At 40.4% G+C, this 60,948-nt stretch overlaps 2 protein-coding genes across 8 annotated transcripts; one reads left to right on the top strand and one right to left on the bottom strand.

Moving 5' to 3' along the window:
* The first annotated feature begins 14,018 nt into the window (after positions 1 to 14,018).
* Prpf4b (pre-mRNA processing factor 4B) lies at positions 14,019 to 47,635 on the top strand. Of its 7 annotated transcripts, none has more exons than XR_009058189.1 (17): positions 14,019 to 14,182; positions 21,415 to 22,608; positions 24,348 to 24,521; positions 27,656 to 27,811; positions 29,167 to 29,248; positions 30,880 to 31,090; positions 32,122 to 32,195; positions 33,698 to 33,788; positions 34,382 to 34,529; positions 35,691 to 35,828; positions 36,448 to 36,601; positions 40,515 to 40,629; positions 41,274 to 41,425; positions 41,918 to 42,004; positions 42,981 to 44,270; positions 44,773 to 44,859; positions 45,648 to 47,635. XR_009058189.1 is itself a non-coding variant. In XM_057787350.1 (15 exons), the coding sequence occupies exons 1-15, from the start codon at positions 14,142 to 14,144 to the stop codon at positions 43,182 to 43,184; spliced, it is 3,021 nt and encodes a 1,006-aa protein (XP_057643333.1). In that variant the 5' UTR covers positions 14,019 to 14,141; the 3' UTR covers positions 43,185 to 45,609. The 7 variants fall into 7 exon arrangements, 1 of the variants encoding a protein (XP_057643333.1); XR_009058190.1 differs by lacking the exon at positions 45,648 to 47,635 and having other exon boundaries at positions 42,981 to 43,719; positions 44,225 to 44,270; positions 44,773 to 45,608; XR_009058187.1 differs by having other exon boundaries at positions 42,981 to 45,189.
* A 6,365-nt stretch (positions 47,636 to 54,000) lies between these two features.
* Positions 54,001 to 60,690, bottom strand: Fam217a (family with sequence similarity 217 member A). Its single transcript, XM_057787963.1, has 6 exons — positions 60,628 to 60,690; positions 58,836 to 58,920; positions 58,705 to 58,718; positions 57,913 to 57,987; positions 57,759 to 57,826; positions 54,001 to 55,348 (listed from the first exon to the last, which is right to left on the bottom strand). The coding sequence occupies exons 1-6, from the start codon at positions 60,688 to 60,690 to the stop codon at positions 54,127 to 54,129; spliced, it is 1,527 nt and encodes a 508-aa protein (XP_057643946.1). The 3' UTR covers positions 54,001 to 54,126.
* Between the last annotated feature and the right edge of the window lie 258 nt (positions 60,691 to 60,948).

Consider the following 60,948-nt stretch of genomic DNA (forward strand, 5'->3'; position numbering starts at 1 on the left):
CACTCTTTTGTTATTTCCACATACAGGTATCATCCTTCATTAGAATGGTATATTGCTATGGGACCATGGTTTGTAGACTGTCAACTGTATTTTAATAAAATCCTGATTGGCCAGTAGCCAGGCAGGAAGTAGAGGCAGAGCAACCAGGCAGGAAGTAGAGGCAGGGCAACGAGAATTTGGAGAAGGAAGTCCTAGTCTGCAGTCGTGACCCAACCACAGAAGAAGCAAGATGTGACTGCCTCGTCAAATAAGGTACCAAGGCACTTGGATAACATAGACAAGAATAATGGGCTAATATAAGTTGTAAGAGTTAGTAAGAAGCCTGAGATACTAGGCCAATCAGGTTATAACTAATGTAGACCTCTGTGTGATTTCTTTGGGACTTAATGATTGCAGGAACCGGGCAGGACAGAAAACTCAGACAACAGTGTATAAGCTTCAATATCTAACCTCATTTTATGGTCTTCACTTCCTTTTTGAGAACCTTATTGTAATGGCTATTCTTGGTTGTCAACTTGACTATATCTGGAATGAGCTATAATCCAGAATGGAAAGCACATCTGTGATCCAGATCTTGAGGCTGAAAGACATAGGCTTTTGATCTGGATCTTGAGGTAGGATGACACATGCCTTTAATCCAGATCTTCATGGGGGACTACACCTTCTGCTGGAAGCCTAGATAAGGACAAAAAGGAAGGATTTGTTCAGCCTTCATCTGTTTGCCCTCATCTTGTCGGTGCATCCATTTCTTCGCTAGCATTGGAGCCTATTTCTTTGGGATTCCAGAATATACAGAAGACCAGTTGTGACACCCAGCCTCATGGGACTGAGCAAAAACTAGACTTTCCATTCACAGCTAACATCATTGTCATTCCAATAAATTCCTGGAGAAAGAGAGAGAGAGAGAGAGAATTCCATAAGTTCTGTGACTCTAGAGAACCCTGGCTGATACACTCATGTACATGTAAAATTTTAAATATTAATACCAAGCAAAATGCACCTCCTTTACTCTGTCTTTAGTCAGTCCAATCTATGAAGCTATAAGGAAGGAAGGAAGGGAGGGAGGGAGGGAGGGAGGGAGGGAGGAAGGAAGGAAGGAAGGAAGGAAGGGAGGGAGGGAGGGAGGGAGGGAGGGAGGGAGGGAGGGAGGGAGGAAGGAAGAAAGGAGAGGGAGGACTGTTGGACACTGATAAGAATTAGGTCATGCTGCAATAGCAGTAGGTTTCAGTGTATCGAGAGTCTAAGGTTGAGACTGTCTGAGTCTATGAAGCTGAAAGATTCATCGTATTCATTAACCCATACAATGTTCACTGGTCTCTTGGCCAAAAATGTTTTTCCTTACTGAGTTTGTTGAAGTGAAATTCATGCCCAATTAAAATGATGCTATTATACGTTTCAAAGCAACCTAATTACAGATCTTATGTTCCTGAAAGTATGAAGGTGGCAAATGACTAGCAACGTGCTGTTGTCGACACCATAGAATTATAAATATAGCCAATGGCTCACTGGGGCAAATATTTCTGAAGCCTGAATAGCTACATGTAACTTTCTTTCTAAATAGCTGTCCTTTTTAATAGCCCAAGGCTACAATATCACATTTTCTAAGAGAATAATAGAGCATACACAGAGCAGAAAATCCACATGGGTGTTTTTCTTGCAGCCATTGTGATAACAAGCTAGCTCTAACTACCATGCAAAGACAAAAAAATCACCCCCTCACAGACATGCAATTTTAAATTAAAGCTATAGTATAGTATTCAAATTGTTGGCAGTGTTTATGCTTGAGCCCTCATGGTTTGAATGTGAAATATCACCATAGATTCATATGTTTGAATACTTGGTCCCCAGCTGGTGGGGCTGTTTGAGGAGGTTTAGAACGTGGAAGAAATGGAGCTTTATGGGAGAAAGTAGGCCAGTGAGGATGGGGATCACAGCTTGGTCCTTCTTTCTGTCTGGTCTCTGCTTTCTAATCTGCAAAGACATGAGGAGGTGGGGAATCATATCTACACCCTCTCACAGCCATGGAGATGATTACCCCCATGCCTTCCCAAATGATGGTACATATTCCCTGAAAATATGAGCCAAGGCGGGGCATGAAGATGCAGGCCTCTAAGCCCAGAACTCAGGAGGCTGAGTCACATAGCTAGATCTCTGTGAATTCAAATCAAGCCTGTTCTACACACTGCGTTCCAGGCAGCCAGGGGTATAAGGATGCCATTTTCCCCACTTATCTTTGCTTTAAGGAATATGTATGTGTGTATGTGTGTGTGTGTGTGTATATATATGTGTGTGTGTGTGTGTATATATATATATATACTCTGCATATTCTGTATACATGGAATAAATATGTATGTAAGATATATAGGAATTTATGTATCTATATATAAAAATACATTATATATAATATATTCCTCTAAAGTTTAATATGCATATAATTTAATTTGTATATAATGTGATATATACATGTATATAATTTAATTTTTATGTGCATATTTAATATGTGTATAAGACATATATATTTCTCTAAAGTTTAATTTTAAAATTATTTTCTTGGTCATTCCTTTTCATGCAAGTATTTATTATCTCTTACCCTTAATATATTTTGAAATTAATTCATGGGTATAAACTCAAGAATATCTATGCAAATGCTCTGCAGTGCTCATGGAAGAAACGTATGGATTTGACTATGCACACTCTTCAGCCAGACTTGGTGGAGCAGCAGTAAACAACATTCAGATACAAGGAACAGTGAGTTTTTGCTGCTCTGTGGGAGTAAAAATGTACATGGTTACTTTAACAGTCTAACATGAAACTTTATATTTAAAATACAAAACACTATTTTTAAACTCAGTATAGTTTTTCTGAACACACAACTAATTCTCCATACGTTTGTGTTTGTTGCCCAGAGCTATAATTTAGTTCTGCCCCCCTAAACAATCTCTCCCTTCATTTACCATACCTCTAAATCTATCCTACATGAGTTCAGGCTATTTATATAACATAGACCATTCTCTGTTTAATTTGCCAATGTAAGCCTTGCTTCATTTAAAGAGGCACTGGAGGGAATAAATCATGGAAACGGAACTTGCTCCCCAATTTCATGTGTGGGCAGATAGAAAGACATCTGTGCAGCAGTGATCTGGGAACTGGGGCATTCCACTTGCTCTTGTTTTTCCAAGGGTGAAAGAAGAGACGAGTGTAACCATGGAAATGTTCCCTCCAAAAAAACACAGGTCTTAAACAAATCTCCATTGCCTAGAAAACACAGGAACTCAGGAGTTCCCGCTTTCAGACAGAGAACTCAGCATCACCATGACAGACAGTAGCTGGCAGGGATTCCTCTCCAAGACAGAAAGACCTGTCTGTTTCTGACACAGCTTTTGCTTTCAGTGTGGGCAAGATGCTTTTCTTCTACTCAATTAAATGTGTGTTAACAACTGTGAAAATGAACCAAATGTCTAAATTTTTCTTTTAAAATTATTGTCATTATCATTATTATTGATAATGCCATGCCATGGTACATGTTCAGGGGTCAGAGGTTAACTTTCAGGAATTGATTCTACCCTTCTACTGTGGGATCTGGGGTTCAAACTCAAGCCATGAGGCTTGTGAGACAAACACCTTTACCTGCTGAATCATCTTGTTGGCTCTCAAATTTTCGTAAGTATTGTTCAATGTGTAGATTCAGTCCCTATCTGTTGGATACATTTAAATCCTAAATTAAGACTGGATAAGTCTTATGGTTGAAACAGGGGTAGTCCTACAATGGACATAGATCTTTTTTGGTCTAAATATAATGAAAACAATTAAGATTTGGAAAAATTCATGAAAACCCTAAAGCTACTTTAGTCAAAGAAGCTAAAGTATTCTGAAATTAATAAAACAAATATTACCATATGCCTGTCATGCTAAGTACGGTCAAATGCTAGGGAAACAACTGTTGATAAAAATAGACAAGATCCTTGATGTTTTACCATTTATATCTATCTAATTTAGTAGAAGAAAGAATTATACAGGGAAGGTGGATAATCAGAGAAGTATGAAAATGTAATCATAAAACTCATTCTTTTGTACAAACTTGTAAAAACTTAATTTAAAAAGAAACCGTTATCTCCAGTATTGTTTTAAGTGTGACAGGGAAAAGGAACAGGGCAATAGGATGCTTGTAAATTAGGAATGGGAAGTCACCTCAGACTGGATGGTCCCTGAAAATGGATCCTTGAGCTAAGACCAAGGGCTAGAGGGGTGAACCATGTTGAAAAAAAGAGGGCTCTGGAAAGAGGAACAAAAAACACAGTGGGTTTTGAAACAGGAATAAGCTCCATGAATTTCTGGGGAAGATAGTGGCAAAGCAGACACACGTGAAGGAAACAGCTCTATAAACTTAAGGAACACAAAAGAAAACAATCACTTTCATTAGCATTTTATGATTTCTCATCTAAGATAGAGATGGTTGAACCAACTAATTTTCTGACTTCCACTTATAAAGCAGATATTTTAAAATAGAAATGGATAGGATTAGATTTATTAATTGTGCTTCAGTAGATAGAAAGGTAAATGACTAGTAAAAATATAAGCACAGCAGATTGAAAAAGAGAATCTAGTCAATAAAATTGTACATGTGAAGTAAACAATAGTAAAGTTTAACAAAGGCAATGTAGTAACTGTAAGGAAAAATATCAATTACCACAATCAAGTTGTGAGAATTAAAAGAAGGTAAAATAAAACTGAACATAATGGTGGATGCTTTTAATGCCAGCATTTGGGAGGCAGAGGCAGAAGGATCTCTGGGATTTTAAGGCCAGCCAGAGCTGAATAGTGAGATCCTGTCTTGGAAAAGCAAAAACAAACTCCTAAACCAGAACAAAACAAGAGAAGGTGAAACAAACCTTCAATATTATTATTTTTCATTACTCATTTAGAAAGTTTTAAAATGTGCCCAAATTAAGATGTGGCAATTGAGATTAATTAATTAATTAATTAATTAATTAAGATTAATATAGTGCTCATTTATTTTATGAACTTTAGGAGGCATATGAACAAATTGGTCAGTATATAAATGTATGCGACTTAGCTAAAAAACACAAGTCACCACTGAGTAATGGCCAATTCTTTGCAAAGACTTCCTAAAGTAAAAAGTGTCCATCTAAGATTGACAGGCTCAGAAAGCACAAGTAATCTTTCCACATTACAAAGCCCTTAAATCATTCTTCTACAATTCAAATACTGACTACTGACTCAGAACCAAACATTTAATCAACAAATTATCTCTGATACCTCAGTCCTCAGGAAATAATAAAACCTACAGTAGAGCATATAAGACAACCCAGGGATGAAGGAAAATGGTAAGTGTGTGCTATGTTTCCCGTCTTTGAATATTTCCATTTTCACAAGATAGGTCAATGGCTGTTGAGATTGATTACATGATAAGAACAAAATCATACTGGTCCTTTACTGCCCTCTGATGGAAGACGCACATAGATACACAGAAGCTTCCACCAGTAACTGTAGGTTCATTTGTTAGCCTTACATGTAGATGTTTTAGAACAACGCACTTAAGACATATAAGGATTACAATGAGTGTTTGTAGAACTGAGCTGCAAACTTTACTGACAGTTGATGTTTACTTAAATGAGTAATCACTCTATAAGATAATCTTTGCAGAGGCTGGTAAATGGGTTAGCAGGTAAGAGCCCGGCAGAAGACTGAGGTTGGGTTCCTAACATCCATGTGACAGCTCACAACAATCTAGAGCTCCATTTCCAGGGGAACTAATGCCCTCTTCTGGTCTCCACCAGCAACCCATAATCATTAACACACAGACATACATGAAGGCAGACATTCATACACATGAAGTAGAAATAAATAAATCTTAAAAAATCTTTGTAGCATATAAAGTCATACATATCACATTATTTGATATTATATTAAATTATATCATGTAGCTAACTTATACACTGTCTTATTTAAACAAAAGGGGGAGGTGCTGTAAGAACTCCTTCAGCCAGTAGCTTTTAAGATACCAGCACATTTGGGCATGGCCTCTTATATTATAAACGCAGCCATAAAGTGTATGCTTGCTCTCTCTTCCAGCTGGCTGCTGGATTCGGTTCCTTTTCCCTGTTTGTGCAGTGGACTATGATCTGTGAGTGCACCCCTAAATAAATAACCCTTTTTATACTCAATTCTGAGCTAGTGTGGGATTATTTTGTATCTGCCATCATCACTGAGGGCTCTCAACTTCATCAAATGATTAGCCTATTGATGGGTTCACAATTAGATGGGCTGGCTGGAGGCAACAGAAACTTAAGAGGCGAAGCCCAGGTAACAGAAGAGGACTTGGGCACTACATCTTGTTCTTGCCCATCCCTTGCCTGTCTCTCCCCACTCCCTTTCTCTCCTACTTCTGACTACAGAAGGATAAGCAGCTTTGTTCTAGCTTGCTTCCTCCACCCTCAGGTTCTGCCTCACCACAAACAAGGAACAAGGAGCCAAAGGCCACATTCTGAAACCCATGAGATTCAATCAGAATAAATCTTTCCTACTGAATCAATTTCTTTACTTGTTTCTATGACAAAATATCTAACAAAAGTAACTTAAGGAAAAGAGGAAGAAAGGAAGGAAAGAAAGAAAGAAGGAAGGAGGGAGGGAGGGAGGGAGGGAGGGAGGGAGGGAGGGAGGGAGGGAAGGAAGGAAGGAAGGAAGGAAGGAAGGAAGGAAGGAAGGAAGGAAGGAAGGAAGGGTTAGGCATGGCAGCAGGAATCTGAGGCAGCTGGTCACATTGCATTATGTAGCCAGCTTGTTTTCTTATTTTTATTCGGTCCAGGACCTCCGCTCATAGAATGGTGTCACTCACATTTAGGGTGAGCTTTCCCACCTTTATTTACCTAGTCTATATAATTCCTTACAGGCATGTCTTGAGACCTGTTTCTATAGTGATGGTAAATATTGTCCAGCTGCCAATCAAAATACACATTTCCTTTAACTGACTACCAGGCTACAGTCCAGTGTTTTATTAGGAAAACAACAGATTGTTTTCAGGAAAGTACAGGAAAGATGAGTTCACATGTATATCAGGACCAGAGAAAAGCTACCATTCGAATAAGAGGTCTCATGGAACTGATGCTCAAGACAGTGTCTGAAGAATGAGTTATAGTCACGATGAAGAGAAATTTGTGCAGGAGGAATAAGAAAAACTCTAGGCCTCCAGGGAAGAAAAAGAATAACATATTTGAGGATTACCATGAACGCACACTCGTGCTTCACTGAATTGTGCCTGAAAGGAGAGGCTGACATCAGCAGGGCTCAAATCATCAAGGCCGTGACAAGGCATGTTAAAAAGTTTGACTTTATTTGAAGTGTTCTTTTCCAGGCATATGGTTTGCAGCTAGACAGTGTACTCTGGTTTCTGGGTGGGAAGGAATGTGGTGCAAAGCATAGACAGAAGTAGAAAAGTCAGAGGAGAGATAACTGCAGGAATGATTGAACACTGTATTAGAGTTCTCTAGAGGAGAAGACTATATATATATATGATGTACTAGAGTGGCTTACAAGCTATGGTCCAGCTAATTCAACAATGGCTGCCTATCAGAGGAAATTCAAAAATCCAATAGTTACTCAGTCCATGAGGCTGGGTGTCTCTACAGGTCTTCAGTACACACCAGAATACTGAAGAAGTCGGCTCTACTGTCAGTGAAGGAATGGACTTGCCAGCAGGAGCATGAGAAGAAGAGGCAGGCAAAGAGTAAGTACTTCCTTCCTTCTTCCGCATCCATCACATAGGTTATCACCAGAAGGTGTAGCCCAGGTTTATGGTGGACCTTCTCACCATAAATGATCTAGGATCTAGGGTGGGTCTTCCCACTTCTAATTATTTAATTGGGAAAAATTCCTCACAGGTGTACCCAGTCACTCGGGCTTTAGTTAATTCCAAATGTAGTCAAAGTGTCAGCCAAGAACCTGTATGAGGTTCTCAACAAACTTTGGCCTGTTAACGTTCCCTCACTGGGGGGTGGAGGTAGGGGTGTCATTGGACCTTCAACTGAGATTCCAGCCACTCCTTCCCTAATTGCCTCAAGTACTTCCTGCAGGAAATTCTGCCCCAGAATTCCATGTCCTTGGAGGAGACAGAGAGTAGAAGGTGAATAATGAAGAAAGGACTCCAACTTTGCAGCTTCAGGAGAATGTCACCCATGCCCAGATGGGACTTGTCAGCATTTTGGGGGTAATTCGCACAATAAGTAAACCCAATAAACTAATTGGTTTCCAAGCTAGACTTGGGTGGAATCATTTCTTTGTTTGATTGTTGGTGCTCTACATGGGGAAAACAGACACATTCTTATCTCAGGAAAAGTAACAGCAAAGATTCAGAAGACCAAGGCTTAGATTGAGAATGTGCTACTTGAATTCGGGGTGGCAGACAAATTCACTGTTTTAGTGGTAAAATGAATAGTGCTTGCTGATATTTGATGATAATCCTGAAGAACTTGATGATGACTTATTTAAACAACTGATGAATGAAGCTGGAATGTACTGAGGTAAGGAAGATAGGAGACAAGTCAGCAGAGAGAAAGAATAAAAATAAAGTTTTAGCCAAGTTCCATGCAACCTTCCTTCCCTCTTCCTTCATTTATTTGATTTTTGAGATGGGTTTCTGTTGAGGAGCAACCTCAACAAAACACTTCTTGCCAGGGTAGAGGCATGGGAAAATAAAGATACAAGACAGTATTGGGAGGGAGTTTCAGGGATTTTTCAGATCCTGAAAACCACTCGCATTTATTTTTCCACAGCTTTTATACAAAACATAAACTGGGGGAAGAGGTAACAAAGGCTTCTTAACATGACAGCACGAGACTTCCCATCATCAGCATTCTGTTGCCTAGGTAGCAGGATGACTCAAATCATGATTTACTCATGTACACTTGGTCCCAGAGGCAGAAAACATCCCAGATGATCTCATAGTTATAGTGGAAGGGGCAGAAGTACATTGGCATATCCTGATCACCTGTCAGGATGGTGCTGAGTTTTCTTAACTTCAAAAGAGCCAGGCAACCACCTCCTGAGTTAGAAGATGCAAATTACTCCTGTTAGTCTCTCAAGTTCTCTGGCCACCAGACAATGCTGAGAAATGGGTCTGCATTTCTCGGCTCCCACAGGTTTCATGTAGCCCAGGTTGGCCCCTAATTCACTCTGTAGTTTGGGATTATCTTGAGTTTCTGATTTTCCTACCTTCTTCTGCTAAGAGTGCTAGGAAAAGTGATATGCGCCACCATGTCAAATTTCAGTAAAAGATTCCTATAAGGCAGTCAATAAATATATGAAAAAACTCAGCATATAATTTACAAAAATAGTGGAAAGGCATGTGTTGTGGGATTTCAATACCTTTGGCCAATGGCTTTTGGGGATATGACTCCTAGGGTGTGGTCTTGTCTGTGGACAGGACAATTTATAAGTTTAGAGAGAGGGTCTCATGCTCTCTTGTTCCCGCATTCTCTTGGGTGGTTGGAGCAGAGCAGGTGACTTGCTCTTCACCCCTGGACAGAATGACTGGACGACTGGATTGGACGAAGGCAGATGGATCAGTGACAACGTCTAAACTGTTCATATCAGTGAGTGGTTACCCCTATTTTATACCTAAATAAACTCTTGAGAGCCCTTAACAGGCTCTTGTGCCATCACACTACAGGCGTGAGACTTTTTAAAAGAATGTGCAGAGTAAGAAGCTATGACTGAAGTGGCAAATACAGAGGAAAGAATCCTTGAGACCTAGGTCAGAGGAAAGGCAGGAGCAAGCGCATCATGCTAGGTGCACACCTTTTGTAATCATCCCTTAAATACTCGCGCTCTCTCTGGGCAGTGATTTCAGCATCAACTTCATGTTTTATTCCACATAGCAGTGGCCACTTAGTCCGTATGGCTTACCGGCAACCTAGGACCCACGTGTACCTCTCCAGAGACTGTAATGAATTTTTTTATCTTTTAATGGTTTTCAAGACATCTCCATATCACGTGGTTAATCCCATTCATTGAATCATCGAGCAGGTGTGTCACTCCACAGTCCTGGATTCTCCTATGGACACCTCATTCTCGGCTCACGCACAGCTGCATGTCTTATTACCCATTATAGGGAGTACACAGACACTCCTGTAACAAAGGAAGCATACAATCCCAAGCCACAAAGGAAAAGACAGCCACATGGGGATTGCTCCCATGGATACTCCAGCCCACACAGATCAGCCACTTGAGCATGGCTCAGCACCTATGGCAAGGTCATCTAACCACTCCTTCCCAAGTCACCTTTGGGACATAGTCCTTGTTAAGAAGCCAGTTGTGTTGTGTGACCTTTCCTGAGGAGATGAGAACAAATGTTTACTCATCTCAGGTAGGGAACCAATGACAGAGCAAAGAAACAACTCCATCAAAACCCAATCTGGCAAACTAATAAATTGATCTACCTTCCAGGCAGAATCTCTTTAGCAGTTAATACCACTTGTTATGCCTTGGGTGAGAATGAAGCTTAAGAGTCTGGTAAAGTTTTTTCTTCCTGAGTTTTAAGAAGTCTTCCAAGTGCTTCAACTTGGAACTTTCTCTCTCTCTCTCTCTCTCTCTCTCTCTCTCTCTCTCTCTCTCTCTCTCTCTCTCTCTCTCTCTCGTCTCACTATACAGCCCCTGGAAGTCATAAAGATCCTCCTGCCTCTGCCTCCTGAATATTGACATTAAGGACTGGGCCCCACAACAGGGACTTTCTGAAACATCGAACTAATCCATCAAAGACCTGGTCCATGATTCCAGGATCCAAAAAGTCTTTAAACGGTCACCTTGCTTTTTGGCTTCTGTAGTTTTTCTCCTTTACTGTTCTTGCTAATCAAAGTGTGACAACCAGATGTGTGTGTGTGTGGGGGGGGGGTTGTTTTGTTTTGTTTTGATTTTTGGAGACAGGGTTTCTCCATAGTTTTTGGTTCCTGTCCTGGAACTAGCTCTTGTAGACCAGGCTGGCCTCGAACTCACAGAGATCTGCCTGCCTCTGCCTCCCGAGTGCTGGGATTAAAGGCGTGCGCCACCACCGCCCGGCTCAGATGTGGTTTTTGTCCATAAAGGACAAAAAGAGATAAAGCTCGGGGCTGGATGATTTGGATAAGTTCCCCACACAGTCACCAGCAGGCAGTACAGATTTTCTATGTGTTCTTTATTGGAGTTCCCATGCAATGCTAGTACTTATACATAGTATAGAAATAAATCACATGTCACAAAAAATAAATCACACAAGAAATACTTAGTAACTACTATTTATTAATATAGACATTTTGGTCATTATTTCATTTTTATACAATGAGAACTACTACCATATTACTGATTGGTAAAACTAGAAAAATATAAAAGTGAGTTATCCTTAGCTACACCATAAATGAAGAAGCCTTTATTGACATAAATCCTAGGTTCTTTTAAAAAGTTTTATTACATCTTATTTGTGTGTGCATGAATAGAGGTCATTAGACAATTCATGAGGGGGTTTGAATATTGAACCTAGCCTCAGGCCTCTTGGCAGGTATCTTTTCCCACTGAGCCACCTCACCAGCTGATGGAGGAAGGTCATTGGTTAAAAAATAAACTGCTTGGCCCTCATAGGTTAGAACATAGGTGGGTGGAGTAAACAGAACAGAATGCTGGGAAGAAGGGAAGTGAGCAGAGACGCCATCGCTCTGCTCCCCAGGCCAGACGCCAGTCAGATCATCGCCAGGGCAGACATGATGAAGCAAGCCGCCAGGTCAGACATGATGAATCTTTCCTGATAAGACTGGTGCTACACAGATTATTAGAGATGGGTTGATCAGGATATGAGAATTAGCCAGTAAGGGCTAGAGCTAATGGGCCAAGCAGTGTTTAAAAGAATACAGTTTGTGTGTTGTTATTTTGGGGCATAAGCTAGCCAGGCTACCAGGAGCTGGGGCGGCAGGAACACAGCCCGCAGCTCCCACTACAACCAGCCAGCCCCCTTGTTTTTTCTAAACACTGTTCTGTTTTTCTTTATAGTTATAATAGCGCAAAAACTGATACAATCTAGATATCTAGTAACAAGAAAAACAATGCAGCTAGATGTTTGCCAAAACAGAATGACATAAACATTGAGAGCTATCACATCAGAGAGCAAACTATGTCATTGTGAACACAAGTGTGAGAAAACTAAATATTTCACATAGGAAAAGACTAAAAATAAACCGACATATTCTTATTTGTTCAATGTGGGTAACGGAGGGAGAGTTTTCTTTACTTTGCGTTTGCCCCGTTTTCATAAATGCACCAGAACTGCTTCAAAACAACAAAAAGCTAAATTAAGACAGGAGGCATGATGCCTCCTCATGCATGTTAACATCAGTTTGGCGTCTTCCCACAAAACTCCAAATTCCAACTCTAAAGTCAAGTGCTGTCCACTTGGCTGGCGTTCTACATCCTTCAAAGACATCTGGAAACTACAAGAGTCAAAGGAGTTTACGATGCCCGTAATTTGTTGGTAGTCTGTCACAATGAGCCTATTAAGAGCTTACTGGGATTGATGACTATCCGCCTTTTAGAAGGTACGAGTTTACTAGCTTTCCACTGGAATAAACTTAACTCAAAGATATTTTCCAATTATTTCAGGAATGTACATCTCGTTAAAAATAATACTCGAAGCAAGAACAGGTGGCAGGAAAAGATGAAGCGTTCACAAAGACGCGCTTGCCTCCAAAGTCTCAACTTTTTGCACTGTCTGCCCGCGGTGCCCCAAGCGTTGTCTCCAGTGTCACTGAACAGGACCGGAGCTCTACAGGAGGGAACTTGGGGTCCGCAGGGAAGCGCAGAGGGCAGAGGCAATCTCCGCTGCTGCTTCGCTGACGTCGCAGGCCAGGAGGCGGAGACGCGCTGGGCAGGAGCCCGGAACTGGCACAGCCTTGCTAGACCAACCCGCCTCCGTACTGTGGCAGCAGCAATGACCGCGGCCCTCTTTGAACACGCCCACGCGTTTCCCAGGACGCACGCACGCCTGCGTCTTTCTAGGTGCCAAAGACTTCCGGGAAGCTGGTGCGGAGCCTTGGAGCGTTCACTTCCGCCCCGCTCCGCGGAAACTGTGGCTATGGGTCCGGGCGTTCCGATACCAGGGATCCCGAGGCGGAAAAAGTACTAGAAGGAACTGTTTGGTTTGTCCGCCACTTTGTAAACGTTTCCTGAATGGTTAATGTTTGATTCACCTTTACTAACTGTTAAATGAAACAATATGGAATGTTTTAATCTTCTCTTTCGCTCCCAAACTGATAATAGCATGGAAATGAATTTGGTGGAAAAAAAAATCTTCAAAGGAAAAATTTTGCCAAAAATTCCCTGACTGCTTTATTCTGCTCTTTTTGTTTGGTTCTAATTGTTCGTTTTCAAGACAGGGTTTCTCTGTAGCTTTGGAACCTGTCCTGCCCTGGAACTAGATGTTGTAGACCAGGCTGGTCTTGAACTCACAGAGATCCGCCTGCTTCTGCCTCCTGAGTGCTGGGATTAAAGGCCGCCTGGCTTTATTCTATTTTAAGAAAGGTTTACGTAAATCTGAAATTGGTCACAGTTCGGTAACGGACAGCGTCCGTTATTTATCTTTTACTTATCCCTTCCAAAACCAGAAAGCTTAATTTTCATATAAAGCAAACCACAAAGAACATATGGTCAAAAGGGGACCTGGGGGAGATCCTGGTGCTTTAAAAGCTTTGGGCTAATCAATCAACAGCAGTAAGAGACACAGAGGTATTTTCACCCACTTCTGGGCCCCATCAAGAATCGGCTCCCAGAGATGCACGCCCAATAATACCAGCATCCCACCCCTTTGCTCCTTACTCTAAGTTTCTACGCGGAAACACTCAGCTTCCCTAAGGGGCGTCGCTCAAGTTAGAAAGGCCTTCGTCCCCGCTCGGCCCGCCCCTAGCTCAGGAAGTGACGTCAAGACGCGCCTGGTCCCGCCCCCGGAAGTAGGGTTTTTCTATCCGGATTCTTAGCGCGGACTCGGAGCGCTGCTTTTCTCTACGTGCTTTGCACATGCGCGACTGCTTTTCCCTTCTTCCTCGGCTTCCACTGGCGCCCACGGTTCGCGGAGCCGCCGGTAGCGCGGCGGAGAAGTGGGGAAGTTCAAGATGGCCGCCGCGGAGCCCCCGTCGCTGCGGGAGCAGCCGGAGTAAGTGGACCGTGCGGGGGGAGTGGGGGCGCCGAGCCCGCGGGCTGCCGGCCGGGAGGCGGAGGCGACCTGCGCGACGGGCGGGAAAGTTCAGGCCTAACGGCGACAGCCAAACTTTGCCTTTCCGCGCGCCGTGGGTGGTGCGGTGGGAGGCGTGGGAGCGGCCCCGGCTTTGCTGCCCGTGGGGCCGCGGCTGTTGGGGCGCCAGCAGCGCGGCCTGCTGCGCGTCGTTGCCCTGGGAGGCGGCGGCTCGAGCGGCCTCTACAGGTCCAGTTCGCGTGGCGGCTGCGGCTGCCCTGAGGTCGCGCCTTCGTGCTCCTCCCTCGGGGACGGTGGAGTTCCCTGGGCTCGACCCTCGGCGACCTCTGCGTGGGGGAACCGAGGGACAGTGGCGGCAGGCAGACCAAGCCCTACTTTGCTAACGCGTCCCCTAACGCTGCGGTCCGAGACGGAGGTGCTAGGGTCGCACTTTCCGACTGTCTCGGAAATTGTCTATGCTAGTGAAGTCCTTCGCCCTCTCCTATTCTGCCATAGCCCGGTATTTCTCTGCCCATTGGCAGCTTATTTCCAACTTCCAAACTTGAGGCAAAGTAAGGTACACTTCCTGGTTTTTGAGGCCTGACAGTTTTTGCCCTAGTTTATTGCCTGTTCTAAAGACACATGGGAGAAATGTTGAGAACTGTTGCTACGTCTAAACCATTCTAGTCTGTGTTTATAAGTAAGCTAACGCAGAAGTTGTTGAGACCAAGTGAAAACGTATCCTCGAATAGGCAAAGGCTAGCCGTTGCTTAAATAAGAGCAGTGGTTTTATTTTTCCTTCGTGTTTATGCTGGAAAATTTAACTTAAAGGAGAATGGCATTGAAGACAGTGTTGCAACAGAACCAACCCCACACATACCCACCCACACACACACCTGCACTATCTAGGGTTTCCAGCCTCTCTAGGAAAGCGTTTAATCCTGTCTCCAGCAAGTTGTGATAGAGGACGGCTTTGCTGCCAGATAAACTTGACTTCTTTGCTCAGAGTCTAGTCCTGGGTTCCCCTGTCATTTGCTTTACTCAGCTTGACAGAGAAGTCAGCGTGGTTTTTGTTTGTTTGTTTTGTTTCTTGTTTTTTATTAAGTGTGTTTTGTTGTGACAGTTTGGCTTAGCAGAGAACAGATAGGGTTTTAACTAGACACAGCTTATTGTTTCTCATAGAGGTCCTGGTGTGGCAGTTACAGGATGTCAGGTCAGTACAATGGGTGTCTTCGTCTGTTCTAGTAATCTCAAAAGTTCCTAGTATTATGTCCGTTTATTTAATTTGAAGGTAGAGTTCATTTTGAAGATGATTCAGCCCTATGATATTTGCACGATTAAATAATACTTTAGTTATAAACATGCATTTGTTTTAGGCTCTGGCAACTGCACATAACACTGGGGGTAGTCTTTAATTTGCCCTCCCTTCCCCCACAGAAATTGTGTAAATGGAATATTTTTTTCTGTGCTCTATTTTCACTAATTTGAAAGTAATGAAGAAAGTGACAGTTTGCTATGAAAGCAGGCACTATGTGTGCTTCTGGCCATAGTGCTCAGTGTCTAAATGGCTTCTAGATACACTGATTAGCTTGTAGTTACAGGGAGACTATTCAAATAGAAAATTAAGAAAGAATACATATGTTACATAGTTTAAAAATTCCTCAAAGAGCTTTTGTGTAATTGCCTGTACATTTGTCAGCTTCTTTAGTTTAGCTTTTTAAAAAAAAATCTATTTGTGGTCACTAGTGACAAGGTACTATTCAAATCATTCAAATAGTAGCTCATTAATTCTTTTAACAATACTACTGAGGTAGATGCTGTTATTGCTGTTTCTTTTATGGGTGATGAAACTAACAGAAAGGTAGTTTGCTCAAGGTCACATTTAAATTTGTGCAGTCTGGTTTTAAAGACTCCTTTTTGACTGTGACCCCTTTTCAGTTTTGCTTAAGGTTGAAATATTTTTTTTGCTAGTGTCCCAGAAAGATCCTTGTAGGGGCGAAGAGGAATTAAGGATCAAACTCGACCCTTTTGCACATGTTAATAAGCAAGTACTTTACTCCTGAGCCACATTCTCAGCCTGAGATTATTGAGAAGGGCCTGGTACTAGGAGTGAACTCAGCCTCACGTATGCTAGCCTAAGTAAGCACTCTGCCACAGAGATGCACTCCACCCACATGAGGGTTGGCTGTGTCCTTCAGACCAGCCTCCCAAGCATGCCCTACCATTCCCAGCTAAGATGTGTTTTTGATGTAATTCATTAAAATTTAATCTCTAAAACATGATTTGGAAGCTAAATCTAAGACTAATTGGTCTTTGGGACCCATTCTAGCTGATATATACATCAATTCTGTTTTTAAAGTATTTCGGTTTGTAAGAGAAGTCGTTTAACGACTTCCTTTACATTCACTCTGCTTAACATTAATATATATATTTTTTAAGAATTGTCTCTTTAAAAAACAATTGTCTAGCTTGCTTGTCTCTAATGGATAAGCTGAATCCTTCCAGTAATAAGACTATCCTAGCTGGGCAGTAGTGGTGTATGCCTTTAATTCCAGCACTCAGGAAGCAAAGGCAGGATCTCTGAGTTCGAGGCCAACCAGGGTTCACAGAAACTCTGTCTTGAAAAGCCACAAATTTTTAAAAAGGAAAAAAAGAATATCGATTGATAACAAGGCATGATGTTGTAAATATTTAATCCCAGCTCTAGAGAGGCTGGTCTCTCTTGAGTTCCAAGCCACCTAGGGCCATATAGTGAGACCCTGTCACAGACAGTCTGTCTTTGATCTGCTCATGGTGGTGCATGCTTATAATCCCAGTTAAGTGGGTAGCTGAGGCGGGAGGAATGGCAGTCCCAAGCCAGCCTGGTTGCATTGTGATAACCCCACCTTACCCTGCCCTTGTTTTCTGGGAGAAAGTCTGTGAAAAACAAAGGTAAAATAACACTTGTGCTTGGTGATTAATGACTTCATGTTATTTTGAAGTTTTTCCATGTTGGTATTTATTGTGCCATATCCTCTCAAGACGTAGGTTGCTTACAGGGTAAAACTTAACAAATGCACACAAATTTCAGATTCAGCTTTGTTCCTGGATATTATGAATAAATGTTAACTAGTACTTTGTAGTAGGCTGTCAGTAAATACTTGTTTGCACATTTGTTACATTGTGAAACAGCTGTAAAGAATAGATTTCCGTGTACGGGATTTATGTAGTCTCTGTTGTCCATGTACACGATCCAAGAAATTATCACCAGCAGCCTTTTACTAAGCTTTAAGAGAAAGCCATTGATAATGAACCTGCTTTTTCTTTTTCTTCTTCTTCTTCTTTTTTTTTTTTTTTTTTTTTTGATTTTCAAGACAGGGTTTCTCTGTAGCTTTTGGTTCCTATCCTGGAACTAGCTCTTGTAGACCAGGCTGGCCTTGAACTCACAGAGATCCGCCTGCCTCTGCCTCCCAAGCGCTGGGATTAAAGGATTAAAGGCGTGCGCCACCACCGCCTGGCATGAACCTGCTTTTGATACTTTATTTATATACCAATTTCTTTTACTTATTTATATACCAATTTTTTTTTGTTGTTGTTCCAAGATTTGACACATGCCAGGCACTATACCACTAACATGCCCCTGGAACCATAAACTGTGACACTTGTTTGTTTTGAAAGATCAACTGTAGAAGTTAGCAGTTTGCTGTCTGGGTGGATTATTTTAGTTAACACTGTCCCAAGGTAACATTTGTTATCAGGAAATTATAATTTGTAAAATTGTAGATTTTTTTTTAAGCTAGATAAAATGTCACTGTTTCTAGTGGAACTTATTTCATACATAAAGTTAAAGGCTATACTTAACATTCTATTTCCACCATTGAAAAACAAAACAAAAAACCCAGGTGTTTGGGGGAGGAAATGGGTAAATTTGAATCACTTAGAGTATTGCATATTAAGTACCAAGGAGTAAGTACTATGTGTGCGCATAGAAATCTTCTAGGGAGCACTCTGTGCTAAGGAAGCAAAAGCAGGACCATGTAATTACTGTGATCACATTTCGTGTGAATTTAATCTAATTGTCCCAACAAGCCTATGATTTGTCTGTTACTGCTACCTAGATTTTATAGCTGGAGAAATAGCATTAGAGGAGCACCTTTCCCCGGGTTACAACACCTGGGTTGTGTTGGGGGCACTTAGAGTCAGGTAGCTTGATTCTAGAATCATTCCCTTTTGATGGTATTCCTTTAGTGAATTAATAACCACCCAGTCATCTTCACAGAGTATGTTTGAATAGGTATATATGTCTAATATGTATACAATAATATCTAGCTGGGGGGGACAGTTCATGCTAAATACTGTTACAAATAAGCATTTAATATCTTTTTAGGTAGGTAGAGTTGTTTTCCCCTTCTGAACTTATAGATACTTTAAATTTGCCAAATTGTAGTCCCAGCACTGGGCACACAGAAGCAGGTGGATCATTTGAGGCCAACCTGATCTACTAAGCAAGTTCCAGAACAGCCAGGGCTACACAGAGAAACCCCATTTCAGGGTTGGGGTGTGGGGGTCCTTGTCAAATCCTTACTATAGTACAGTAATGGGACCAAGTTTTCACTGCAGCAATCTAGCTTGGGGATTGTTTGTTTTCATTTTAGAGCAGTTTTATGTAGTATGATTTATAATTACTTTCATGACTAAAATTCTTTACTATGAATTTTATACTTGTATAAAGTAATTTTTTACTTGTATTTTATACAAATTTAAAATGTGTATTAAATTACCTTTAGAAAGATTAGTGCAATTTTTCTTGAACCTTTCCCCCTTATCAAGAGTCAAGGAAAAAAAATTGCGATTCAGGGGACCAGCCTATGTTTCTCCTGAGCCGGGCGGTGGTGGCGCATGCCTTTAATCCCAGCACTTGGGAGGCAGAGGCAGGCGGATCTCTGTGAGTTCGAGGCCAGCCTGGTCTACAAGAGCTAGTTCCAGGACAGGAACCAAAAAAGCTACAGAGAAACCCTGTCTCGAAAATTTAAAAAAAAAAAAAAAAAGACTATGTTTCTCCTGTATCATCTCATATTCTACTAGTAAGAGATGAATACATACTAAAACCCGGCTCATCGTAGGACAGTGTCTTCTGCATATCTCTTCAGTACTTTAACAGAAATTGAAGTTGTAGATTCAGGGTTCCTTTTGTCTGAACTGTGTAATGGCTTTGTGCCTTCCCTGCCTTTGTTGTTGTCGGCTGCTACCTTCTCACTCAGAAATACTCTTGTCTCCCTCGCCCCTACCAAGTTATTGAGAACGGAGGCCTGCCAGAGGAAGAGACTGTGTCCCCATGTCCTGTACAGTCCCCAGAATGGTGGTTCCTTTCTAGGTAGCTCAGCCATCCCATTAACCTCGCAGTTCCTGTGCCTTTGGGTTCTTGTTCTGGCTCAGTCTCTTCTAGAACTGCATACACTTTGTCACCTCGGGTCTTCCACAGGGTTGGCGCATTGACCACAGGTATCTGTGTGTGATTTTCTCTATATGACTGCCTTGTGCTACCTGCTTTCTCCATTCCAAGTGCTGTTTCTCCACATTCTTTCCTCACTCTCTAGAATACTGTTACTGCGCCTTTAGTTTTTAGCCCAGACTCCTTCTCAGTTACCATCTTTTCTTTACCGTGCCCACTTAACAGATGGATTGGATTCTCGCCCTCCACACACACACACCTTCCTACCCCTGTGATCTACAAAACACCCTTTTCGTCTATTCTTAAAAAATAGGTTTAAGTGACCTTTCCATGTTCAACACCCCCTTGTTTGTGTCTTTTGTTACTGGTACTTCTCTAGTGTTTTGTGTGGTGTCCTTTCCTTGAGGGAGGCAAATGTGTCCTTGCACATTTTTATTTTCTGGTCGGTCACCTTGCTGAAAATCTGTTTATAGTAGTAGGTCATTTAAAAATGTTCAGGACTGACTAATAGATTCATGATTCTTCCTTTGCAAGAAACAAACAAAACCTTACCCAGAAGCATTAGGAATATATCATTGGAGGCACACAAACTGTACCTTCCTCCAAATTAGTGTGGTGGACGGAACCCAAAACTATCCTAAATTCACCCTTGGTCCCATCTTGTAGAAAGCGGTGGTGAATTGCTTTCAAAGGGAGATGATACATGCTTACTGGTTGTCAAAGCTGTGACCTTTGGCAGGATTGGTGCATTCAATGTTATTTCATTTAGAATGTTTTGAATTTACAGTGGCTGTGCTGGGACACAGCCCATGTAAGTCAAGAAGCATCTGCAGTGTTGTCGAGGCTGTATTTAATCTGGAATTGCTGAACACTAAGCCTTGATAAGTTGAGAGTCAGACTTTTTCAATAAAATGCAAGCATTTAAATAAAATGCAGAACATGCCTTAGTTCATTCTTTTTTGCATCCACCTGTGAATATGAACATAATTTGGGATAACAGTTTCTATTGGAAATTCATAGAGAGCGGATAATTTGTTGAACAAATACTAGATGAAATCCTGCAATGTTTCTGGTATTAGACTACTGTTGACCTCCAGATTGTCCTTCCTTGTGGTTGTTGTAGCTAGTCAGCTACAAGCCAGGAGTCCTCACTCTTGGCTAGTTCTCTGAACTCTTAGCCCATCGGGATTTGTTCATATTATTACTGTCATCTTGAGAAACTTCCAGTGCACACTGACTGCTTATTTGAGGTAGTCAGTAATAGCCTTGAGATTTTTTTCTTTCAAGAGGGGATGATTTAGTGAGATGTTCACTAGTAAACTGCTAGGCTTATTGTAGAACCAGCAAGTTTTCTGAGTGTCATGCTGACGAGATTAGCTTCCCAGTATGTCAGTACCTATGCTTTATGAAAACAGAAAGTGGGCCTTTTGTTTAAGTTTGTGTGAGAAATGCTTGTTTAAAATCAAATTACTGGAGTTTCTATGTAACTAAAATTCATGGGATTTTGTTGTTGCTGGTTTGGATTTTGTTTCAGTTAAATGATTTTTTCTTAAAGCCATACTCCATAATACTTTTAGTTTTTTAATTAAACTATTAAAAACAAATTGTTGTATCTCTACCATCTCAGCACTTATCATACGCCTCCTTTGAAATAAAATATCTGAAACTTAACAACTTTTAGTGACTAATGTGTTACATTGATCGATCATTTTATCTTTACTGTTGTTATAACTGAACACTGAATGAATATTGTGGTTGTTAAATGTGTTTCATACATTTATAGAATGGATGATGGTGATAATTCTGAAAAGAGTGTAAATGAAGAAAATGGAGAAGTATCAGAAGACCAATCTCAAAATAAACACAGTCGTCACAAAAAAAAGAAGCATAAACACAGAAGTAAACATAAGAAACATAAACATTCCTCAGAAGAAGATAGGGATAAAAAACATAAACATAAGCATAAGCATAAGAAACGCAAAAAAGGAGCTGTAGATGCCTCTGACAAAGAAGGCCTCTCCCCTGCAAAAAGAACTAAACTTGATGACTTAGCTTTGCTGGAAGACTTGGAAAAACAGAGAGCTTTGATTAAAGCTGAGCTTGACAATGAGTTAATGGAGGGAAAGGTCCAGTCTGGAATGGGGCTCATTTTGCAAGGCTATGAGTCTGGCTCTGAAGAAGAAGGAGAGATTCATGAAAAGGCAAGAAATGGAAATAGGTCCAGTACCAGGTCTTCCAGTACACGGGGGAAACTTGAAATTACGGACAACAAAAATAGTGCAAAAAAACGAAGTAAAAGCAGATCCAAAGAAAGGACTAGACACAGGTCGGATAAAAGGAAAAGCAAGGGCGCTGTTGACATGGTAAGAGAGAAAGCAAATAGGAGCAAGTCCAAGGAGAGGAGAAAATCCATAAGTCCGTCCAAAAGAAGCAAATCTCAAGACCAAGCAAGAAAATCAAAGTCCCCTACCCTTAGACGGCGGTCCCAAGAAAAGATTGGGAAGGCCAAATCTCCTACTGATGAGAAGATTAAGATTGAAGATAAAGGTAAAATAAAAGATAGGAAGAAATCACCAATTGTAAATGAAAGAAGTCGAGATCGATCTAAAAAATCCAGGTCTCCAGTTGACCTAAGAGATAAATCCAAAGACAGAAGGTCAAGGTCCAAAGAGCGAAAGTCAAAGCGGTCTGAAATTGACAAAGAAAAGAAGCCAATTAAGTCTCCTTCAAAAGATGCCTCTTCAGGGAAGGAAAATAGGTCACCCAGTAGAAGACCTGGCCGGAGTCCCAAAAGAAGAAGTTTATCTCCAAAACAGCGAGACAAGTCAAGAAGAAGTAGGTCCCCACTTCTCAATGACAGACGGTCTAAGCAGAGTAAATCGCCTTCTCGAACTCTGTCTCCAGGTAGAAGGGCCAAGAGCCGATCCTTAGAAAGAAAGCGAAGAGAGCCAGAGAGGAGACGACTTTCTTCTCCAAGGTAACCTGCTTAGGAAACATTTCATGCTCTTTACTAGTGCTTTATATTTTAAAGGGAAAATAGAGTATGATGGTAATTTTAAATGAGAAAGTGATTAGTTTCATAACTTTAGTGTAACTTCATTAGTTATATTAACGCTGAAGTGTTTTATAGTAATTTATGTGTTTTATGAATAGTTTGGTGACCATTTCTTTCAAATTCTTGACTTAATTTAGCCTCAGATTTGTTCAGTCAACGATTTAAATTGAAGCAGTTTACTAAATCTGCATGGAATTATTTTAGCTCACTGGAGGGGGGGGTGGCCCTTCATAAACTCTCTTTTTAGAGGAGGGTGTTGAGGCATGGTCCCATGATGTAGATGTGACTGGCCTCAAGCTTAGTGTTCTCACTTGAGTCTTCTAACTTCTGGGTTTACATGTGTGCCCCACTACGCTAGCCCTAAGCTAGTAGATTATACAACCAAAGGAATGATTTATTAGAACCATAGAATGAAATTTGGGGAAAATGGAAGAGGCTTTTTAGAAACTAGTTTATTGTGTATATAGGAATTGTGTATTTGAAATTATCTGATCTGCCAGCTTTTATTTAACTAAAAAGATGTTGGGTTCTAAAGATGGCATGAATTCTTAACTATTTATTCATTGCTATTAATATTAATATGTTCATGTAACTATAAGTTAATCTTAAAATTAAATCATCACATTCTGAGAACTCTCAGGAGTGTTTTCAAGAGACTCATTATTATTCTTCACTTCTGAGTAGCCTTATAGTAAACACCTCCCCTTTTCCTCAGCACTCTGCTTGGATTGTCTTATCTGAAGTATTTTAGTCGTCCCATTTTGCTTGGAGTTCAGTAGGAAATTCTGAAAGTTTTATAAAAGACCAAACTTATGTATTTGGAAGAACCCCCTTTTTAATCATGATAAGGTCAAATAATACAGAAGCCTATTAAATAGTCTTTTGCCTCCCCATCCCTCTAAGCCTCTTCCAATAAGTTTGTATCCTGCTAGCCCACGTCATAAGCACATTATAGTTGAATATAAGTGCTTTCTTATAAATGGAGTCTGCAAATTATCTCAAAGTACAAATGGTATACTATTTTTTGAAACATGCTTTGGTGACAGTATATAGGTCATTTTTTTTATATTATAACCATAGTAAGTTACAGTGTAGCTGTTCTGTGTTTTGCTGATGAATGTTAGATGGGTTTGTTTTTCACTATTGGAAACAGAGGTTCTGTTGGTTATATTTGAAGCTTCTTTGTAGAATATTCCCAAGTGAATTTGTCCAGTCTCTATATATACAGTTGTATCTTAGAAAATTTTACTTAACTCTGAACTCTCACATGTTCCAAGGCACAAACACACACACATATATAATAAATAAAATAAGATTTCTTGACCACAGAAATATCAATATATAGACACTTCAAAATGAGGAAATAGATTATTATAAGCCAGTTAGGCAAATTTCCTTTGAGTTGTACGTCTAAAATTAGAGTTTCTTTTTAACATGAATACCCTTTAATTCTTAAATTTTGAGGTCATGGGAAATACTTTCATTATATGCCTTCTGTAACACCACAATGCCAGTGTGGTCATCTGATTTTAAATGCTAATTCAGAATAAATTAATCAGAGTTACTCTCTTTAAGTTTGTAAATCTTATGCTCTTTACATGTTGAGAGGATTCTTTTAGTTTGTTCTATTTCTGTCTTAACCTCCATTTGTTTCCCTTAAGAACACGGCCTCGAGATGATATTCTCAGTAGATGCGAACGATCAAAAGATGCTAGCCCCATCAATAGGTGGTCTCCAACCCGAAGAAGAAGTAGGTCTCCCATTAGGAGGAGATCCCGTTCCCCGTTGAGACGCAGCAGGTCTCCAAGACGAAGAAGCAGGTCCCCTCGGAGAAGGTAAATATAAAGGACAAATGTTATTGTCTCGACTTGTTCACCTTTGACTCTTTGAAATTTTAGTTAGCTGCATTGGCAGGTTTTCCCATAGACCATTTTTCTCTGAAACATTTTTGTTGATCCCATAGCCACCTCCTGCCAGCATGTGATATTGCACACGGTTTTCTTTAGTGCAGTTTCCTTTGAAATTCATGCAAGCCATAGGTCTTCAAGAACTCAGTTACGGGGCTAGGGAGATGTCTCAGTTGCCTTTCCAGAAGACCCAAATTTGGGTCTCATCATTCATGTCATGTGACCAAAACCACTTGTAACTCCAGCTCCAAGGGATGTGACCAAAACCACTTGTAACTCCAGCTCCAAGGGATCCAGTGCCCACTTCTGGTTTTCCTGGACACATACATACACATGGTATTCATGAATACAGGCACACATAAAAGGAGTCTTTAAAATTGATAATACCTAGATTTTTTTTTTAAACTTGTAGCAAGACCTTTTTTAAAAAAGCAAGGTTGTATAAGTAACTTGATTTTTGGTTAGGATTTCTGACTAAAACATTTCAACTCATTGTTTGAAAACATTTTATATAAAGTGTATTTACAGGTTGATAAGAAAAGACTTAAAATCCGTGCATGCATTAACCTGAACTTAAGCATAAATGAACATTCTTTTGTCAACCTTTAACGTCGTTTGAATGGGAAGACAGCACACTAAAGGCTTACCTTAAAACCACTTTTTCATGTTTCTGATGATTTACTTCTTAAAACTGTCTTCCTAGAAATGGGAATGCATAAAAGTGCTTCCGCTCAGTGTAAGGTTTCTGTCTTTGCCAAGTTTGTGTGCGCCAGTGTGTACAGTTGTGATCTCCTTCCTACACAGACTCGGGCAGGTGGTATTCCTGCTGCTGTCCTCTTGACCACTTTCTTTCTTCTCAGTTGTAGATCCATTTTCTGTTCGTAGTGTCATCTTGTCGTGTGTGCAGGTGTCCAAGATGCCCAGAGGGCATTGGCTCTCTTGGAACTGGAGTTAGAGGCAATTGAGTCACAGCAAGTTGTGAGCTTCCTGATGTGGATGCTGAGAACTGGATCTAGGTCCTCTTTAAGGACAGTAAGCTGGGCTGGAGAGATGGTTCTGTGCTAAAGAGCCCTGGCTACTTTTTCAGAAGACCTGGATTTGGTTCTTGGCACCCACATGGTAAATTACAACCCTCTCCTTCTCCCCCCTCCCATAAATAAATGGATTGATTAATATTATAAAATTTAAAAAGAAAACCTTAGGTTTGTCTTTACTGTACCTAGTAAGCAGTAGTGTGCCTTTAAATTGATTTTATTAAAACATAGCTAGGCCAGTAGGGTGGGAAGAGGTGCTTGCACAAAGCTTAAGTTTAATCCTCAGATGCTACAGGGTGTCAAATAAGTAGCTCTTGAGAGTTGTTTTCCACTCATGTGCCTGTTAGACATGTACACATGAAGGTGTAAATAATGTTTAAGACTTCATAAAGTAGCATTCTCTGGGAAGTATGAAATTATGAGGTCTGACAGGCACACCTAGTCACCACAGTCTAGAGAGAGAAGGTTCTACCTCTTTGTTACCAGCATCTCCTTTGACTCCAGTTCCTAGCGACCATCTGTGTGTTCTGTCCTTGTAGTTTCGACTTAGGTTTTATAGAAACCATTTTATGCTCTTGGGGAGTTTATGTAATTAGTAATACACTTAAAATGCATAGCTGGCATAAACAGCTTAGAGAACAAACGTTGAGACCCAAAGAAAACCTTATTTTTACTATATTAATGTATGGCCAGAGAGATGGTTTAGTGGATAAGAACACTCTAATAGCATGAAAACCTGAGTTCAAATCTCCTGTGGTGATACTTTGTGTATGTTTTAACAAATGAAGCTTGCCTGAAGATCAGAGTGTAGAGCTAAGCCACTAGAGACCAGGCAGTGGTGGTACACATCTTTAATTCCAGCACTTGGGATCATATGCCTTTAGTTCCAGCACTAGGGAGGCAGAGACAGGAGGGCAGTATAGTCTGAGGCTTGGTGGAGACAGCTGAAGTCTGAGGATTGTCCCTGCAGTCAGAGGACGAAGTCTGCAGAAACAGTCTGAAGACAGGATAGCCCCTTTGGTCTGAACATTGGTAGAGGTAAAAGGTCTCCCTAGTGGCTGCCTGCTCTGCTTCTCTGATCGTCAACATTAATCCCTATATCTGATTCTGGGTTTTTATTATTAATACCAGTTAGAATTCGTGCTGCATTCTCATAACTCAGATAAAAAGCTGAGCATGGCTATATAAGCGTATGACTCTGGCATTTCGGGGACAGACAGGTAAATCCTGAGTGCTGGCCACTCCAGCTAAAAAGGCAAGTTTCTCACATCATAATGAGATTCTCTCTCAAGAATTTAAGATGGAAGATAATAGAGAAAGACATCCTGCTCCCTTTTCTGCATTCTTACACTCTCACATGCATCTACATAAGATAACATAACACATGTATCTAGTATGGACCAGTACTGAGTCACAACTTTGGTGCTGGTAAATATTGATAGTGTAGCTCAGTGGTAGAGTACTTGACTTGCACACACACTCTCCAGAACAACCAGAGAAACAAGAAACAAATATTTGTTTCCATTTAGCTTAACTCCATATTCATGAAGAAAAAAAAGAATATGACAGGTTTTATTAACTATGTTTTAGTTGTTGAAATTTTTAAGTGAGGGGCCAGAGAGGTTCCTCTAGAGCAATTGGTGCTCTAGCAGAGGACCTGGATTTGGTTCCTAGCAACCACATGGTGGATCACTGTTGTATGTAACTCAAGTTCAGGAGATCAAATGCCCTTTTCAGGCCTCTGCAGGTATCAGTTATACACATACATACATTTAGGCCCTCACAAACACAAATCTTTAAACCAAATTTTTAATGACTCTGGGTCAGCCTCCTCCCAAGTGCTGGGATATATGTTGTGCCACCATGCCTGTGCACTTTTCTTCAATAGACTAGTTTTTGGAGATAGGTGGGTTTCCAGAAAAAGAAAGTCTCCCTTTATTCTTCCCTACACATGTATGCCCTTCGCTTACCTTAATTGATACTTTAACAAACACTTAACTTATTTGTTCTTTTTTTTGCTTCAAATAGAGATAGGGGTCGAAGGAGCAGGTCTCGCTTGAGAAGAAGATCTCGGTCACGTGGTGGTCATAGGAGAAGGAGCAGAAGCAAAGTAAAGGAAGATAAATTTAAAGGAAGTCTTTCTGAAGGAATGAAAGTTGAGCAAGAATCTTCATCTGATGATAAGTAAGACTGGAACTACGCCCATTTCATGTGTCTAGTATAGGAAATGTACTAGATGATGTAGATGTACAAGAGATCTTTAATTTCTACCTGAGTGACATAAGTGAATCCCTAATTTCATGCAGAATTTACAAGCTAACCTTTTGTGGTCATTAGGTAGGCTTATGGCATAGATAACACTCTGATTTTAGGGGTTCTGATTTGTCTAGATTGAGTTGAATGTTGGGCCATCATTTTAATGAGTCTTCCTTTTGTTTTTATTGGAACAGACAAGTTTAGGGGAAGACTTCTACAAAGTTCAGACTTTTCGGCTTGTCAGATGTTATGTGGTTTTCAGTTGGATAGTTGTTAGTGTGTCTGTTAGAATGAGATAAACACTTCAGTGGTGTTTCTCAAGTGTTAGAAATGTTTTAAAGTTTCTATAAGCACTATCTCCAAATCAAAGCTAATTAGTTGGGTATTTCTCACTAGCACTTCTTGCCCCCATTGGAGACATTTTGTTGGTGTCTGAAGACATTTGATTGTTACCTTGTGTTAGAAGACCCAGAATACTAGATCTTGAATACCCAGGCTAATTTCACCTCACAAAACAACCCATCCCCTAAATCAGTAGTGCTTGGGTTAAGAAACCCCAACTGGTTCTGTGACTGAGGAAGATGGGAAAGAGAAGAGTTCTGCATTGAGCCTGACACAGTCACAGTGCACTTCTTAGTGTCATGAACTACTCAGCAGACGCTAAGCATTCAAAGGACAGCTATGCTTACGAGGTCCTAAAGTTTGGGGGTACCACTAAAGAACATGTGGGTGAATATTCAGAATATGGACATTCAGAATAGTGTGTTGGATATTGAACCTTATTGCCCTTCTGAAAAGAGTCAAGTGTTTGCATGAATACTTTTTTTTCTCTTTGTGGTTTTTTTTTGAGACAGGATTTCTCTGTGTGGCCCTGGCTATCCTGGAACTCATTTTGTAGACCAGGATGGCCTTGAACTCAGAGATTTGTCTGCCTCTTCTGGGATTAAAGGTGTGTACCACCACCACTATCCAGCAGACCATGAGCGTTCTGTGATCTAGAAAAAAATAACAGCTTACTTGTTCCAACTTTTCTTAAAGAGGTGAGAAAACTCAGATCAAAGCAGGAAAAGAACTCTTTCTATGTTTCTGTAGAGATCCTTCTTGTTTTCTAGTTTTCGTGCCATGAACAAGGTGAGGATAAAGTTTGCTAGGCTTCCGTCAGGCAGCTGAGAGTCGGACCAGCAGTGATGGCTCAGACTGTGGCTCCAACTTTAATTTTTAAATATTCGAGTGAACAGTTTGGGAATCTGCAAAAATGTATGAAAATATTTTTTTTTTTAAAGCCTTGAAGATTTTGATGTAGAGGAAGAAGATGAAGAGGCGCTAATAGAACAGAGGAGGATACAGAGGCAGGCAATTGTACAGGTATGTGATGTGTAAATGGACGTTTCCTGTTCCAGGAGTCACTTCCTGGTTACTGAATAGAGGCTTATATTAATTGTAAATGCTCAGCCAGTAGCTCAGACTTGTTACTAGCTTTTACACTTAAATTAACTCATAATTCTTACCTATGTTTAGCCATGTGGCTTGATAACTTTTCTCAGTATGGCATTCTCATTTCGCTTCTCTGCATTTGCCAGTGACTACTGACTCCACCCTTCATCTTCCCAGAATTCTCCTAGTCTGGTTCTGGTGCTCAATCTCTTCCTGCCCAGCTATCGGCCAGTCTGCTTTTTATTAGCCAATGAGAGTAATACATATTCACAGTATGTAGGAAAAGATTGTTCCACAGCAGTGGTGTTCCTTCTAATGCCTAGTACTCAGAGGAAAAAAGATTTTTAGGTTGAGCACAGAAGGGGAATAGTAACAGTAACCAGATCACTAGAAGAGCTTCTACATTTGTGACACTTGCATTTCTTTAGTTACTAGAGCTGACTGTTTGGTTTTACATAGAATTGTGATATATGTAAAACATGAAAATTCTTATAGGATATATTGTAAATTCATTTAGCAAAATCAATGATCTGTTACTATACAAAAAGCAGTTTAGTATCTAAAAAGATAATGGCAAGGTTTATAATTGGAAATTTTATTTTTTTGCACGTATGTTGTGTACATGTACACGCGTCATGGCATGAGTATGGTGTATGGTGGTGCTGTGGATTATTTGGAAGGACTTGGTTCTGTGTGTGTGTTCTAGAAATTGAACTTCGGTTGCCAGGCTTGGTGGCAATTAACTTTTACCCACTGTGCCTTAGTTGCCAACCCATAATTGGGCTTTATATGAAAGTTGAATAAGAAAGGCATTCTGCTCGGGTGTTAGCAGTCACAAAGTAAAACAAACCACATATCTTTTGCGGTCCTGAGACAAAATCCTGGTACTATTTTTGGGGCCATTGGGGACAACAATCCTCATAAAGTGTCTCAGGACAAAGACAAGAGCAGCCATGGCAGCTCACATGTAGCAAATGGTAAGTCAGGAAACCAAGGAAAGAATCAAATGCAGAAGAAGCAAGATAGACCCGGAAAGTTTTTAATGGCATTCTGGTAAAGTCTTTATTAAGCCCATACCCCTGAAAACTTGGTTGAGCCTGTTTTGTTCTTGGCCAGATTCAAGATCCCTTATCTGCAACCCTTGCCGGATGAGATTCAAAACTTAGACACTTTTGAATGTCAAACAGTATTATGGGATGTATCTGTGTACACCACTTAGAGCCACCTGAGGAATCTAAAATAGATCCTGTGATCAGCACATTAATATTTCTAAAATGAGATATGTGAGTAGTCAAACCAGTGGGTAAAGAGCAATGAAAAGTATAAATTCATATAGTCAGGTCAGGTTTACCACCTGGTGAAAGTACACCAAACACAAATACTTTTCAGACTTGGTGAAATTTGGAATTTTGTAAGAATTGTGCACCTGATGCAAGCCAGGTATGGATGTCTTTGTTGTTTTAGCATTTGCATGATTCCCAGTGTCTTAATGCAGCAACTTTTGAAAGTCATATATTTAGATAATTTGTTTTATGAAGCTCATGTATCTATTGTTATTACAGAAATATAAATATCTTGCTGAAGATAGCAATATATCTGTGCCATCTGAGCCGAGCAGCCCCCAGAGCAGCACGAGGTCACGATCGCCTTCTCCAGATGACATCTTGGAGCGGGTAGCTGCTGATGTAAAAGAATATGAGCGAGAGAATGTTGACACCTTTGAGGCCTCAGTAAAAGCCAAGCATAATCTAATGACGGTTGAACAAAATAATGGTTAGTGTCTTAATGATGCTTTTCTCTGGTTTTAGCTGTATAACCTTATAATGATTAGATTTGAGGGAAACTAAAAGGGAGTAGGAATATTGTACTTACATGCTTTTTAGCTTATTTTGTGTATATGTGTGTGTGTGTATGGTATGGGTTTCATGGGCAGGCCAGGGGACAACCCCAGATTTTATTTCTCCGGCTTCATTCATCTTTTCTTGAGACAGATCCTCTACTGTCTTAGAGCTTGCTGCGTAGGCCAGGCTGGCTCACCAGGGCATCCACCTGTGTTTGTTTTCCTAGTGTTGGGATCACAAGTGCAGCTATGACACCTTGCTTTTTTATACAGGCTCTGGCAAAACAAGGACTCCATTGATTCTCATTTCTTGTTAAGGGTGTCTGTGTTTTATTCAGTCATCTCACTGATGTGTGTGGATTATGTCCAGTTGTGGCTACCCATTGGATACTAATTTAGTAACGCTGTATATCAGGTTGTTTTCAGTGCTAATCCACAGAGTTTTGGAATAGTTTCCTAGTAAGCCAATGTGTAAGAAGTAAAGAAAGTTTGATTAATACTACTAGTTGTTCTGTTGACTTAGGTTTTAGTTTCTATTTTCATTTCTCAAGTATTAGTGTGATCCCTGGATCAGGAGTGGATTCTTTGCGTGTGCTCTTGCTGTATATTGTTAGATTCTCTTCTTTCTCTCAAGTTATGTCATCTCACCATTCCATACACCAAAGTCTTATTAATATAGTGTTGTCTTCTAAATAAGAAATTAAGGGTAACTACATTTTAATCCAAGATTATTTTGTAGTAGCTGTTAACTTATTTATTTAAACTGACAGTGGCTAAAGTTGATGTTAGTCTTTCTGATGTGTACTTGTAGATTTTTATATCAAGTATTATGAGCTGCTTTTCAAATACTGGTTGAAAGTCAGTGTGAAAAAGGAAAAGATTTGATTAATACTACTGATTTTTCTGTTGACTTAGATTTTAATTTGATTTTATTTCTCAAGTATTAATGTATATTTCGTTTAAGGTTCATCTCAGAAGAAGCTTTTGGCACCTGATATGTTTACAGAATCTGATGATATGTTTGCTGCTTATTTTGATGTGAGTAATTTTAAGTCAGTACTTAGGAAAAATTCTGTTTAACTAGTGTATATGAGCAGTTACAGAGAGAAATGAAGTTCTCATTGACAAAGTAAGAAAACATCTGAACAGGCTATGTGAATAGCATTTCAAAACCAAAGTGTACTAATTTTGTACCTCCCTGCGGCCTAAACTGTTAGTTGTTAAAAGGTAAGGTGTACAACAGAAGTATTATTAGAGAACTTTGCCAGAGTTCTCTATCCAGAAGCCTAAATGTGCAGTACTTGTCTGCATGTATGTACATACCCCACTTCAACACGTGAACAGGAATATATGCGTGTGTTAGATACCATGGGGAGTTAGTTAACTGACCTTAGTTACTAGTTGGTTTTGTGTGTGTGTGTGTGTGTGTTTGTTTGTTTTGTTGTAATGTTTAACAATGCCATTTTATTGGAAGTCTTGACTACAAATACAGCTGAAAGTCTGGGGCCATTTTCAGTTTATATTTAAAGGATCATAAGAAATTCAAGGCCTTAGTAAGAAGAAATAGAGAGGATATAACAGGAAATAAAAATGAGGTAGAATAAACAGTGTGTGAGACCCTGAAGACACGATAGGCCTAAGTAATCTGCAGTGCATCACAACAGGCACACTAGAAGAACATGAGATGAATATTGTCCTCATTGAACTATCAGCACCTATCATTTGCCTAGATGATACTTTGTGTTCCCATTCTATTACTATAATGAAATACCTGGACAATTAATCGTAAAGGGAAAAGATTTATTTGGGTTCCGATCTGTAATCAGCTGGCAGCACATCATGGCAGAAGTGGATGGCAATAAAACTGCTCGTGGTCAAGAAGGGGAAGAATACAAGAAGGATTTTGTGTCTCAAAATCTTTGAACTTATGCTAGGTGATGGCTCTTTAAAAGATTCCACTGCCTTCTGGCAGTGCCACATGGGAAACCAAAGTCTTTGTCACAAAGACTTGGGAGTGTAGGTTGGGGTGTCTAATAACCAAACTATGACATCATTGCAGGATCTTCTGGGTACCATGGAGAATAATATAGAATAGGGTTCTTTACAAATACTAGATAGATGTTGTTATTTTTAATTTTCCACACAGACTCAACCTAGAGCAGTCATTGAATGTTAGTATATTTCATGCCCGTGTCGTAAGGGTACAAATGTCTCTAGACAAGGAGGCAGAGAAAGGAATGTTGGGAATCAGTAGGCATTGTTGGACACTGTGATAGTTGACAAGTTATGTAGGACTTTTTCTAGTCTGTCTCACCAGCTAAAGGAAACCAGATCTGATTTTTAATTTTTGTTGTCATTTTTAGTACCCTAATCATACCCCGAAAACTTGGAAATCTTGAATGTTTTCCCTGGTGTTAAGATATAAGACATTTGGTAATTATATTCTGGGCTACCTAATGAAATGTTAGTTTTGCCATTTCTTGTTACTAAGGAGGTTTACAGTCACCCAGCAAGCACTCATGTTGCCTCCCTCATTTCAGAGTGCTCGTCTCCGTGCTGCTGGCATCGGGAAAGATTTCAAAGAGAATCCCAACCTTAGAGATAATTGGACAGATGCAGAAGGCTATTACCGTAAGTTTGCATTTCTCATCAGCTTTAAAATTCATTGTACAGTTCCATAAAAGCACACTGTTTGGTATAATCACACATTGTTCAAGTCTCAGTAGAAAAGTGTGGCACAACTAGTCATGGCATAATGAAGTTTTGTTATATTCCAGTCAGCAGCCCAGAAGAAGCATTACATATTAATTAAAGTAAAGCTAAGTTTGTGTGTAGATAATTTCAGCTGTGAGTGAATCCTTTAGAGGAGAGGTCTATCGCGTGACAACAATCTTTACATTGTAAGTCAAGAGAGCAGCATGCAGAGGAACTCAGGTGCCAGTCACGGTGTTTGTCATGCAGTGTTACAGCTGAAGATACTTCGGTGAGCATGTTTATAAAGTTGCCAGCAGTTGGTGGGAACTCTTAGAATTGTCTGAAATAGGCATGCAGCTTCTTTCACATTTTGAAAAGATGACCAGCAGAGACCGTGACTGATTTTTTTTTTTGCATTGTGTATTGGAAACAGTGGAGATTTGATCCAGTTTTTAAATAACTTCAATGTGTTAATAACTTTTTGATTTTGTTTTTATAGTCAAACTTTTAACTTTTAAATTTGGTTTTAGGTGTGAACATTGGGGAAGTCCTAGATAAGCGTTATAATGTTTATGGCTACACTGGGCAGGGTGTGTTTAGCAATGTTGTACGTGCCAGGGATAATGCAAGAGCCAATCAGGAAGTGGCGGTAAAGATCATCAGAAACAATGAACTCATGTAAGTAACTGAACCCAAAACAACAGGAAAACACCTAAACATGAATCTTTGGGGGAAAAAAAATGAAATTTTTGTCCTGGCAATGTAGAAGGGATGCATGGGCAGCCCATATATGGCAGTTCTGTTGAACTTGTCATCAATATTGGGTTTCAGGGTCTAAGTTGATGAGGATGACTAACCAGGCAGGTCTCTTGCTCAAGAGGGCATTAGATCAAGCCACCATGTCGTTGCTAAGAATTGAACTCAGGATCTTTGGAAGAGCAGACAGTGCCCTTAACTGCTGAGCTATCTCTCCAGCCCATGAATCTTCAAAGAGATTTTTTTTTTACTGTGTATTTTAATTTACAGCCATATCTTACATTTGATGATCTAGAACCATAGATTATGTTGAACTCATTTCAGTACCTACTCTGTACCAATATGTCCTTAGTTCTCCTGCTTTCCTTAATGCCGTGTCCTATTGTGACAACCTTAATCTAGAAGGAAGATATCAAAGTATATTGATTGCTGCTGACAGGAATTGTCTTTCATCTCTTGACTTTTTTCTTTCATGAGCAGAAGTAATTGCTGTACCCATATATTTAAATTTGTACCACACACTGAACTGGTAATAGAACCAGATTTTCACTGGCTTTTAAATGTTAGAAGTCTTAGAGATTTTTATTCAAGTCTTTGATTAAGCTTAGAGAGATGTGTTTGGTTTGGGAGGTCTGACCTGTACTGTAGACACTAAGATGTAGTTTATGACAGTTTACTGTCAGATTTTCATTAGCAAAGTTATACTTAGGAAGACATGCCCAATAGTTACGTTCTGAGAAGAACCAAAATAATATCAAGGTATTTTGAGATTTTTTTTTAAGTTTTTATCTTATGTGCACTGGTGTTTTGCCTGCATTTATGTCTGTATGAGGTATCAGATCTCTTGGAGCTGGATCACAGACAGTAAGTTGCCATGTGGCTGTGAACCCTGGTCCTCTGTAAGAACAGCCAGGGCTCTTAACCACTGAGCCATTTCTCCAGCCCCAAGATTTAAAAAAAAAAAAAAAATTAATAAGTTAAATATAACACTTAGTGTTACATGTGTTACAAATGGCATATCAGGCTGTATCTGAAAGATGTTACTCCTAAGTTCTTGTACCCTAATTTTCTTTTTCATTGCAGGCAAAAGACTGGTTTAAAAGAACTAGAATTCTTGAAAAAACTTAATGATGCTGATCCTGATGACAAATTTCATTGCCTGCGCCTCTTCAGACACTTTTACCATAAGCAACACCTCTGTCTTGTATTCGAGCCTCTCAGGTAAAGTGTCAAATTGAGCAATCAAGTGCACATGTAGTTATCTGCCTACCACCCTCATTCTGGGTAAATGCAGGGGAGATTTCGGGACTGCTTAGGGTTTTCCTGCTGGTTCTTTTCGTTAACCATATTCTCCTGAAAATCATCAGTGTGTAAAACATGAACTGATTGCTATATCAGGTATGTAACCTCAGGTACCATGCAGGTCAGCAGTAATGTGGCTTCCAAGTTGTGTTTTCAAGGGGGCCTTTCTTGAGTAAAGGAGGAATTACTATGTAGTATTTCTTCCTTTATTTTGAAAATCGAACTTTGTTGGGAAGCTGTACTATGGATATAATTGTTATTCTCTCAAATAATTTAGCAAACATTGGGGATAAGCTTTCTTAAGCAATTATATAAACTGTATTTTGCACTTGATTCTTTTTATTTTTTAAATAAAACAAAAACAAACTTTTTTTCATTTTACATACCAATTCCAATACCACTTCCTCCTTTCCTCCCATTTCCTTCACCTTTCCCCCACCCCATTCAGTTCTTTTTTTTTTTTTAATGTTTGAAAATACTTTTGCCTTTTGTATTTGATTTTTGATTCTGTTTTCTTTGATTTTTTCTCTCCTTAAAGTATGAACTTGCGAGAGGTATTAAAAAAGTACGGTAAGGATGTCGGTCTCCATATTAAAGCTGTGAGATCCTACAGTCAGCAATTGTTCCTGGCGTTGAAACTCCTTAAAAGATGCAACATCCTGCATGCAGATATCAAGCCAGACAATATTCTGGTAAGTCAAACAACTAGGTCAGCTTTGGTGTATGTCCACATCTCTTCCTGCTAATAACAGGACTACTGTTATATTGCAGAATAACATATTTTAACAGTATAATTCTGTGTATTAATAGCCCATTATGACCTAATTTGCCAAATTTTATCTTTTTTGAAATTGAACCATGAATTTCATAGAAAACTCTTGAGGGAAGAGGAAATGAATCGTCCCTTTTTAAAAATGTGTTGATGGATTTATAGTGTGCAGTAGTCCTAAGAATGATGGCAGTCATTTCCTTGAATAGCTGAAGACGACTGTGTAGTTTTGCTATGTTGAAGTGTGCTCTGATCTTGTGAACACTAAAGAAATTGCTCTCTACTGAGCAGCTATTTGGAGTTCAGTTTTTAAGGTGCATGTTTGGTTTTGTTTCCCCAACTTCCCAAATCTCATGCTGAGAATTACAGGCACATCCTACCACATTTGGTTCCTGTCTTTTTTTTTATTGCCTTTGAAGCTGACTTCTGGGACCCAAGCAGTGAGGCTCAGCTCCAGCTAGGTGTTATTGTTGAAAGGTCTTTCTTTGAAGTCATACCATCTCTTACTAGTGATTTCTGCTGTAGTACAATCAGATTTCTCAGTGACTGGTGATTTTGCAATCTGGAGACAACCGTCATCATGGTGATAGCATTAATGCGCAAGCACACCCCTGCCTTTCTTCCCCTTTCTGTAGCAGTCAGAGTTTGAATCGTATTCACAACTTGATGAATTGCTTCATTGTTTGCCAGTGATATGATCTACAACATGTGTTTTCTTTTGTAATTTTTTCCCCTTTAAATCTGACTTTATTAATGTAAGTGTTTACCTGCATTATGTTCATATACTAGGTGAGTGCAGTGCCCACAGAGGGCAGAAGAAGGTGTCATATCCCCCTAGGACTGACATAATAGACAGTTGTGGGCACCATGTATATACTAGGAATCAACCTCTCTCTGGAAGTGAATGTCAGTGCTCTGAACAGCTGGACTATCTCTCTAGCCTTAGCACCCCCCAGTTTTTCATTGTTTTGATTTTTTTTTTTGTTTTGTTTTGTATTGCATGCTTTTTATTTAGTTCCTTCTGGAATAATGCCATAGAGGAAAAACCATATGTAAGATTTTCTTTACTGAGATCATGTTTGAGCCTGTGACAAACCAAATTCTTAAAGAGATTGTGATTGGGCAAGGGGCTATTGTATCTCAGAGGTAGAGTGCTTGCCAGCATGCCTGAGACTCTGGGTTCAATCTCCATCCAGTACCATACCCCAAAATTACGATCTCCTAAAGTTTAATGACTCCCAAGGCTCTAATTTTTAGTACACAGTTATTTTGTGTGGTTATATGTATGTGGTACATGAATGTGTACACTTGTACATAAGGGTGCTTGTGCCCATGTGTAAGCATGTAGAGGCCAAAAGTCAGCATAGAATGTCTTTCCTCTTGTTCTCCATCTTAATTTTTCCCCATCTTAATTTTTTGAGGCAGAGATTCTCACTGATTCTGGAGCTTACTCATTAGCTAGGTTAGCCAGCTGGTGAGCCCCTGGGAGCGTCCTGTGTCTGACAATACAGTTCTTCACCACTCCCATCTTGAGTGTGTGCTTGGGACCTGATCTCTGGTCCTCTTGTAAAACCAGCATTTTACCCACTGAAACCACATATACCATCTGTCTTAAAGTAATTCCTTCCAGTCTGTGACATTAATAATGATACACATTCTATCTTGATACTTGGTTTGTGTTTATTGTATTGTACTGTGTGTCTGATATAACTTAGGGGTGGGATTACTGAGAAATTAGTGAAATGGTAGGTATGCTCTAAGTGGATTAAGAAACTGATAGCCAACTTTATACTTTTTTTTTTACTTCAGATTGGTCTTTTTAAAAATTGTGAAATTTTTACAGCATATATATCAAACACCTGCAGTTTAAAAGATACTTACACAGCAAATACCTGTGTATTATGGCACTTAAAGATGTTTGGCAGTAGCTCCTCTTTTTTCCTTTTAATGTTAGTTTAGATTTTGGGAACCACGAAAAGGGGGGAAAAACAATCTTAGAGAACACCTAGAACTGATTTCATTCCTGTCAATCTAATGCTTTTAGCCTAGTTTTAGCTGCAGTGTGATTCGTGTGCAGCATTCCCCATGGGGAATAAAAGTTGCTTAGCAAACTAAAGAGAGGCATTGCTGAGGGTATGGTGCAGTGGTGTATTTTTAGCCTACATGAGGGCCCTGCACTGTACCCAATACCAGGTAAAACACCATCTGAGTGAGTGTAGGGCTCTGCTAACATTGAATGCATTGTAACCAGCTCACAAGTTCCCCTGGTGCATCATGGCTCCATGTGTTTTCTGGGTGTTAGACCTTTTTTTTTGGTTTTTTTTTTTTTTTGTTTTTCGAGACAGGGTTTCTCTGTGGTTTTGGAGCCTGTCCTGGAACTAGCTCTTGTGGACCAGGCTGGTCTCGAACTCACAGAAATCCACCTGCCTCTGCCTCCCAAGTGCTGGGATTAAAGGCGTGCACCACCACCGCCTGGCCTTTTTAAGTAGCTAGATTCATTTTGTTGTTGTTGTTTTGTTTTGATCACAAAAAAAATGTTTACCATTTTAAGATAAATTTCTGCTGGTCTCCAAAGTAAAGAAAAAAAATCAGTGTTGGTATTGTGTTATAGTTTAAAATAATTTGTGTTTGGCTGAGCTTCCTGGCTTAGGCCTTTAATCTTAGTGCTTAGAGGCAGTCAGACTTTGTGAGTTCAAGGCTAGCCTGGTGTACATAAATAAGTTCCAGGCCATCCTGAGCTGCATAGAAAGGCCCTCTCTGGGACTGTGGGGAAGAAACTATTATAGCTCAGTTCTGTAGATACAGCCCAGCCTGTTCCACTAGTTTATCTTGTGGTGATAACGCCCCTCACAAAGAGAGTTCTAGAGCCAGCTAAACTAAATTGTCACGGGGCTGGGATTAGTGGCCGAGTTCAAGTCCCACCTTGGCATTTGTATGTGTCTCTTTAGAAGGGGGTGACTCTGGAGTATGAATTAACTTCACTTGTTAATCCTGAACATGCTTCTGATGGTGAGTGGCAGCAATCGTGGAGCAGCTCCAACCTTTCTCAGCAGATGTCACTGTTACTGTATACGTGAGAGTACTTACCAAGGAAACAAGGACAGATGGCTAATAGAGTTCGTGTCTGTCAGCTCTCTCACATACATTTACGTTTTTCAGATTTAAAGTGATTACAGTAGATAGAAACCAGGTACTTAGATGAAGAATCATTTAGTGTTAGGTGTCATCTTTCCTTTGCCATTGTATTTTTCTGGCAACTGGTAGTTGACTTTAGTCAATTTTTTTTTTTTTTTTTTTTTTTTGGTTTTTCGAGATAGGGTTTCTCTGTGGCTTTGGAGCCTGTCCTGGAACTAGCTCTTGTAGACCAGGCTGGTCTCGAACTCACAGAGATCCGCCTACCTCTGCCTCCCAAGTGCTGGGATTAAAGGCATGCGCCACCACCGCCCGGCGTCAATTTTTTTTATTGATAAACATTCTCATGCTCTTTTTAGAGAGTAACTTGACTTTAGGCATTCAAGGAAATCTTAGAAATGCTTTGCCTCATGAAATGAGATTTTTGTTTCATGATTCAAATCCATTTTAAATACCGTTAAGTAAAATTAAATAGACCTGATGTTCCCCCATGCTGCCTTACTAGACAAAAAAAGTCTTACTAGTTGTAATAAAATATTTTAAGAGCACTTTATTTATAATTAGGAACTTGTATAATAAAAAAGGAAAATTTTAAATGCGTGATTTTTTTTTGTATTGAGTTTAATATAAATTTTTAAAAGACAGTTTTGATTTGCCTAATTATTTCTGGCATGAATTGAATTTCCTTGAAAAATGTTTTGCAGGTCAATGAATCAAAAACAATTTTAAAGCTTTGTGATTTTGGATCGGCTTCGCATGTTGCAGATAATGACATAACGCCTTATCTTGTCAGTAGATTTTATCGTGCTCCGGAGATCAGTAAGTGTCTTAGAGTGTTGTTGTACCTGGGCCATCCTCTGGTGGCGGCAGCGTGTGTAATGTCTAAGCACTGTTTTCCATCGCACTTCAGCAGCTGCACCAGTTCATTCATGAGGAAGGGAACCATAGCAAGTTCATCCTCCTCAGGTGGAATGAAGGTAGTTGTGGCAGGAGTCTTGATCATGTCGAGCAAGAGTAGCAAAACAGTTGTGGAAAACCCTCGACTTTAGAAGACTGCTCTTGATTGTTCAAGGTCTGATTATCACGTTTATGGATTGTGTGGGACCTTTGGTTTGCTCTTCCTCTTGCCTGGGTTGAGGTGGACTAGCGCCTCCAGCAAAGGTGAACGGAGAGAGAGAAGGAAGGCAGCACCTGTGCTTGTCCTTCCAGTTCTCTCCTCTCGTTGTTAAACCTGTTGCCATTTTTTATATTTCTTTTTTTCTTCTTTCTTTTTTTTCTTTTTTTTTTTTTTTTTTTTTTTTTTTAAGTATATCTCTTAAGAGTTAGTGGGAAAGAACATGAAACTAAACTGAGACATGGATGTGGCTATAGTTCAAGCTCAGGTAGTCCCCATTGCTGGAAATAAAAGTTAAGGAGTTGTTCATTCTTATTCTCATGTATTAAAACCTCCATTTTGTTTTCAGTTATAGGTAAAAGCTATGACTATGGTATCGATATGTGGTCTGTAGGTTGCACCTTATATGAACTCTATACTGGAAAAATCTTATTTCCTGGCAAAACTAATAACCATATGTTGAAGCTCGCCATGGACCTCAAAGGAAAGATGCCAAATAAGGTAGGATAAGTTCCTTCCTGTAGACTTAAAGACTCCTAACACTTTGTCATCTAGACTACAGCTTGTAAAATAAAGCTCTCAAAGGCATGGGTAGGTGGCTGTTGTGAGGCCTTAGCTCCTTTCTTGTTAGGGGTTCCAGTTAATGATTCTAATCAGCCAAAAGCTATAAAAGAGAACTCCCTTTTCAGTAGCAGAAGGAGGGGGGCACCCTTGTTGTTGATGAGAAAGAATTGCAACCATGAGACAGTAAATGAAAGACAGAATGAAGAGCGGCACATGAGTTAGTTACCATGTGAGGGAGTGCACTGGTCAGAAGAGAAGGTAGCTAAGCATGGCAGACTTACTGGATAGCACTCTTGGTTCTGCGTACAAGGGCTTCTGGACCCTAGCAAGAGAGTCTTAAATAATGTTTGCATGAATTATTGCATAGAATTGGTAGTGTGCCAGGCTGCTTTATAGTAATTTTAAAGCCCTTTCCCCACTGTTTTGTAGATGATTCGGAAAGGTGTATTCAAAGACCAACATTTTGACCAAAATCTGAACTTCATGTACATAGAGGTTGATAAAGTAACAGAGAGGGTAAGTCTGGCTTGAGTGTGCCACAGTGGTGGTTGCTATTTGTCTTTTCAGTGTGGTGACTGAGATGGGGTTTCACATTTATTAGGTCGGTGCTCCTGCCACTGCAATAAGTCCCCAATGCTGTATGCTTCATTATCCATGAATTGAGTTCTGTGTGCCATGTGCATTTGTGATTATTTTTAAAATGACAACAAAATATGCAATTTCTTTTTGCTATTAATTCCTGAATAAAGCACATCAGGCCATGAAAGCAGTGAAGGGAGTGAAAATGTTTCTCTATGGTCATAATAGTCCCTAGTTAGGCCCTTGCCACCTCACTTAGATCCCTTGATCTGACTTTCCATATTCTTCTATATTGCTATTGGAGTATGTTGTCTATATTTTGAGTTTTGCAGAGTCACAAGCCAAGTTCTTCATAAACTCTGCCTTATTTAGCATTTTTCTCCTCCCTGCAAGTCCACTCTTGTCCAAGAAACACACTGGTTCAGGCATATTTGGGCTTGGTGCCTTTGCTCACAGACTTCCATGAGCTGAATCATATCCTGAGTTACCTCCTCTCCTGAACACATTTATCCAGCATTGCTGAAATACACATTCCGTATCAACCTTTCTAAAACCTACAGGATGATGTAATAATTTGCTAATTTTTGATCTGTAATACCAAACCCTTGCTTTGTTAGAGCACTGGGTAACTTGTTCTGGTACTGGCCTGGTTCAGACTGTCTCTTGCCTCTGAAGAATAAGACCAGAGAAAGCATAGTTCAGGCAGCAGATTCTCATTTGGCTAATTGGGGGTTTTTCCATTTAAGTTCCTTGATTGTTGTTTGAAAAGCTGTGGAGGATAAAACTACATAAAAACCATGATTGGTCATCATAAGTATTCTTGTTTATATATTAATATAGACAAACAAAGTTTGGTTTACATTTACATACATGTAACCTATTTAGAGCCATGCATTGTAAAAATTATTTTTAGGAGAAAGTTACTGTCATGAGCACCATTAACCCAACTAAGGACCTGTTGGCTGACTTGATTGGGTGCCAGCGACTTCCTGAAGATCAACGTAAAAAAGTACACCAGCTAAAGGACTTGTTGGACCAGATCCTAATGTTGGACCCGGCTAAGCGAATTAGCATCAACCAGGCCCTGCAGCATGCATTCATCCAGGAAAAAATTTAAACGAGATGAAGAAACTCCAAGGGTTTGAGTAACTAAATACAAAGACTGAAGAAATTTCACAGCAGTTTATTATTAATGTATATAAACTTATAAATATTTCTGCAGCAAATTTGAGGAAGCATGATATATTTGAATTAACACCAAGGGTGATATTTCTTTTAGAAATGTTAGTTAAACTGTTTTGTGTCTTATGTGAAATTTCACTGTAGAAATGTTTTAATTGCCAAGACTGCACAAAATTAAAGTGCTAATGTATATGGTTGCAGTTCACATAAAAGACAAAAGCATCTGTTATGAGTAGCAATGCTGGGTGGTTGATTTGTTTTTAGCAGACTTGGCTTCATTTTGGTCTTCAGATACAATGGCCAGCATAAATGCTGTTTATATTCACATTTTCCTAGGTGTGTGTGTGCAGGCCACAGCAGCATGCCCTTGGTGTAGTCAGTGCCGAAGGGAGTCTGTTCCTTCTTGAGCCTGCCTGCAGGGATGTCTCCTCTTTTAAAGCAGGTTGTGTACAACATTCAGTACACTGAAGGTAAGCTAAACCATCAACATCACCAGTGTTTTAAGATGTTATTTTATTGGAATAATTGAAAATGAGGGATAGCTGTGTGGCAGAATTTCCTGCATGTGTGATAATTGATCTTGTTTTATTTTTCTGGCATCGCGACTGTGGCATAGTTACAGTTTCTGTTCTGTTCATCACATTTAAAATTTGAAGCGTATGCGCTTGATGGATAGAGCGCCTTCAGTGTACTGTTTCTTATTAACTTTACTTTTTTTTTAAAATCAACTTGCTATAGACTTTATATACATTTTGTTAAATACAGTTCTTAGTGACATAGAAACTGCATAGTTTTCATTTACTAATTAAAATGTTGAGGCCTACTTCTGAAAGTCCTCATATTTAAAAGATAGACAGCATAATGAGATTTTTAACTATTTGTATGTCATTTTGAAAGTGTACTGCTTTATGGTAAAAGTGTTTTTCATTTGTTCATTGTTTGCATTATTTGTGATCATGTTGTCTTTCAATACAGGCATAAACCTCCCACTCTTGAACAAAGCAGCTGCTTTTTAAAAGCGGTAATTGCTTCTTTACCTTTTATTTCTTTTGTAAATGAAGCTTTTTCTTTAAAAATGTGACTTTAAAGTGTTGTCTATTGCATAAACAGTTGACACTCACTTACTGTAAAGTGAACATTGTTCTCCTGCATGGGAAGTGGACCATGCAGAATTCTGTATGTTCTCAGTATGCATCACTAGATAATAAAGTCTTTTGTGAACAAGGCATTTGTAGCCATTTTTAAAAGATTTTGTCTTCAGTGCTGGTAAGTCAGGTAAACTGTAAATAGTTAAAAACAGTCTTTGTTTTTCTCCTGAAAGTATTACCTGCTAAAGATATAACTCAGCCTAGCCTGATTTTTAAATTTTTCTTAATTATTAGGGTCTTAATTATTTCCCCCAGATGAAAAGTTTTGTCAGCTTTCAGTGTAGTGAGGTTATTCCTGTAGGTTATGGGGTATAACTCAGGGTTTAACTAATGTTTCTGCTATTTTCTCACTTTTCCTTTTGATGGTGCGGAAAGAGAAAAAGGAAAACGGGGCACAGGCCATTCGACGCCTTCTCCAAGGGGTCTGATTTGCTGAGACACCAGCTTCACCTTCTTAACAAGGTTATTTCTGACAGCATGTGTAGATAAACATTTAGCAACAATTTAAAACAAAATCATGTAAATCAGCTTGGTTTTGCAACACAAAGGAATTTGTATTTTTAATATGGTATAAGAGAATTTTCAGAATCCTGTGTAATCTTTTCTGTTTGGGAGTGGGTAAACTTACTGCTTGTCTCCCTGAGGATTATGAGAACAATTAAATTTTGGGGTTTAAATAATATTTTTACATTGTAAATGGGATTTTTTTATTCACCCAGGCACCTAATTACAACAAGCATGCACATTTTGGTGCATTCAAGAATGGAATATCAGAGTAGCAGCATTCTCCTGGTGGGTTATGCTCCATTTAAAGACATGAAATGAACTACACAGCCAGGAAGGTGATAGATAAGATAATAAACCACCTATGAACCTACACCCCGTCTCTTCATGGTTAGACTTACTAAAATAAGTACAAGGTGATTTTCATCTACGGGTAGAGTGAGGCCTTTAAACAAGGCGTCACAGGTGCAGCGTCCACCTTAATGATCTGAGTAGCGAGTTTCCCACCATGACCGACTATTTTGGTGCTGGTATGCTGCATAGTCAAGTCTTTTGTAGTTGTTTTCACTCAGTAGTTAATGCTTTGGCTTCTGGTGGTTTTCATGGCTTCATTTTATAGTTAATAAGTTAATTTCCACTAGAAACCATTCATCTTATGCCTTCAAAGCTGTTGCCTACTCTTTAAAACAAAACAAAAAAAAAAAAAAAAAAACAAAGTTGCTTGTTACTTGTTCTTTGTGTTTTAGGTGCGGCTCAGTGGAAGATGACGGCAGCCAGAAGACATGAGCCAAGGCTTCTGTCCCATAAAAGACCTTTTCAGTTGTCATTTTTAGTTTCAGCATTACAATTTGGGTGTCGTTGCTGTGGTCGTTAGAGTAGTGGTGCTGTTGTGCTCGTCTGTAAAGTGTTTGTTTTTATCACATTTGCTGCAGCCACACCCTTCTTCTAAAGTGAAAATCAGCTCAGTCATAGAAAAAGCCCACACTCATGGTCATCAGAGTCACTGAGAAAGCAGTAGCTGCCAAGTCAGTGTGCATTTGAAAGTAATCTGCAAGTTGGGTTTATTGACCACACTGGGCAAGTGGAGGCAGTAAGAGTTTGAGATCAAGGCCTGCTTAGCCTATATGAACCCCCTCCTTTTGTTTTTGTTTTCTTTTTAAAATAATTCTTTAGCTTTAAACAGGCACCTAAATTGTATGAGTAGTAAAATTTTAATAAACTATTTGACTCTCTTAATAGCTCTTCTTTCTCTTAGTCCTTCATGACCAGCTTTTTAGTACCAGAGACAAGGGGGAGGTGTGAAGCATGGTCCTGTACTATTCCCCAAAGTAATAGTAAGCTGTAAGCTGTATTAGTATGTGCCATTCTGTGTGGTGGGTGACTTCTCTGAGGTGTGTGAGACCTCTGTTAGTTGAGGTCATTTGGCTAATGACCCTATTTATCAAACCTGTGTTTGTGTTTCTGAGTGGCTGAGCCGTTTCCACATAAAATTGTCATGAGCTTTAGACTTTCATACCTTATGGGAAAATGACAAGTGATTATCAGACTTGAGGTTAATAAAACTATTTTGTCTTTTAGAAAAATTTTAAAGCCAGGTTTTGTTCTTCTTAGGAAATAAAGATACATGGGTATTCATATAGTCATTATACACATGAGCAGTTAATCCAAAGATCTTCTGATGTTAAAACCATTATTCAGGGCAGTACATGCACACACCTCGAAGAGTGCTCAGAAAACTCTTAAGCATAACTCTCAGACATTTGGTTATCTGAGATTAGAGGAGGAAAGGACAGTCAGGAAGCATCTGTTGTAGATGTTAGGCCTCTTGGCAGACTTTGTTCTCAGGGACCATCAGAAATGAGGGAGTGTGGCGGTTCTGAACAGGAGCAGCTTATTGGTATAAACAGCAACCTCTCAGTATTTGTGTTTACACTGAAGTCCTGATTGAAAACCTTCTGGGTCTTTATTCCCAGTGACTACTTTCTCAGTTATTTTGTTGAAAAATAATAATGTGATTTATATCTTACCATTGCAGTTACCATCTTTTTTCCTAATGAAACTAAATACTCAGGACAGTTTTGGAATAGAAAATACATATTTTATTGTGTGTAGCAGACTTAGTAAAATGTAGTTTTCTCATTTTAGCGCCAGGTTTGCATTTATCCTAGTCTACTTTACCTGCATAGGCACAAATCGACTGAAATGAAACAAAGGGATTATATGTATTCAAATTTAGGTTAGACATTTAGGAAATGAATGTATTTATTTTGGCAATGAGATTATATAGTGAAATGTGATATGTAGTATGCTTCCTTTCTTATGATACTATTAGCAGTTGGACTCTATAAGAAAGTATTGTTCTGTGGCCATAGTATATGCAACATGAATTTATTCTCCTACATCAAATGTTCTTATACAAATGTTGACTGCAAATTCATTGTACTTTTTACATGTTGATGCTGTATACAAAGTTGACTATAAAATGTGTTTTGTTTTTCTTTTGTTGGTTACATTGAGATACCACTGTGGCATCCTTACTTTCTCTTCTTCTGTATATAGGGTAAGGGACTGTTCTTCTGAAGAACCATTCCATTTAGTGATCAAGATACAGCAGCTGCTCTCAGAAAATGCTTGATGTGTATCCTAATTGTTCACGATGCCATTTGAGTTGTAACTTGCATTGTAGCAGCAAATGATCCCCAACAACCTAATAGGAAGCTTAATAAAGTATGCCTCTTGCTACCATATTGTCTGTTGGTATTTTCTTTATAGACACCATTTATCACCTGATATTTCTAAGTTTATTTCACTAGTTGCAGATGTATTTTGAAAAGAACCTCTGCTCAAACATTCATTAAAGTCAAATGGGAATCTGTCTAACAGACTCTGAGAAAAGGAGCCCAGGGAAATGGCTCAATCACTAAAGTGTTTGCCTTGCAAGCATGATGACCTGGGTTCACATTCCCAGCAGTCACATAAAAGCTGGGCGTTGTGGTTTGTGCCTGTAACCCAGTGCTGGGAGAACAGAAACGGGGTACTCTGGACTTGCTGGCCAGACTTTCTTACAGAATCAGATGCTGCCTCAGAAATAGAGTGACATAGGAAAACACCCAGCATCAGCCTTCACATGTGTGTGCACACATGGACCATACATACAAAAAGTGCCTTGGGAAGGCCTGAAGGGGAATGTCTGACTTAAAAACCTGGAGGCTTGGAAAGTAGGCTGTTGGTTTTACTCAAACGTCAAAATGTTTTCAAAGCATTAGGTACAGAATTCCAGAGTATTCATGTTCTTCTCTGATTTTTCTCTTGGCATATTGCAGTGTGAAAGCTAGGCCTATTGGATTTTTCTTACCCCTCAATTTTATTCATTTAAGGAACTGTTGACAGCTTTAAAAACAACAGATATGAGTCTGTAGCACAGAAAACAGGATTGGAAGTGCAGAGAGTGAGTGTCTGTTGATCTTAGCTGGGTTAAATAGCCAAGTGGCAGGTAGAGTCGAAGATAGCTTGGTCAGGTCTCAATAATGAATGGTCCAATGGCAGAGGCTCTGAGTGGTTTTGTAAAGGTCCCTGTTATAATTTTCTGCTTGGACTGGCAGGGGATTGAAGCTCCATAATCATTTCAGCTTTGAAGGTATTTTTTTTTTTTTATCTGATCTGAAAAGAGCTGTGCAGCTTGTATGAGTGGGTGTGCCTGGAGCCTAAAGACCTTTAGTATGTATCTGATGAAATACAGCAGACCCATTGAGAAGCTGAGAAAATCTGAAGTATGGAGAACAGGACTTAGAGCAACAGGGTACTTTATATTGAGTTGTGTTTTAAACTCATCAAAAATAATGGCAAAAATTGACTTCTGGCAAACCTGAAGAGTAGCCAGATGTGTGTTGGTAGTTTGCTCCAGCAGTGAACTTTACACTAGATTCATGTATATTACCTTCTATGTAAGTCATTCGGTCATTACCCCCATCAGTTTCCTACTTCCCTCATCTAGTCCTTGTGATGTGTGCCATCTCCTGTGCAGTTAGGTCCCAAAGGCTTGTGATGTGTGCCATCTCCTGTGCAGTTAGGTCCCAAAGGCTTGTGATGTGTGCCATCTCCTGTGCAGTTAGGTCCCAAGGGCGAAGTAGATATGAAGGAACTGTCTTAAGTGTTAGAGCTATAATTCCATAGAATTTGAGTTCAAAGTCTCCGAATAAACTGTGCTGTCATTGTACCAATATTGGGGTAAAGTTCATTTGTCAATTTCATAATAAATACCAAGATGAGGCAGTAAATAATACAGGCGTGTTGACTCCTAAAGATCTCATACAGGTTATATATGGATCTAAAAGTGAGGGGATGAAGTCCAAGTAACTAAAGGTAAAACAATAAATACAAGCACTTAGTTGTTAAAGGTTCAGGACTGATAAAAATAAAAGTCAAGATGGTGAATGGGAACCATATGAAATGAGTGAAAATGTATGTCTTATGTTTTCATTCTATGAAAGAGTGTCACTAAGCATCCCTGAATAGTGGGACTGACAATGTGACAAAACATGCTGCTTACTATCTCTTTTTGTATTTGTATTGTTCCAGGAAATTCTTTGACATTAACCTAAATGCTAGACATGCTTTCTGTGACCTGTGGCCTGCCTTTAAGAAAACTACCAGTAAATAAGAAACAAGCAACAGCTAACTTACTTCAGCATAAGTTTGAATCACCCATTCCAGTTCCAGGATTCTCGGGAATCGTTTAGGAAAATAATGAACAAAGAAATAAGAACTGTTTTTACATATAGCAATGGTGGGGGGTTAGATGTGCCTTTTACTTATTTGGTATCTTTGCTGTTTAAGAAAAACTCATTGGAATTCATCAAACATCTACTTAAAACCAAAGCCTATGATAATCCTCACAGACATCCTGACCTTGGTGTAGTATCATCACACTGGATGCTTACATTCCTCAAGTTTCTCGGATGATTGAACACATTTATGGATCCCATTCCCCAAAATTCTCCTTCAGAAAACTTGCAGCGGAAGCCAGGCCTCTACTTGTTTTCCCGATTCTTAGATGCAATAAATATTAACCGCAGGATCTGCCTCTTGGCAGTTCATGAGTTAAGTTTTAGCTGTTTAGTTTCTATGGATCACAGCTAATAACAAGCAGCCAGAGCCTTGTAGGGGAGAACTGGAGCAATGTGGTATTTTTGATTACTCTGTGGACTGTGATCTTAATTTTCCTGTTGTATTTTAAAGCTATAAGGTCTAAGAAGAAAAGGGTTATTTCACGCTTAAGTGTGTACTTCGGCTTGAGAGAAAAGTCATACTACTTTCATGTCTATGATAGAAGAGCAATGGAAATGGAAAGTTTCTAGCAAGCAAGTCCAGTATGTGGACTGCAGGTTGCACTGCAGTCAAGGGTGGCTGTCATTGTCAAAATTGTGGACCACCATGCCTGTGAGGATCCGGCACATTGACTAAGCAAAGTGACTTTTATTATCACTGTGTGTGTGTGTGTGTGTGTGTGTGTGTGTCGGAATGCGTATCAGAGGACTTCAGGTTGTCTCCTTCAAATGTGGGTTCCACGGATCAAACTCAAGTCATTAGGCCATCTCCTCAGCCCCCAAATAACAACTCGCAGAGCCAAACAAATGCTGAGAGACTAGAAGGATAGATTTACGGAGATGAGGAAGGAAAAAGGGAAGGTGCTAAAGTAGGAAAGTGTAAGCCCCCTGAGGAATAAGCGAGTGGTCAGGCTCTGCCCCCCGACTGCCAGGCCTCACCCCCCCCCCGAAATACTCTAACCTCGGTAACAGCCTGATCCAGCCCCTTCAGATGCAGGCAGCCAAGTGTGACTTGAAATCCTACCAATCTCTGAGTTCGCCCCACAATCAGGCCACCCTGGAAAGCTCTGCTCTCAAGAAACCCTATATAAAGCCTGCCTCCGGCTCTGTTCTGGGCTGCTTCTCTCCCGAGCTAAGGCAGCCACCCTCCTGTGTTTTACCCAATAAATTTTGTATGGGGTTTGTCATGTGGTGTGACTTTGTCATAATCTTGGCTCCTATCAGGATATCTTTCCCTTCAGAGCTGTAACACATTGAAACTGTGACCAGATAGACTCTCCTAGTGCCTGTGCTCCCCCTTGTGGTCTGAGTCACACTGGGACCCTATCTCTCATCTCCAGTACACCGGCAACAGACTCACCCATCTCTTGGCACCCCATCCACCTAACTAGGTAATTTCCCCTTTGGTAGGCCTAAATGCTTCCCTGAGTCCGTGGAAGTGACCATCGAGGTCCAACACCCTTGGGGTACTCTTGGAGGCAGAGGTACTTCAAACCAAGGTCTAAAACGTGTATGCTGGCCTTTTTCACCTGACCCTGTCCCTGCACCTTTAGAGCTGCAATCCTATAGTTCTTTTAGGCCCAGTTGGGCTATTGTGCCTCTTTTCTGCCCTCTTTCCTGCCTTCCCTTTGGAGCTGCCTGTAATCCTACAGCTCCTCTAGGCCCTTGTGGATTTTGTGACTCTGTTTCCCAATGCTTTCTCCATGGATGAGATCTTGTTCCTGAGAGTGGATTTCTTGTCACTTTCTGGCAAGCCTGCAGGCCTCATCAAAAGCCCTGGTACCAGGATCTCCTGGCTGCTAGGCTATTAACCCTGACCCCCCTTGAATACGGTGATGACCCACTAAATGACTTGGTCCTCATTGGTCCTCTCTGACTCGTGGGGACACCTGCAACTACAAGCTGCAGTGACATTCTTCCTGCCTATCCTCCCCCAGCCATGGGAATGGTGTCTTTCATACCCTCCCATTCTCCCTTGAGATGCCCTTCCAAACCTCCATCCTTTACACCTGGTACCTTACCTGAAGAACCCTAAACTTGTTCACTTTTGCAATCAAATATGCCCTCAATATCCCTTAGATAACCAATCCAAATGATTGCCTAACAGTGCTATAGATTCCAACATTATTCAGATTTTACAAATACTTCAAGCAATTGGGGAAATGCAAAGAGATTCCCCATTCCCCAAGTTCAAGCTTTCTTTTTTTCTCCACTCCAAGCCCTGTTTGTTTTAGTCTCTCCCCCGCCAACACACACGCACACTGCACACACAGTTTAAACATTCTGTCTTATAACTTACCATTGATGGATCTGTAAGTTTGTTACAAAGAGAAAGCCATGAGCCTGACAGATCAGGATGGGGAGAAAGCAAAGCGGTAGACCAGCTGCAGTACACACACACCCAATGCACACACCTCCTTGCTGGCTGCTGTGTCTTTCACCTCCCTCCTACAGCATCCGCTGTCTATAGCCAGGGGTCAGAAATTTCCTACCTCTAAGCCTTCTTTTGGTCTCAGCTTATGAGATTCAGTTTTACAGGGATCAGGTGTCCTTTAGGTATGGATGGCATTAGATTGTTTTTTATGCTGTCCTGTTTCAATTAAAAGGTGGCTTTGGAATTGACATATGGCTTCCCCTCCTCTAGACCCAAGCATGCTTGTTTAAAAGTTTAGTACAAAATCACTGGCCTATATTAAGTGAGCCACCTGACCATGTAAGAGAAAGGAGAGCAAAGAAAAAAGGGGGGGGCAGACTACTCCCAGTGGGTCTGTCGCTACTCATCTCATACTCTTTTGGTTTTGGTTTAACTCTTAATTATTGCTAAGGTAATAAATCTTATCTCGAGATTTGTAAGACTCTTTGTGAACTTTTGGGCTCTTACCTCACCACTTATTAATTACTCCGAGGCAAATGCCACTACCACCCCTTGTCTCTCCCGCATCTCTCTTCTTGCTATCACAGACTGTAGTGTGAATTTGAATTGGTCTTAATAATAAACACCCGGAGTCAGACATCAGGAGGTTAAAGCTGAAAGATCGGAAAAGCAGAGCAGCCAGCCACTAGCAGTGTGCTCAGCCGCCTCTTACGGAATCCTTGGAGTGAATGAGAGGTCCTGTCTAGAAATAAGACTGAATGCCTTCTCTATGAAACCTCAGGCTGAATCCTGAGCTCCTGTCTCCACCCGCCTTATATTCCTTTTTTCTGCCCAAACATCATCATTTCCTATCCCCACCTCCTGGGTGGGATTCAAGGTGTGAGCCACCACCAGTAGACTCTGTTTTAGACAGATTCAACCTCTTGTAGCCCAGAGTGGCCTTGAACTCACAGCGATCCACCTGCCTGTTTCCCGAGTGCCGGGATTAAAGGCGTGTGCTACCACTGCCTGGCCACTTTGACTAACTAGTGTGCCTTGCTCCACACTCAGATCTTCAGACAATCTTTATTTGTTAAAGCAAACACACACACGCACGCACACACACACACACACACACAATATCACCACACAGACTGCTTTAAGTCCTCAGAAACATGCTTTGTGGGCATCCTGGATTCCGTGGACTACAATAATATCTTAATCTTCAGTCTACCACGCAGCCTCTATGCCCAAACAGTTCCAGTGCCTCGATTCTCTGAGGCACTCAAATTTACCACTGCCTACCCGCTGGGTGGTTGGAGACTTGTGCTCTGATGTTCCTTTTTCTAAAACTAGGGATGGTACCAAGTGAAGAACCCTTACTGGATCTCATCACAGGTTATAGAAGCACAGCATGACTAACGAGTGGTCCAGGTGCTAGCAGTCTAGGGCATAGTCACGGGCAATACCGCTGAAACAGTGGGGCTGACTACTTCCATAGCTGTTCACCATCAGTCTTCCTCTGAGTTCATCCAAGATCTCCAATGGGTGACTTAGACCATTCTTACCCTCCAGAGCCAAATGGACTCACTGGCCCACCTGGTACTACAAAATTGGCAGGGATTAGATGTATTAATAACATAGAGAGGCGCTCTTTGTTTCTTTCTCAGGTGAGGTTTATTGTGCAGTGTGACTTTGTGGTATTCCTTGACCACCCCCCCCAACTGCCAGGATACCTTTCCTTTTAGAGCTGTAACACTTACAGGAAGGACTAATACAATCACTTCAGAGAACTGCAACTCTTACCTGGCTGTATATTACAATAAGACAATAACTGCAACAGAATAAGCCAACTGTACCATTTATTGATGATGGAATCATATTGGAAAACAATCACAAACATCACAAGTTCTACCCCATAGCATATCGAGAAGTCATTTTGTAAGGGTGGAATGGTTTTTATTTCTAGTACCTGTTTCTCAATGATGAGCCATATTTTTGATGGGTTTCACGGAATAGATTTACTCACACTGAGATGTACGGAAGCTATTTTTGGTCAGTGGGTGAGCACTTGCCTCTGGCTATAAGAGAAGGCGATAGGCAGTTTTGCTTCTGAGTGTGGAAAGCTTTATTCAGTAGTATGCTTTTCCTGTGAAGTTTCCTTTTGGCTTTTGGCACCTTACTTTCTTCCTTTGGATTTTCTGGAAAAGACAGAGGTATGGGAGAAAATGCAACTGGGGACCTTGGTGGGAGACATTTTGTTGAAACCATTTTGGCCAGTGGTTGAGTTGCTTGGGCAGTAGTAGGCTTGAGTGGGAGTTCCTGGCAAGGGTTTAGAATGGAGCTTTTGGGATTCTTAAAGTCATCGAGAGCAGCAGCACACTGTTTTGCAGTGGATGAACATTTTAGCAGTGATCTGGAGCTCAACTTACATTTGCCAGCACCGTTCCAGTTCCATTTAGAAATATTTTGTTCTGGCTTTCCGGAACAGGAATTGTTTTTTCTCTTGTCTCGACTTCTATCTCCACTAGAGGTCTGTAGAGTCAATGTGTCAGGAAACTTAGGTGGCCTGGCTTTCAGTGCAATGGTTTTAGAGGAAGAAGGTCGTTCTGCCATGGAAAATACGGAGAAAGTGCTCTGTAGCCTTGCCTTCTCTCTTTGTATGGTCATATGTTGTAATCTTTCTAGTTCCAATAAACGAATTATTAACCGCTCAATGGAGCTTTCTGGAGGGTGTACTGAGGCCTTCCAGCTCTCACATTTTGACATGGCAAGTTTGTGCAAGTCCAGAGTGTTGAAAGGAGCAGGGAGAAAGTCAGCGTAGACAGACGCTTCGTTTGCTTCCTCTGAGAAGGATCTTTCCACGTGTTCTATTGTTTCTGGCTTTAAGTTCAGGTCCATGTTTTTAAAGTAGCTGAGCAAAGAGTCATTCCTTTTCTCATTTTCTGATAGGTCACTTGCATCTGTGGCATTTCCTTCCACGCTGAGGTTTCTGTATTTTAAATTCCAATTTAGAGCAGATATAGAGTCACTATTGCTGTTTCCAATAGTGGAGTATGAGCTAAGATGAAACTCACTTCTATCCTTAAGGAAGTCTCCATCAGCATAGGGCCAGCAGAGACCTGCTGGCATGAACTGACCAGGATGAGCACTGACTTGCTTGCTGTCTGTCAAAGCCGGACCACTTGTTAACGAGTGGTTTAGAGAGAAGAGCCTGGCACTGTTGGCTACACTGAAGCCAGTTTCTGCTGAAGATTTTTTTAATTCCCTTAAAAAAAAAGAATTAACTAGAGGCTTCTTGAGTAGAATTAAAATACTACTAAATAACGAGGCTGGAGAGATGATTCAGCAATTAAGAGTACTTGCTCTTGTAGAGGACCTGAGTTCTCAGTTTCCAGTTCCCACATGGTGGCTCACAATCACTGATAATTGTAGTTCCAATGAACCCAATGCCCTCTTCTTACCTTCATGGGCACCAGGCAAACAATACATATATGAAGGCAAAATACTCATAGATGTAAAAAAATACTCTAAAATAATATTAGTAACCTTTATCAAAGATAGGTTAATGTTTAGTTTCCAATAGCATTCATGCACATACCTACCTCTAAAATGCTAGTTTCCAAGTATACTTGAATTAGATGCAACTGCATAAATGTCTTAAGGTATACTCTAAAAAACTGATGGGCAACTCTTGTGGAAAGCATAATTAAGCCCATGATGATGACTTAAAATGATTAACTGTTGCTATGTGTATGCACTTAAAGTGGCTAAGTGTCTAAGAACAGGACACCAGAATGACTCCCTGTAGCTTTGAGTAGCACTGAAATTACAGTGAAATACTTGTGGACCTCGAAGTACATGAAACCTTTAAAGAATATATATGCGTTACTTGTAATAAAGACTTTAAAGTTAAACTCTGTGATTTTTAAAAAATTATTTTAGCAAATAATGAACTCAACTGTATCTGTCAAATAAAACTTAACCCAGATATGGTCCCTGGTAATTGTCTAGGCATTAGATTAAAACAATACTGGAAAAATAATATAGAAAACAGGAGTTGGGGGAGCCAGACCAAAGAACACTGGGTTTCTAATTAGGTTTTGTTTTGTGTTTGGATGTTTGCTTGTTTTAAAGCTAGCTAGAGAGCAGGTAGCAACAATGCCAACCTGTAGACCTAGCTACGTGGGAAATTCAGGCAATCAGACATTTGAGTCTAGCCTGGGCAGCAGTGACAGACACACATACACACGTGGGCAGAAGTGGGAGATAATTAGAAATACTAATATTGAAAGGTTTGATGCACCTACTTGACATGTAGTCTCAAAGGCTTCTTAGTTCTTTTAGGTTCAACATTTAATAAAAATAACAATCTAAGTCTTTGAAAAAGACTTTCATTTGTAGCAAAAGTGATTGAAACGGTCACTTAGCTAAGGCCTGGAAATGCCACCTTGCCTATGAAACACCACAGGAAAATGATTTGAAATTTAGGTTTCTAACAGGCAGGAGCCCACGCAGTACAGTAGGAGAGGAACTTCAGAAGGGAAGGCCTTCTGAACCAATGAGACAGCACCTAGAGAGGCTATCTTCTCAGAGTGTATCTCAGGGCCGCTCTGAGGAGCAGGACTTTCTCAAGGCTGAACTCTAAACGCTTCTGCAAACTAAAGCTTAGTTATTGCTGCTTCGTCACTTTATTTGTTGTTAGGCCGAGGAGAAAACGACTTAAAATGCTACTTAAACTGCTCTAAAATCCTTCCTGATACCAAACTCCTATCTCTACAGCAAAAGTCTACACAGTATCTAAAGCATGGCTACTAAGCACATTCGTATCTAAAGCATGGCTACTAAGCACATTCGTATCTAAAGCATGGCTACTAAGCACATTCGTATCTAAAGCATGGCTACTAAGCACAGTCGTATCTAAAGCATGGCTACTAAGCACAGTCGTATCTAAAGCATGGCTACTAAGCACAGTCGTATCTAAAGCATGGCTACTAAGCACAGTCGTATCTAAAACATGGCTACTAAGCACATTCTCTGGTTATGCTACATCACACTCTCATTTCCACACTCACTGGTGGAGAGGGGCGAAGTCACACATCTGTGAGTGGTGGAACTCTGTGCTCTGTCGTAGCCATTGCAGCGTGCTCCCACACCGGGCGCTTGCTCTGCTGAAATGCAGTGCCCTTCATTTGACCTTTAACCTGACATTCTTGTTCCCAGAAGAGTTCTTTCTGGTAGAAGTAGGTTTGCCCATCTCCTTCAGCTCTGCCGTTCCATTAGGACTAGTCCCTACGATTCCGTGTCATCTTGGTCGTAGCCACATTGCCTTGCCCTCCAATAAGAGGCCCAGTTGGTTCCACCTAAGTCTCACTGGAAGGGTTCAGTACACGTACACTGAGCTTTTTTAGAGTGACTTTCTGTAATTCCCTATTATTTGCACAGGATATCTTTCTTCCTGATTGTGTTTGATCTTTCTATCTCAAGCAGTTAACAAGTATATTTAAACTGATTTCAGTGGAATATTAAGAGTCTATTTTCTGCTAGGTTTCGTAGTACATGCCTTTAATCCCAGCACTTGGGGTTAATCCTCTGGGCAGCCAGGCTTACACAGTAAGACCCTTTCTCAAAAAAAAAACAAAAAAACAAAAAAAACAATATGTTGACACTTTTCTTACCTGTTATCCAAAGTACTTCCTTTTTTGACAGGAGAACTCCATAGCTGAAACACCCCTTGGTTACTGTTCTGCTAATACAAAAAGCACACACGGTGTTTAAGAGCTCTGAGAACATCACCAGCAATAACCGAAGGGTGTGGGGAAGAAATCGCACCTGCACTCTACTGTGAGCATGCTCCGACACGGTCAGCTGCGGCACCAGCTGTTCTGCCGGGGCGCCCAGGTGGTTCTGCAAGGCAGCAGGAGACTTGACTACAACACAGCCCTGCTTGCAATTCACGCTTTAACAAAGTCCAATGCCCTCCCAACTTTCTGCTGTTTCCGCACCGTTAATTAATGAGACTTAGATACCACTAACATTACTTTTACAGTTAAATGTTTCACATGTTGATATACAAGGGTACACGGAAAGATTATTTTCACCACGAAAGAGGATAGCGAACATTTCAAATGCTTCAAGACATTTTAAGGGCACACATTACTCTCCTTTTGACGATGACTAGAAAGCTATATTTATCACTGCCAAGTTCGGTTTATATTGCCATACTGAGAAAAGTTAAAGTGGAATCCTTAGTTTTCTTTCTTTCGTGATACTGGGGGTTGACACTTAGCCCATGCATGCTAAGCACGCACTGTTCCTCTCAGCTGAATCTTCGGTCACATTTTCCTTTCACTCAGTGGCCCAAACAAATCCTGAACTAACTGTGCTGCAGACGTCCCTCTGTGCCCCTACTTCCCAAGTCCCTGGATCTCAGGCCTGTATGACCAGACCCCTCCAAAATAGTAGTTTAATAACCAATTTATAACCCTGTAAAATGGCAAAGATTCTAACTCTCCAGAAATAAAATTTCAACTTTAGACTTGAGAAAGAGAGAAATTTGAAAGAGCATGCAAATAATTTTCCAGTAGTATGCTTTATGAGTTACTTTAAGCCAGACATCCTTACCTTGTTCGTTTTGCCTGAAAGAATGTATAAGAAAAATGTCAATTAATAGTTATATAAAGTAGGTTAAGATTTGAAATCCTTTGATCTGTGCAATTCTTGTGGTATGACATACACATCCAGGGCTTCCCCACTACCTGCCGCACCATCCTTCCCAGGTAACTGGCCTTCATTTTCAGCAAAGGTCTCTTCTGAATCCAAGTTCCACGGAGAGAGATTCTAAAACAATATTCATTTTAAAGGATAAAGTTTGTATTGGTGTTTCAAAGCCCTAGTACACCACTTTATACATTCTCCGGTAAAGGCTGATGGAGAGTAAGCTCCCTCTGCCTTCTCTGCAGAGGCAATCAGCACATCTCTGTGGAGCACGCGGCCACCTCTTACCCAACCATTACCAGCTTGTTTGGGGGGAAACGGAAAGGCGTTTTCAATGCATGGTTTTGTTATGAAGAGTGGCACATGGGTTTTCAATACTGATTCTACAATACAATGAAACGCCCTAGTCAGTGTTTCACTGGTGCGTGATGGTTCATGCGTCAAGCATTGTGCATCGAGTGCACAGCCTACAGCATCGACCATCGGCTACGGAAAAGGTCCCATCCTGGTGTTATATTCAGTGTTAAGCAGCTCACTACTTATTCTGGATTGCAGGTGTTAGGGAACACGTGGAAAATATTCCAAAGAAAGCCAGAAATAGGTGGAAAGTACCAATATCTACTACTGGGCAAATGTTCCGGGAGAAAACTAGGGTGTGTGTGGAAGGTGACGCCAATAAAAGTGGAAAAGACTGGCGAGGCGCTCCAGCCGAGACAAGCCTTTGTGGCTGAATCTCTAAGCAAATGCAGTGTTAGGTATTACAGGCAGCGCCTCTGGGCTGCGGAAGAAGAAATACACTTCATTCCGTGTGAGGATTTAATGTGCCTACGGAGAGGTTTCTCTGGGTACTTGGGTGTGTCAAGGAGGCTGCAGATTATCCATCTTTAAGATTTTGAAAACAAAATTGATACTTTCATGCGGCTGGAGTATTATAAATGAGGCCAATCTCCGTGAGAACCACCTGAAAGGGGGCTTTCAGAAAAGTAATTGAGGGTTGAAGGTGTAACTCAGTATCAGAGCACTTTGGGTATCATGCTTAAGGTTTGTGTTTGGCCTTAAGCACTGGGAAAAATCCTACAGATTCTAACTTAGGAAGATGAGGGTGAGAGACCCATGAGTTGACTCAAGGTTAAGAGCACTGACTGCTCTCCCGGAGAACCTGGGTTTAACTCCTAACTCACTATTGTCTGTCTCCCCATTTCTGGGGGTCTGACACCCTCTTCTGACCTCCATAGGCACTGCATGCATGTGCACAGACATACATGCAGGCAAAATACACATATTCACACAAATTAAGAATACAATTTCCCTTTAAAAAGACGAAGGTGAGAACCAGCTATTGGGATTTTGAAAAGAGTCTAGGGGATGCTCAAGCTACTTTGGGCTATGTATTCTTGGGACCGTGGTATCTGAAATGTCACATGTGAGAAAAACATATCCTTATATTGCAATGAGAAAGACCTGCTTATACACAGAACCAACAGTGCCAAATGGTAAAGAAGACTAGACTGCCAGTTTCTCCAGGGTTGGGGCTTGGCTCTATATTTTTGGTATCCCAAACAACTTTACTGATGTATAACAAACAGACATTGGAGAAAATAAGGAGAATATTGCTGAGTTGGCAACATAGTGCCATCCTCAATGAGATTGTTTCCATTTGTTAAAAACAGGGGTTTGTTTTGTTTTTCACCCAGTTATCAAAACAGGCTAAGGGGGAAAGCTCAGCAGACACTGCTCACAGAGCAGTAGCAGAGCGTTATTCTCACAGGAGGACTCTCTGGAGCTCTGTTCCTGCGGTCCAAAGTCGCAATCTCAAGAGCACTGCCGTACCTCGGGAGAGATGCTTGACACATGCTGGTTGGTGCCACAGTTCTCATTGCTTTTTCTTCCCATTCTGCTGGAGCTGCTTGTCTGTCCCGTTGAAGTCCTATACGTTGTAGAACAGGCACACTTAGGGAAAGGTTTTTCATTTTTATACAAAGAAGTTTTGTTAAGAAAACTGCTTAGAAGGGCTAGAAGTATAGCTCAATGTCAAAACTTTTGGGTTCTAATCCCAGGAGCAGCAGCATCCTACCAACCACAAAAAGGCTAGAAAGCAGAAACGGCAACCATGTAACATTAGAGACTATGGCAAGCCAGATGGACACCAGG

This window comes from Chionomys nivalis, chromosome 13 (assembly GCF_950005125.1).
Source record: "Chionomys nivalis chromosome 13, mChiNiv1.1, whole genome shotgun sequence".
Taxonomy (NCBI): domain Eukaryota; kingdom Metazoa; phylum Chordata; class Mammalia; order Rodentia; family Cricetidae; genus Chionomys; species Chionomys nivalis.

Bases quoted from the DNA above. Each gene is read 5' to 3' on its own strand.
- Fam217a (XM_057787963.1), bottom strand. From the start codon at position 60,690: ATGGGAAGAAAAAGCAATGAGAACTGTGGCACCAACCAGCATGTGTCA. The intron at 57,827-57,912 runs GTGCGATTTCTT...TTGTATTAGCAG, and splicing joins ATGCTCACAGTAGAGTGCAG to AACAGTAACCAAGGGGTGTT. The intron at 55,349-57,758 runs GTAAGAAAAGTG...TTTTTTTTTAAG, and splicing joins GGAAGTACTTTGGATAACAG to GGAATTAAAAAAATCTTCAG.
- Prpf4b (XM_057787350.1), top strand. From the start codon at position 14,142: ATGGCCGCCGCGGAGCCCCCGTCGCTGCGGGAGCAGCCGGA. The intron at 27,812-29,166 runs GTAAGACTGGAA...TTTTTTTTAAAG, and splicing joins GAATCTTCATCTGATGATAA to CCTTGAAGATTTTGATGTAG. The intron at 36,602-40,514 runs GTAAGTCAAACA...AATGTTTTGCAG, and splicing joins TCAAGCCAGACAATATTCTG to GTCAATGAATCAAAAACAAT.